The sequence below is a fragment of the Nerophis lumbriciformis genome, linkage group LG19 (genome assembly GCF_033978685.3).
Source record: "Nerophis lumbriciformis linkage group LG19, RoL_Nlum_v2.1, whole genome shotgun sequence".
Taxonomy (NCBI): Eukaryota; Metazoa; Chordata; class Actinopteri; order Syngnathiformes; family Syngnathidae; genus Nerophis; species Nerophis lumbriciformis.
The window spans coordinates 43,148,351-43,220,439 of NC_084566.2; the positions used below are offsets into that span (position 1 = coordinate 43,148,351).

General features: G+C 39.0%; 1 protein-coding gene across 1 annotated transcript; it reads right to left on the reverse strand.

The window, feature by feature from the left end:
• Positions 1 to 595: 595 nt before the first annotated feature.
• On the reverse strand, positions 596 to 24,799 carry LOC133618976 (C2 calcium-dependent domain-containing protein 4C-like). Its single transcript, XM_061979835.2, has 3 exons — positions 24,704 to 24,799; positions 14,681 to 15,429; positions 596 to 1,334 (listed from the first exon to the last, which is right to left on the reverse strand). The coding sequence occupies exons 2-3, from the start codon at positions 15,407 to 15,409 to the stop codon at positions 783 to 785; spliced, it is 1,281 nt and encodes a 426-aa protein (XP_061835819.1). The 5' UTR covers positions 15,410 to 15,429; positions 24,704 to 24,799; the 3' UTR covers positions 596 to 782.
• Between the last annotated feature and the right edge of the window lie 47,290 nt (positions 24,800 to 72,089).

Consider the following 72,089-nt stretch of genomic DNA (forward strand, 5'->3'; position numbering starts at 1 on the left):
CGCCAACTCCCCTGACCTTAGCCCCATAGAAAATCTGTGGGGTATTGTGAAAAGGAAGATGCAGAATGCCAGACCCAAAAACGCAGAAGAGTTGAAGGCCACTATCAGAGCAACCTGGGCTCTCATAACACCTGAGCAGTGCCAGAAACTCATCGACTCCATGCCACGCCGCATTAACGCAGTAATTGAGGCAAAAGGAGCTCCAACCAAGTATTGAGTATTGTACATGCTCATATTTTTCATTTTCATACTTTTCAGTTGGCCAACATTTCTAAAAATCCCTTTTTTGTATTAGCCTTAAGTAATATTCTAATTTTGTGACACACGGAATTTTGGATTTTCATTTGTTGCCACTTCAAATCATCAAAATTAAATGAAATAAACATTTGAATGCATCAGTCTGTGTGCAATGAATAAATATAATGTACAAGTTACACCTTTTGAATGCAATTACTGAAATAAATCAAGTTTTTCAAAATATTCTAATTTACTGGCTTTTACCTGTATCTTGTCTTTGCAGTCTATTCAATTGAATATAAGTTGAAAAGGATTTGTTTTATTCTCTTTTTATTGACCATTTACACAACGTGACAACTTCACTGCTTTTGGAGTTTTGCACTACAGAATCCGACTATACTGAAGCCTTACAAACGTTAACTTGAGAAGTGTGTTGCTGCTGCGTTGCAAGGTGCAAGTCTCCCACCAGAAAGCTCCTCATCACAAACGTGGAGTGGAAGGAAGAAAAGACTGTAAAGATGTTTTTGACGGGCGGAGTCTTCCCCCTAAAGGCCTGCCAGCAGCTCACTGAGCAGCACTTGCCTCTCTCCCAGCAGCACGTTCCTCTTCAGACTGGTGCCCTTGTTCACCACCTTGATCTTCATGGCCAGACTCTTCACCTGCGCCTGAGGCAGCGCGTCGAAGAAGAAGTCCTCGTTGAAGACGGGATTCCTGCTGTTCTTGATGATGGTGCTCCGCTGCTTCTGCCTCTTGCCGGGCGTCAGATAGAGCGCCACGCAGCAGTTGATGCTCTTGAGGTCCGTCTTCCCGTCGTAGATGGCCTCCGCCGCCAGCACCCGCACCCTCAGCCGGGCCGCCTCCGGGTCGTAGTGCGTGCTGAGCCTGAGCGTGCCGCCCTTGTGCAGGTTGACGGTGTGCTCGCGCTGCGGGGGGCCGGGCGCCGCGCCGCGGAGGCCGCTGCTTCGGCACCTGCGGAGGGCGGGGGAGGCGGGGCAACGCGGGCGGCGGCGCTGCATGTTGGGGCTGTTGTCGGCCGAGCTGCACTCGTCCGTGGAGAGGGAGCTGTGGCGGCCCAGGGAGCGTTTGGCCCGGGAGACCTAGGAACAGACGAGGGACATCTGAACTTAAATGGAACAAGGAACACGGTTTTTGTGAAGCTGAACTTCCAGCTGCAAGGGTTAGGTCACCTCTGGTGCCAAAACCCTGGTGCCTAGAACCTTTTTGTTCACGCCCAAACTCTGTTTACACTCGCGATGATTTTATTGTCTTTTTTAGGGTTGTACGGTATACTAATTAATCATATTCAGTACTATACCGCCTCTAAAAAGTACTAGTCCCACACCCCCCCTTTTTTTTTAGCCGGCATGACATCGCGTCATCTAATTGTGACATTGCTGGTTTTATGACTAGAGGAGCATATTTGTGTGTATGAGATTAAATGTAGCTAAGCTACAAGTTACTCTCCATTAAATGTAACTAAGCTACAAGTTACTCTCCATAAAGTGTAGCTAAGCTACAAGTTACTCTCCATTAAATGTAGCTAAGCTACAAGTTACTCTCCTTTAAATGTAGCTAAGTTACAAGTTACTCTCCATTAAATGTAGCTAAGCTACAAGTTACTCTCCATTAAATGTAGCTAAGCTACAAGTTACTCTCCATGAAATGTAGCTAAGCTACAAGTTTCTCTCCATTAAATGTAACTAAGCTACAAGTTACTCTACATTAAATGTAGCTAAGTTACAAGTTACTCTCCATTAAATGTAGCTAAGCTACAAGTTACTCTCGTTTAAATGTAACTAAGCTACAAGTTACTCTCCATTAAATGTAGCTAAGCTACAAGTTACGCTCCATTAAATGTAGCTAAGCTACAAATTACTCTCCTTTAAATGTAACTAATCTACAAGTTACTCTCCTTTATATGTAACTAAGTTACAGGTTACTCTCCATTAAATGTAGCTAAGCTACAAGTTACTCTCTATTAGATGTAGCTAAGCTACAAGTTACTCTCCATTAAATGTAGCTAAGCTACAAGTTACTCTCCATTAAATGTAACTAAGCTACAAGTTACTCTCCATTAAATGTAGCTAAGCTACAAGTTACTCTCCATTATATGTAGCTAAGCTACAAGTTACTCTCCATCAAATGTAACTAAGTTACAAGTTACTCTCCATTAAATGTAGCCAAGCTACAAGTTACTCTCCATTATAAGTAGCTAAGCTACAAGTTTCTCTCCATCAAATGTAACTAAGCTACAAGTTACTCTCCATTAAATGTAACTAAGCTACAAGTTACTCTCCATTAAATGTAGCTAAGCTACAAGTTACTCTCCATTAAATGTAGCAAAGCTACAAGTTACTCTTCATTAAATATATCGAAGCTACAAATTACTCCATTAAATGTAGCTAAGCTACAAGATACTCTCCATTAAATGTAGCTAAGCTACAAGTTACTCTCCATTAAATGTAACTAAGCTACAAGTTACTCTCCATTAAATGTAACTAAGCTACAAGTTACTCTCCATTAAATGTAGCTAAGCTACAAGTTACTCTCCATTAAATGTAACTAAGCTACAAGTTACTCTCCTTTAAATGTAACTAATCTACAAGTTACTCTCCTTTATATGTAACTAAGTTACAGGTTACTCTCCATTAAATGTAGCTAAGCTACAAGTTACTCTCTATTAGATGTAGCTAAGCCACAAGTTACTCTCCATTAAATGTAGCTAAGCTACAAGTTACTCTCCATTAAATGTAACTAAGCTACAAGTTACTCTCCATTAAATGTAGCTAAGCTACAAGTTACTCTCCATCAAATGTAGCTAAGCTACAAGTTACTCTCCATCAAATGTAACTAAGTTACAAGTTACTCTCCATTAAATGTAGCCAAGCTACAAGTTACTCTCCATTATAAGTAGCTAAGCTACAAGTTTCTCTCCATCAAATGTAACTAAGCTACAAGTTACTCTCCATTAAATGTAGCTAAGTTACAAGTTACTCTCCATTAAATGTAACTAAGTTACAAGTTACTCTCCATTAAATGTAGCTAAGCTACAAGTTACTCTCCATTAAATGTAGCTAAGCTACAAATTACTCTCCATTAAATGTAACTAAGTTACAAGTTACTCTCCATTAAATGTAGCTAAGTTACAAGTTACTCTCCATTAAATGTAGCTAAGCTAAAAGTTACTCTCCATGAAATGTAGCTAAGCTACAAGTTACTCTCCATTAAATGTAACTACCGGTAAGCTACAAGTTACACTCCATTAAATGTATCTAAATTACAAGTTTCTCTCCCCTTAATGTAACTAAGTTACAAGTTACTCTCCATTAAATGTAGCTAAGCTACAAGTTACTCTCCATTAAATGTAACTAAGTTACAAGTTACTCTCCATTAAATGTAGCTAAGCTACAAGTTACTCTCCATTAAATGTAGCTAAGCTACATGTTACTCTCCATTAAATGTAGGTAAGTTACAAGTTACTCTCCATTAAATGTAGCTAAGCTACAAGTTACTATCCATTAAATGTAACTAAACTACAAGTTACTCTCCATTAAATGTAGCTAAGCTACAAATTACTCTCCATTAAATGTAACTAAGTTACAAGTTACTCTCCATTAAATGTAGCAAAGTTACAAGTTACTCTCCATTAAATGTAGCTAAGCTACAAGTTACTCTCCATGAAATGTAGCTAAGCTACAAGTTACTCTCCATTAAATGTAACTAAGCTACAAGTTACACTCCATTAAATGTATCTAAATTACAAGTTACTCTCCCCTAAATGTAACTAAGTTACAAGTTACTCCATTAAATGTAACTAAGTTACAAGTTACTCTCCATTAAATGTAGCTAAGCTACAAGTTACTCTCCATTAAATGTAGCTAAGCTACAAGTTACTCTCCATTAAATGTAGCTAAGCTACAAGTTACTCTCCATTAAATGTAACTAAGCTACAAGTTACTGTCCATTAAATGTAGCTAAGCTACAAGTTACTCTCCATTAAATGTAACTAAGCTACACGTTATTCTCCATTAAATGTAGCTAAGCTACAAGTTACTCTCCATAGATGTAGCTAAGCTACAAGTTACTCTCCATTAAATGTAGCTAAGCTACAAGTTACTCTCCATTAAATGTAGCTAAGCTACATGTTACTCTCCATTAAATGTAGGTAAGTTACAAGTTACTCTCCATTAAATGTAACTAAGCTACAAGTTACTCTCCATTAAATGTAGCTAAGCTACAAGTTACTCTCCATTAAATGTAACTAAGCTACAAGTTACTCTCCATTAAAAGTAACTAAGCTACAAGTTACTCTCCATTAATTGTAGCTAAGCTACAAGTTACTCTCCATTAAATGTAACTAAGCTACAAGTTACTGTCCATTAAATGTAACTAAGCTACAAGTTACTCTCCATTAAAAGTAACTAAGCTACAAGTTACTCTCCATTAATTGTAGCTAAGCTACAAGTTACTCTCCATTAAATGTAACTAAGCTACAAGTTACTCTCCATTAAATGTAACTAAGCTACAAGTTACTGTCCATTAAATGTAATCCAACAAAGGTTTCCTTTCGACTCTTGTTATGCATTCTGAAACGTTATTAAAGGGACCTATGACAAAATTAGTCTTTTCCGACTAATAAACGTGGTTACAATGTCGGATACTCGAAGCCAAAGGTTCACGTATTTTGCATCATGCAGTTTTGGATGTCTGGGTTTTGCAGTCTGACTACATCGTGATGCTAGAGCGAAGCCAGGAAGGACAAAAAATAAAAAGGGTAGGATAAAGTATATTTTTCATCAAATCTTGGCATGAGAATAATAACACAAACGTGCGACATAAATGCTACTAAAAACAGCTTTTTACGCAGTCTCTGAATGGATCGGCGAACATGCAGGTGGACCTGATGTTGTGACCGGGTGAATCTATATAATGTTTATCCATCCATCCATCTTCTTCCGCTTATCCAAGGTCGGGTCGCGGGGGCAGCAGCCTAAGCAGGGAAGCCCAGACTTCCCTCTCCCCAGCCACTTCGTCCAGCTCCTCCCGGGGGATCCCGAGGCATTCCCAGGCCAGCCGGGAGACATAGTCTTCCCAACGTGTCCTGGGTCTTCCCCGTGGCCTCCTACCGGTCGGACGTGCCCTAAACACCTCCCGAGGGAGGCGATCGGGTGGCATCCTGACCAGATGCTCGAACCACCTCATCTGGCTCCTCTCCATGTGGAGGAGCAGCGGCTTTACTTTGAGCTCCCCCCGGATGACAGAGCTTCTCACCCTATCTCTAAGGGAGAGCCCCGCCACCCGGCGGAGGAAACTCATTTCGGCCGCTTGTACCCGTGATCTTGTCCTTTCGGTCATAACCCAAAGCTCATGACCATAGGTGAGGATGGGAACATAGATCGACCGGTAAATTGAGAGCTTTGCCTTCCGGCTCAGCTCCTTCTTCACCACAACGGATCGATACTGCGTCCGCATTACTGAAGATGCCGCACCGATCCGCCTGTCGATCTCACGATCCACTCTTCCCTCACTCGTGAACAAGACTCCGAGGTACTTGAACTCCTCCACTTGGGGCAGGGTCTCCTCCCCAACCCGAAGATGGCATTCCACCCTTTTCCGGGCGAGAACCATGGACTCGGACTTGGAGGTGCTGATTCTCATCCCAGTCGCTTCACACTCGGCTGCGAACCGATCCAGCGAGAGCTGAAGATCCTGGCCAGATGAAGCCATCAGGACCACATCATCTGCAAAAAGCAGAGACCTAATCCTGCAGCCACCAAACCGGATCCCCTCAACGCCTTGACTGCGCCTAGAAATTCTGTCCATAAAAGTTATGAACAGAATCGGTGACAAAGGGCAGCCTTGGCGGAGTCCAAACCTCACTGGAAACGTGTCCGACTTACTGCCGGCAATGCGGACCAAGCTCTGGCACTGATCATACAGGGAGCGGACCGCCACAATCAGACAGTCCGATACCCCATACTCTCTGAGCACTCCCCACAGGACTTCCCGAGGGACACGGTCGAATGCCTTCTCCAAGTCCACAAAACACATGTAGACTGGTTGGGCAAACTCCCATGCACCCTCAAGGACCCTGCCCAGAGTATAGAGCTGGTCCACAGTTCCACGACCAGGACGAAAACCACACTGTTCCTCCTGAATCCGAGGTTCGACTATCCGGCGTAGCCTCCTCTCCAGTACACCTGAATAGACCTTACCGGGAAGGCTGAGGAGTGTGATCCCACGATAGTTAGAACACACCCTACGGTTCCCCTTCTTAAAGAGAGGAACCACCACCCCGGTCTGCCAATCCAGAGGTGCCGCCCCCGATGTCCACGCGATGCTGCAGAGTCTTGTCAACCAAGACAGCCCCACATGACGGTTTTTTTTTCAACAAAAGAATAGATTTCAAAATGTGTAATTAAAAGTTGTGCATTTTCAAAAGCTAAATTATAATACTTTTGGAGAGGGTGGGTCGTGGTTTCATTTGCATTTTATGTCGACAACAAGACGGCGTCATAAGTAGCAGCGAGTTCAATGCAGGAAATATATTTTTACTGGTGAAAGCGACAAGCAGTATCGCACTAAAATGAAGTTGATATCAGACAGGAAGAGGCGCCGCCACACTGTGACACATCAGACAACAACATACGCACACGTACACTATGGGAATATTGAACAACAAATCAATGATTAGAGTGACAAAACTTGCCATCCAAACAATACCCCGTTTGTTGACAAGAAGATATGACAGTCATGGAAGCACAATCAAGCAGAGGTAACACAATCCGGTGGAAAGATTCAAAAGAGCTGCTAACTGCTAAAGCTAACAAACACAGCTACGTTGAAAACCTCGATGATGTCACACGTCACTAGGCAACAGGCCCCGCCTTTAAAGGCACAGACACCGCACACTGTGCTTTTATAGTAAACATCTCTCAAATGCATTGGCTAGATATTTAATTTTTTTTTAAGTAATATATAAATTACTTTCCCGAGTAATTAATTTGATTTATTAAAGAGTAATTCCTTTAGTAAATCAAAAACGTTTTTGGTAAAGTAACAAGTAGCCTCTCCATATATGGTAGAGGTTTACCCGAAGAGCTGTGTGCGAGTTCGCCATTTTTTTTAGAGTCCAATTCAAAGTGCTTTACATACAATTACAAGAAGGCAACAATTATAAAATAATCACAGATATCATCATACTTAAAGTTAGGAAATAAAACCATCGTAAAAACAACCGTAATTCAAATGAAAATCAACCATAGTGTAGATAAAATACTTTCAGTTGTCATACGCAAAATTCAATAAACGTGTTTTCAGCCTGGATTTGAACATTGCCATCTTCTGGAATACTATTCTAGATTTTCGAAGCATTTAACTCAAACGCAGTCTCACCATGTTTGGTCCTGACTCTAGGCACCAGCAGGAGACCACTCCCTGGGACTCTCAGAGCTCCACAAAGGTTCGTATGGTTCTAACATGTCATCCATCCATCCATCCATCCATCTTCTTCCGCTTATCCGAGGTCGGGTCGCGGGGGCAGGGAAGCCCAGACTTCCCTCTCCCCAGCCTCTTCGTCCAGCTCCTCCCGGGGGATCCCGAGGCGTTCCCAGGCCAGCCGGGAGAGATAGTCTTCCCAGCGTGTCCTGGGTCTTCCCCGTGGCCTCCTACCGGTCGGACGTGCCCGAAACACCTTCCTAGGGAGGCGTTCGGGTGGCATCCTGACCAGATGCCCGAACCACCTCATCTGGCTCCTCTCGATGTGGAGGAGCAGCGGCTTTACTTTGAGCTCCCCCCGAATGACAGAGCTTCTCACCCTATCTCTAAGGGAGAGCCCCGCCACTCGGCGGCAGAAACTCATTTCGGCCGCTTGCACCCGTGATCTTGTCCTTTCGGTCATGACCCAAAGCTCATGACCATAGGTGAGGATGGGAACGTAGATCGACCGGTAAATCGAGAGCTTTGCCTTCCGGCTCAGCTCCTTCTTCACCACAACGGATCGATACAGCGTCCGCATTACTGAAGACGCCGCACCGATCCGCCTGTCGATCTCACGATCCACTCTTCCCCCACTCGTGAACAAGACTCCGAGGTACTTGAACTCCTCCACTTGGGGCAAGATCTCCTCCCCAACCCGGAGATGGCACTCCACCCTTTTCCGGGAGAGAACCATGGACTCGGACTTGGAGGTGCTGATTCCCATCCCAGTCGCTTCACACTCGGATGCGAACCGATCCAGTGAGAGGTGAAGATCTTGGCCGGAGGAAGCCATCAGGACCACATCATCTGCAAATAGCAGTGACCTAATCCTGCAGCCACCAAACCAGATCCCCTCAACGCCCTGACTGCGCCTAGAAATTCTGTCCATAAAGGTTATGAACAGAATCGGTGACAAACCAACATGTCAGAGGATGTATTTTGGAACAAGACCACGATAAGACCCGTGCTCAAGCAGAGCTGTTTTAAAGTCTATTCTCTGAGCAACAGGAAGTCAGTGCAGTGACCTCAGCACCTCATATATACTGATTCTAGTCAAGATTCGAGCAGCAGCATTCTTTGCAGCTGGTTTCGAGAGCCCAGTGAGAAGGCCATTAGAGTATTCTAACCTGCTGCAGACAAATGCATGGATGAGTCTTTCTAAGTCTGATTTAGACATCATTTTTCAGATTTTGGCAATGTTTTTTAGGTGGTAAGTCAAATTCTGACTTATATCTGTCTGTAGACTCAATATGGAAGTGACCTTGAGAAGGGGCTTCGGCCACAAAATGGCAAATCCTGAAGACACGGTCAGAAAGCGGCATGTAGAGGGTCTATAAAAACAACAATTTATGCAAATAACTAAACAAAGCGCCACAAAGTGTATATTTTGACGCGGTTGATTGAGTTCTCAGCCCCCGGTAAGGTCTATTCAGGTGTACTGGAGAGGAGGCTACGCCGGATAGTCGAACCTCGGATCCAGGAGGAACGGTGTGGTTTTCGTCCTGGCCGTGGAACGGTTAACTAGCTCTATACTCTCGGCAGAGTCCTTGAGGGTGCATGGGAGTTTGCCCAACCAGTCTACATGTACTTTGTGGACTTGGAGAAGGCATTCGACCATGTCCCTCGGGAAGTCCTGTGGGGAGTGCTCGGAGAGTACGGGGTATCGGACTGTCTGATTGTGGCGGTCCGCTCCCTGTATGATCAGTGTCAGACCTTGGTCCGCATTGCCGGCAGTAAGTCGGACACGTTTCCAGTGAGGGTTGGACTCCGCCAAGGCTGCCCTTTGTCACCCATTCTGTTCATATCTTTTATGGACAGAACTTGTAGGCGCAGTCAGGGCGTTGAGGGGATCTGGTTTGGTGGCTGCAGAATTAGGTCTCTGCTTTTTGCAGATGATATAGTCCTGATGGCTTCATCTGGCCAGGATCTCCAGCTCTCACTGGATTGGTTCGCAGCCGAGTGTGAAACGACTGGGATGGGAATCAGCACCTCCAAGTCCGAGTCCATAGTTCTCGCCCGGGAAAGGGTCGAGTGCCATCTCCAGGTTGGGGAGGAGACCTTGACCCAAGTGCAGGAGTTCAAGTACCTAGGAGTCTTTTTCATGAGTGAGGGAAGAGTGGACCATGAGATCGACAGGCGGATCGGTGCGGCGTCTTCAGTAATGCGGACGCTGTATCGATCCGTTGTGGTGAAGAAGGAGCTGAGCCGAAAGACAAAGCTCTCAATTTACCGGTTGATCTACGTTCCCATCCTCACCGATGGTCATGAGCTTTGGGTTATGACCGAAAGGACAAGATCACGGGTACAGGCGGCCCAAATGAGTTTCCCCCGCCGGGTGGCGGGTCTCTCCCTTAGAGATAGGGTGAGAAGTTATGTTATCTGGGAGGATCTCAGAGTAAAGCCCCTGGTCCTCCACATTAAGAGGAGCCAGATGAAGTGGTTCGGGCATCTGGTCAGGATGCCACCCAAACGCCTCCCTAGGGAGGTGTTTAGGGCACGTCCGACCGGTAGGAGGCCACTGGGAAGACCCAGGACAAGTTGGGAAGACTCTGTCTCCCGGCTGGCTTGGGAACGCCTCGGGATCCCCCAGGAACAGCTGGACGAAGTGGCTGGGGAGAGGGAAGTCTGGGCTTCTCTACTTAGGCTGCTGCCCCCCCTACCATACCTCGGATAAGCGGAGGAAAATGGATGGATGGATGGATGATTGAGTTCCTCAGAGAGTGTGAGAGACACTCCTGCTTGCTTTTAGAAAGCTGCTCTTGGTGTCACTGTAAATGTTGTGTCTGCACCGGTTTTGTAAAAGGGAGCCAGGCCACAATTTCACTAAAGTATGAAGTTAAAGGAGCCATATGTAATAATTTCATGTCAAGTCATCATTAAATGTCCCTGATATGTCAAAAGGTATTAATAAATCATCTTCTTTTCCAATACCTCTATATCTGATAACAGGAGTTCAGCCGGGATATGATCATTTCTAAATTAGATTTACAGCCCCGAATTATTGTTATTGTTTTCATTTCGATGTCCCGTTTGACCAATTAGAAAGTCTGTGAGTGTGTCACATCCAGGTTGCCATTTCGGTCTGGCTACTGCCACTGGTAGAGTTACTAAACATGTCAGACCTTAGTCCATCTAAAAGTTACCATTCTCAACTTATTCACGACAAAGCCAGGAACTAAACCAGGATTTGTATCGGGGATGCCTTTGAAAGATGGAGACCATTGACGATTTTTTTCATCTGACGCCAAACTTGCTCATTTCCTCCTTGATAGGTAAGTCACATTTTCTTATGACTTGTAATAAGTGGAAATGGGCATTTGGTATGTCAACTATAATGTCCAGTAAAGTCTATGATCTTGTCTAACAAAGATAGTATGTTCCTGCAACCAATGTTAGCATGCTAGCCCAGTCAATGACACATGGACATACATGCTAACGGGGGAAATTAATGCTAGTTAGCATGTATGTCGACGTGTCATCCAACTGACAGGACAACATATATTTAGTACAAATAAAAGCTATGTGGATATGGGTAATGTCAGTGCCTATTTCCTTCTCAATATGCTCAACATTGTTGCTGAGATAGGCTCCAGCACCCCCCGCGACCCCAAAGGGAATAAGCGGTAGAAAATGGATGGATGGATGGTGTTTGCATATTCTGGACTACATGTACCAAGTTATATGGCAATCTGAAAGGTTTGAATCAGTCATCGGCGGTCACTCGAAGCGAGTAAGACGATCCACCTGGTAGGGGGGTATCCCTTTATGGAGGATGCCTCTGCGTGACTTTGTTTAACGTGGGGAGACTGGTGCACAGACAGTCACCACACGATCCTTGACAGATCCGGGTCAGGGTCCAGTGGCATGGAGTCCAAGACGACTGGGGACCCTTTTCTGCTTCAGCCTCCATTCGCCGTCCCAGCCGTTGTGACGCTCCGTAGGGTCAGCAATCGTCCTCCGCCTGTTCCACCGTTGAGGTCTTGGGTTGTTATTTCCCTATAACCGGGCCCACATGGATGTGGGGGTGCCTTCTTCCGCTATCGCAGCCGTTGTGGTAGTTCTTACATCTACCGTCTTCTGCCTGCTCCGCCGTTGAGGTTTTCACCGTATCCCTGGCTAGGGGGAAGTCAGGTACTAGGCCTTTGCCAAGGGCTACCTGGGGTAACAGTAGTAAAGGGGTTAACCTCCTATTGCCCCAAGACCCCATAGAGGAGCCTCCACTGCCGGATGCACTTTAACGTCATGCCCAGGACAATTTGAAACGGTGGTCTATAGGCATACCTTGGTAAAATGTCTCCTCTTTAGTTTTGAGCGTACATTAGGCTGCTAAGCATATTTTCACCAGTATAACCATTGTTAGCGTTGGTTGTAGTTGGTTTTAGTCTTTGTTTTCTGATAGGACTGACAATAACCGTATGATTGTTGTGATATTGTACGCAAGCATGACCTACTTCTTCCTGAAAATAGCCTCATTGTTGGTTAGAGAGAGGTAGTGGAAGTTTGAAGTTCCTTGGAGCTGGACTCGGCTGCGTATCTGGCAACCTCAGTCAGGGAGAAGGGGATAGAACTACAGAATTTTGACTGTGATCGCAGAACCATTTGTGGCCAGTTTCGTAAGTTAAGTGGAAGACCACAAAATACGTGTTTGAAACCCCTCATTTACGGTATACAGCTCGGAAGCTTACTGTACCTGTGCTCTTTGGGCGAAAATGGAGTGTTGTATATGCAACATGCAAACATACCCAAAGTACCGACCGACCTGACAGGTGCAGGTGAACCGACAGGCAAGGTCCTTACCTTGGCTTGCGTCTCCTGGGTGATGGAGCGCAGGAGAGAGGCGGAGCGGGACAGCAGAGGGGAGTTAAAGGGCGAGGATTCCGCCGAGGAACAGGTGTCACTCTCACCACCGCTGAAGTAGCGGTAGAGGTTGGTGTCCGCCGGCGTCAGATGAGTCCCCGTCTGCGAGCGCCTCTGGGAGTTTGGGGAGGTAAGAGGACTACCCGGGTGGCTGTGGAAGAGACTCTCCTTGCGACGGGTATGGGGAGACTCCATCAGGGTGGAAAAGCCATAGGAGGTCTGAGCCTTGGGCACGTAAGGCAGAGACATGGCGGTCTGCGACTGGGGGTCCGCGTTGGTGTTGACGCCGTCCGAAGCGCCCGTGGCCGGCTCGTCCGCGCTTTCTATCTGGATGATGTGACGGTTTGCGGACTTCTGTAGGTTGCGCGTGTCCCCTCCCGTGCGGGAAAAGAGGCGAGGGCTGCAGGGGTTTTTGCTGCTGCGCGGTCTGGGGCTCTGGATGCAGATGGTGTGGTCGGAGGCGGACGGTCATGCCCAGGACAATTTGAAACCGTAGTCTATAGGCATACCTTGGTAAAATGTCTCCTCTTTAGTTTTGAGCGTACATTAGGCTGCTAAGCATATTTTCACCAGTATAACCATTGTTAGCGTTGGTTGTAGTTGGTTTTAGTCTTTGTTTTCTGATAGGACTGACAATAACCGTATGATTGTTGTGATATTGTACGCAAGCATGACCTACTTCTTCCTGAAAATAGCCTCATTGTTGGTTAGAGAGAGGTAGTGGAAGTTTGAAGTTCCTTGGAGCTGGGCTCGGCTGCGTATCTGGCAACCTCAGTCAGGGAGAAGGGGATGGAACTACAGAATTTTGACTGTGATCGCAGAACCATTTCTGGCCAGTTTCTTAAGTTAAGTGGAAGACCACAAAATACGGGCCGCGTGTTTGAGACCCCTCATTTACAGTATACAGCTCGGAAGCTTACTGTACCTGTGCTCTTTGGGTGAAAATGGAGTGTTGTATATGCAACATGCAAACATACCCAAAGTACCGACCGACCTGACAGGTGCAGGTGAACCGACAGGTAAGGTCCTTACCTTGGCTTGCGTCTCCTGGGTGATGGAGCGCAGGAGAGAGGCGGAGCGGGACAGCAGAGGGGAGTTAAAGGGCGAGGATTCCGCCGAGGAACAGGTATCACTCTCTCCACCGCTGAAGTAGCGGTAGAGGTTGGTGTCCGCCGGCGTCAGATGAGTCCCCGTCTGCGAGCGCCTCTGGGAGTTTGGGGAGGTAAGAGGACTACCCGGGTGGGTGTGGAAGAGACTCTCCTTGCGACGGGTATGGGGAGACTCCATCAGGGTGGAAAAGCCATAGGAGGTCTGAGCCTTGGGCACGTAAGGCAGAGACATGGCGGTCTGCGACTGGAGGTCCGCGTTGGTGTTGACGCCGTCCGAAGCGCCCGTGGCCGGCTTGTCTGCGCTTTCTATCTGGATGATGTGACGGTTTGCGGACTTCTGGAGGTTGCGCGTGTCCCCTCCCGTGCGGGAAAAGAGGCGAGGGCTGCAGGGGTTTTTGCTGCTGCGGGGTCTGGGGCTCTGGATGCAGATGGTGTGGTCGGAGGCGGACGGTCATGCCCAGGACAATTTGAAACGGTAGTCTATAGGCATTCCTTGGTAAAATGTCTCCTCTTTAGTTTTGAGCGTACATTAGGCTGCTAAGCATATTTTCACCAGTATAACCATTGTTAGCGTTGGTTTTAGTCTTTGTTTTCTGATAGGACTGACAATAACCGTATGATTGTTGTGATATTGTACGCAAGCATGACCTACTTCTTCCTGAAAATAGCCTCATTGTTGGTTGGAGAGAGGTAGTGGAAGTTTGAAGTTCCTTGGAGCTGGACTCGGCTGCGTATCTGGCAACCTCAGTCAGGGAGAAGGGGATAGAACTACAGAATTTTGACTGTGATCGCAGAACCATTTGTGGCCAGTTTCGTAAGTTAAGTGGAAGACCACAAAATACGTGTTTGAAACCCCTCATTTACGGTATACAGCTCGGAAGCTTACTGTACCTGTGCTCTTTGGGCGAAAATGGAGTGTTGTATATGCAACATGCAAACATACCCAAAGTACCGACCGACCTGACAGGTGCAGGTGAACCGACATGCAAGGTCCTTACCTTGGCTTGCGTCTCCTGGGTGATGGAGCGCAGGAGAGAGGCGGAGCGGGACAGCAGAGGGGAGTTAAAGGGCGAGGATTCCGCCGAGGAACAGGTGTCACTCTCTCCACCGCTGAAGTAGCGGTAGAGGTTGGTGTCCGCCGGCGTCAGATGAGTCCCCGTCTGCGAGCGCCTCTGGGAGTTTGGGGAGGTAAGAGGACTACCCGGATGGCTGTGGAAGAGACTCTCCTTGCGACGGGTATGGGGAGACTCCATCAGGGTGGAAAAGCCATAGGAGGTCTGAGCCTTGGGCACGTAAGGCAGAGACATGGCGGTCTGCGACTGGGGGTCCGCGTTGGTGTTGACCCCGTCCGAAGCGCCCGTGGCCGGCTCGTCCGCACTTTCTATCTGGATGATGTGACGGTTTGCGGACTTCTGGAGGTTGCGCGTGTCCCCTCCCGTGCGGGAAAAGAGGCGAGGGCTGCAGGGGTTTTTGCTGCTGCGCGGTCTGGGGCTCTGGATGCAGATGGTGTGGTCGGAGGCGGACGGTCGCAAGCGGCCCTGAAGCTCGGGGCTTTCCGACTCTGGCGGGCAGCAGATGAGTTTGGGGGGGATGAAGAAATCGGGAATCTTTTGCGGCGTGAGCACGTTAGCGTACACAGAAACAGGAATGGCCTCGGTGGTCTGCGGGGGCTGAGGGTGTGGTCCCTTACTCTCCATGGAGCTGCGCAGCTTCTCTAACAGCCACATGGTGCCTCGAGCCTCGAGTGCTGCATTAACACAAACATCAGTAAATAATATTAACATTCACAGCTAACAGAACTATAGAATCGTTCTTATATTTGTGGATCTACTCTATCAATCGATTTTATTTGTCAATCTAGCCACTGCATGAAAGTCAATCACTCCAAAAAAATGTATACATTTAAATGATCTACTTAAGTCTTTTGCTTAATAGATAGTAACTAATATGTTAATAAATAAACACATCAATACATATGATAAATACATAAGAAATATAATAAACAAAAATATAAAACATAGTACAAAAAAATAACTATTGCAAAACAAGCCAACTAGCCTTTTTAATGAACGAGCGTACATGAGAGCGGTGGCGCGTTTCCATTTTTGTTTTGTTTTTAGGCACACGAGTTAAAAGTTTAATATTGTGGATGAAGTGCGTTTATTCGGGGAAAGAATGAAGGTTATGGCAAGCAGAAAAATTGTTTAATTATTTACACATTGAGGCTATAAAGTGTGTTTTAACCAATTACTCGATTAATCAAATAAACAAATAGATTACGACATTAATCGATAGCTCCAGCCCTAATTATACAATACCCAAAAGCAGTGACGTTGTCACGTTGTGTAAATGGTAAATAAAAAGAGAATACAACAAATCCTTTTCAACTTATATTCAATTGAATAGACTGCAAAGACAAGATATTTCATGTTCCAACAGGTAAACTTTGTTATTTTTTGCAAATAATCATGAACTTAGAATTTAATGGCAGCAACACATTGCAAAAAAGGCATTTGTACCACTGTGTTACATGGCCTTTCCTTTTAACAACACTCAGTAAAGGTTTGGGAACTGAGGAGACACATTTTTGAAGTGGAATTATTTCCTATTCTTGCTTGATGTACAGCTTAAGTTGTTCAACAGTCTCCCTTCTCATATTTTAGCCTTCATATTTTCAATGGCTGGACTACAGGCAGGCCAGTCTAGTACCCGCACTCTTTTACTACGAAGCCACGCTGTTGAAACACGTGGCTTGGCATTGTCTTGCTGAAATAAGCAGGGGCGTCCATGGTAACGTTGCTTGGATGGCAACATTTGTTGCTCCAAAACCTGTATGTACCTTTCAGCATTAATGGTGCCTTCACAGATGTGTAAGTTACCCATGTCTTGGGCACTAATACACCCCCATACCAGCACACATGCTGCCTTTTACACTTTGCACCTAGAACAATCCGGATGCTTCTATTCCTCTTTGTTCCGGAGGACAAGACGTCCACAGTTTCCAAAAACAATTTGAAATGTGAACTCGTCAGACCACAGAATACTTTTCCGCTTTGCATCAGTCCATCTTAGGTGAGCTCGGCGGCATTTCTGGGTGTTGTTGATAAATGGCTTTAGCTTTGCATTGTAGAGTTTTAACTTGCACTTAAAGATGTAGCGACCAACTGTAGTTACTGACAGTGGTTTTCTGAGCCTATGTGGTGATATCCTTTACACACTGATGTCGCTTTTTGATGCAGTACCGCCTGAAGGACCCAAAGTCACGGGCATTCAATGTTGGTTTTCGGCCTTGCCGCTTACGTGCAGTGATTTCTCCAGATTCTCTGAACCTTTTGATGATATTACAGAGCGTAGATGGTGAAATCCCTAAATTCCTTGCAACGGCTGCTTGAGAAATGTCGTTCTTAAACAATTTGCTCAGGCATTTGTTGACAAAGTGGTGACCCTCGCCCCGTCCTTGTTTGTGAAAGACTGAGCATTTCATGGAAGCTGCTTTTATACCCAATCATGGCACCCACCTGTTCCCAATTAGCCCGTTCACCTGTGGGATGTTCCAAATAAGTCTTTGACGAGCATTCCTCAACGTTATCACTCTTTTTTGCCACTTCTGCCAGCTTTTTTGAAACATGTTGCAGGCATCAAATTCCAAATATTTGCAAAAAATAACAAAGTTTTCCAGTTGGAACGTTAAATATCTTGTCTTTGCAGTCTATTCAATTGAATATAAGTTGAAAAGGATTTGTTGTATTCTCTTTTTATTTACCATTTACACAACGTGACAACTTCACTGCTTTTTGGGGTTTGTATAATTAGGGCTCCAGCTATCGATTAATTTAGTAATCTATCCGTTTGTTTGATTAACTGAGTAATCGATTAAAACGCACTTTATAGCTTCAATGTGTAAATAATTAAACCATTTTCTGTTTTTTTTTTTCTAATAAACGCACATCATCAACAATGATATATTACACTTTCAACTTGCTTGCGTTAAAAAAAATTCTAAACCCACCACCGCTCTCATGTACTCTCATGCAGAAACTATGTCCAGGTGTGTCAAGTCTCGGCACTTCTTGGTCTGCGGATTTGAACAAGTTGTATTAGTCATTAAACGAGTAATGGAAGCAACGGAGTATAAATCTAAGCTTTTTCCCGATCGAATGAATCAGTAATCGTTGCAGCCTTATTTATAACTTCCTGTATTCATCCATCCATCCATCTTCTTCCGCTTATCCGAGGTCGGGTCGCGGGGGCAGCAGCCTAAGCAGGGAAGCCCAGACTTCCCTCTCCCCAGCCACTTCGTCCAGCTCCTCCCGGGGGATCCCGAGGCGTTCCCAGGCCAGCCGGGAGACATAGTCTTCCCAACGTGTCCTGGGTCTTCCCCGTGGCCTCCTACCGGTTGGCCGTGCCCTAAACACCTCCCTAGGGAGGCGTTCGGGTGGCATCCTGACCAGATGCCCGAACCACCTCATCTGGCTCCTCTCGATGTGGAGGAGCAGCGGCTTTACTTTGAGCTCCCCCCGGATGACAGAGCTTCTCACCCTATCTCTAAGGGAGAGACCCGCCACCCGGCGGAGGAAACTCATTTCGGCCGCTTGTACCCGTGATCTTGTCCTTTCGGTCATAACCCAAAGCTCATGACCATAGGTGAGGATGGGAACGTAGATCGACCGGTAAATTGAGAGCTTTGCCTTCCGGCTCAGCTCCTTCTTCACCACAACGGATCGATACAGCGTCCGCATTACTGAAGATGCCGCACCGATCCGCCTGTCGATCTCACGATCCACTCTTCCCCCACTCGTGAACAAGACTCCTAGGTACTTGAACTCCTCCACTTGGGGCAGGGTCCCCTCCCCAACCCGGAGATGGCACTCCACCCTTTTCCGGGCGAGAACCATGGACTCGGACTTGGAGGTGCTGATTCTCATCCCAGTCGCTTCACACTCGGCTGCGAACCGATCCAGCGAGAGCTGAAGATCCTGGCCAGATGAAGCCATCAGGACCACATCATCCGCAAAAAGCAGAGACCTAATCCTGCAGCCACCAAACCGGATCCCCTCAACGCCTTGACTACGCCTAGAAATTCTGTCCATAAAAGTTATGAACAGAATCGGTGACAAAGGGCAGCCTTGGCGGAGTCCAACCCTCACTGGAAACGTGTCCGACCTACTGCCGGCAATGCGGACCAAGCTCTGACACTGATCATACAGGGAGCGGACAGCCACAATCAGACAGTCCGAAACCCCATACTCTCTGAGCACTCCCCACAAGACCTCCCGAGGGACACGGTCGAATGCCTTCTCCAAGTCCACAAAGCACATGTAGACTGGTTGGGCAAACTCCCATGCACCCTGCCGAGAGTATAGAGCTGGTCCACAGTTCCACGACCAGGACGAAAACCACACTGTTCCTCTTGAATCCGAGGTTCGACTATCCGGCGTAGCCTCCTCTCCAGTACACCTGAATAGACCTTACCGGGAAGGCTGAGGAGTGTGATCCCACGATAGTTGGAACACACCCTCCGGTTCCCCTTCTTAAAGAGAGGAACCACCACCCCGGTCTGCCAATCCAGAGGTACCGCCCCCGATGTCCACGCGATACTGCAGAGTCTTGTCAACCAAGACAGCCCCACAGCATCCAGAGCCTTAAGGAACTCCGGGCGGTTCTCATCCACCCCCGGGGCCTTGCCACCGAGGAGTTTTTTAACTACCTCAGCAACCTCAGCCCCAGAAATAGAAGAGCCCACCACAGATTTCCCAGGCACTGCTTCCACATAGGAAGACGTGTTGGTGGGATTGAGGAGGTCTTCGAAGTATTCCCTCCACCGATCCACAACATCCGCAGTCGAGGTCAGCAGAACTCCATCCGCACCATACACGGTGTTGACAATGCACTGCTTTCCCTTCCTGTATTCGTTCATTTTTAAATTTATAATCGTTTTCTTTATTTTAATACATTTTTAAATCTTGTGTTTACTATTTAACGATGAAACACAGGAAGTGGCGACAATATCAATAACTGATAAAACGCGATAGAAGGGGATTTAAAGTTGATACAGTAAGCTCTGCTTTTTCCTGCTCTTTTTCAGAGACGTTAAATTGTGTTTAAACTAGTGTCGTTAAACAGTTAAAATTTGTTTATAGTTAACTCAAAATGAATCGCGATAATCGCAGATCAATATAATTTTTCGTCGTTAATAAGTATACCCTTTACGGATAATTTTCATGTTTTACTACCTTCACTTGACAATTTAGTTTGCTTTAATTAAATGTTGTTGTTTTTTTTTTAAACAGCTTAACCTTTAATGACTGTCAGGTTCAAACACTGATGACATCTATTAAACGAAGACTAGAGGCAAAGAATTAAACAGAGACAAAATTCAATATGGACTCAATATTGAGGAGAGTCGTCTGTACACTGTACCCTTGCACAGTATCTCAGCACGCTGTGCCAAAAGATTGCACGCCTCCTTTTTTTTTTATTTTGGACCCTCCCCGACCACATGGCCACCGCTGTTTCCAAAGGACAAAGGTCGCAAAACGTTCACAGAAAAGGTCGTAAACAATTCACGGAAAAGGTCGGTTCAAAAAGAGTTTGTGAAATAGATCAAAAAGAGGTCCATAAAATAGTTCAAAAAGACGTTCGTAAACCAGTTCAAAAAGGAGGTTCAAAAAGAGGTCGTCTGGAAATTGGGCAGATCCTGTCTTCTCTCTGCTTTGAAGTCCTTGGGTTAGAATAATATCTTTCTGTTGATTACAATACATGAAAGAACACAGGAACACCTTCATCTTGCTTCCCACCCCTTACACAGTAGAGTTTTACGAGCCTTACTCTTGGTAGGTTTCAAAGACAGCGTTTGTCTTCTCACCAGACCCTCAATGTAACACAACGTTTTTGTGATAATTTAGAAACAATTACAATAAACAAAACTTGACCTGCACTGTAGATGTTGTAAGATTCCAGAATTCGTATTCTTGTCGGAGCTACACCATGTTTAGATACCAGCTTCGCGCATGAATAACACCAAATGTGGATTGGTACGACCGTGCTTTCATTGTCAGAGTAGTCTGGTAATGTAATCTGTGATATTTCTACCTGAATAAACGCTTTTGATATCCTGTACATTACTTGTTAAACAAGTTAATAATAATAATAATAATAACAATAGATTTTATTTGTAAAAAGCACTTTACATTGAGTAAACAACCTCAAAGTGCTACAGTGTATTAAAAAAAAAAAAAGATAATAAAAAATAAATACAAATACAAACTAGAACAGCCAAACAGCTAAAACTAGTATGCATATACCTAAAAAAAAGAAGGTTTTTTTAAAAAGAAGGGTTTTTAAGACTTTTTTAAAAGCATCCACAGTCTGTGGTGCCCTCAGGTGGTCAGGGAGAGCGTTCCACAGACTGGGAGCGGCGGAGCTAGTCATATCTCTGCATGACCACAAAGACATTTTAACGCACACAAGTTGAAAGTGTAATATCATTGTTGATTTTGTGGCTTTTAATGCCTCACAATTAAACACTTTTATGTTAAAATACTGAACAGATGTTTTACCTTATCCCTATAAGCATATGTTCAGTATTTTAGCTCTCATGTACTCTCATGCAGAAACTGTGTCCAGGTGTGTCAAGCCTCTGCACTTCTTGGGCTGCGGATTTTCATTTCATTTCCTTTTCAGATGTTTACCTTATCCCAATGTTAAAATACTGAACAGATGTTTTACCTTATCCCAATAAACATCTGTTCAGTATTTTAACATAAAAGGGTATGATTGTGAGGCATTACAAGCCACAAAATCAACAATGACATTACACTTTCAACTCGCGTGCGTTAAAACTGTTTTAAAACCACACCACCGCTCTCATGTACTCTCATGCAGAAACCGTGTCCAGGTGTGTCAAGTCTCGGCACTTCTTGCGCTCCGGATTTTAATTTAATTTAATTTTCAGATGTTTACCTTATCCCAATAAACATCTGTTCAGTATTTTAACATAAAAGTGTTTGATTGTGAGGCATTAAAAGCCACAAAATCAACAATGATTTCTCTCAAGTACCCTCATCCAGGTGTGTCAAGTCTTGGCACTTCTTGGGCTCCGGATTTTCATTTCATTTCATTTTCAGGTGTTTACCTTATCCCAATAAACATTGGTTCAGTGTTTTAACATAAAAGCGTTTGATTGTGAGGCATTAAAAGCCACAAAATCAACAATGATATCACACTTTCAACTCGCGTGTGTTAAAACTGTTTTAAAACCACACCACCGCTCTCATGTACTCTCATGCAGAAACTGTGTCCAGGTGTGTCAAGTCTCTGCACTTCTTGCGCTCCGGATTTTAATTTAATTTAATTTTCAGATGTTTACCTTATCCCAATAAACATATGTTCAGTATTTTAACATAAAAGTGTTCGATTGTGAGGCGTTAAAAGCCACAAAATCAACAATGATTTCTCTCAAGTACCCTCATCCAGGTGTGTCACGTCTCGGCACTTCTTGGGCTCCGGATTTTCATTTCATTTCATTTTCAGGTGTTTACCTTATCCCAATAAACATCTGTTCAGTATTTTAACATAAAAGTGTTTGATTGTGAGGCATTAAAAGCCACAAAATCAACAATGATATTACACTTTCAACTCGCGTGCGTTAAAATGGTTTCAAAACCACACCACCGCTCTCATGTACTCTCATGCAGAAACTGTGTCCAGGTGTGTCAAGTCTCTGCACTTCTTGGGCTCCGGATTTTCATTTAATTAAATTTTCAGATGTTTACCTTATCCCAATAAACATCTGTTTGTCATGACCTGGTCCTGGGGTTTAGTTTTTCTAGAAGGCAACGGAAAGTTGGCTCGGGCGAGACGGGATTGTAAGCACATGATTTATTTAATATATTAAAAAAAAATACAAACGAAAAGCGCGCACAGTGGCGGAGAACAAACTATGAAACCAAAAGACTATAGCATTAATAAACAAAAACTTACTTGGCTTGGACAAAAATAGCAGCATGAAGGATGGACATGAAAACAAGTGTCAGGAATGTACAGAGCATAAATGTGAGATGTCGCCAGAACGACAAACTGAAATCAATGAACTTAAATACTATAGACATGATTAGTGAAAGCAGGTGCGCGACTCAAAACGTGAAACAGGTGCGTGACGTGACAGGTGAAAACTAATAGTTGCTATGGTGACAAAACAAAACAAAAGTGCACAAAAAGTCCAAAAACAAAACCGAACATGACTAAAACAAAACATGATCACACAGACATGACACTGTTCAGTATTTCAACATAAAAGCGTATGATTGTGAGGCATTAAAAGCCACAAAATCAACAATGATATTACACTTTCAACTCGCGTGTGTTAAAATGGTTTCAAAACCACACCACCGCTCTCATGTACTCTCATGCAGAAACTGTGTCCAGGTGTGTCAAGCCTCTGCACTTCTTGGGCTCCGGATTTTCATTTAATTTAATTTTCAGATGTTTACCTTATCCCAATAAACATATGTTCAGTATTTTAACATAAAAGTGTGTGATTGTGAGGCATTAAAAGCCACAAAATCAACAATGATTTCTCTCAAGAACCCTCATCCAGGTGTGTCAAGTCTCGGCACTTCTTGGGCTCCGGATTTTCATTTCATTTCATTTTCAGGTGTTTACCTTATCCCAATAAACATCTGTTCAGTATTTTAACGTAAAAGCGTATGATTTTGAGGCATTAAAAGCCACAAAATCAACAATGATATTACACTTCCAACTCGCGTGTGTTAAAATGGTTTCAAAACCACACCACAGCTCTCATGTACTCTCATGCAGAAACTGTGTCCAGGTGTGTCAAGTCTCGACACTTCTTGGGCTCCGGATTTTCATTTAATTTCATTTTCAGGTGTTTACCTTATCCCAATAAACATCTGTTCAATATTTTGACATACAAGCGTATGATTGTGAGCCATTAAAAGCCACAAAATCAACAATGATATTACACTTTCAACTCGCGTGCGTTAAAATGGTTTCAAAACCACACCACCGCTCTCATGTACTCTCATGCAGAAACTGTGTCCAGGTGTGTCAAGTCTCTGCACTTCTTGGGCTACGGATTTTCATTTAATTTAATTTTCAGATGTTTACCTTATTCCAATGTTAAAATACTGAACAGATGTTTTACCTTATCCCAATAAACATCTGTTCAGTATTTTAACATAAAAGCGTATGTTTGTGAGGCATTAAAAGCCACAAAATCAACAATGATATTACACTTTCAACTCGCGTGCGTTAAAATGGTTTCAAAACCACACCACCGCTCTCATGTAGTCTCATGCAGAAACTGTTTCCAGGTGTGTCAAGTCTTGGCACTTCTTGGGCTCCGGATTTTCATTTCATTTCATTTTCAGGTGTTTACCTTATCCCAATAAACATCTGTTCAGTATTTTAACGTAAAAGCGTATGATTTTGTGGCATTAAAAGCCACAAAATCAACAATGATATTACACTTTCAACTCGCGTGCGTTAAAATGGTTTCAAAACCACACCACCGCTCTCATGTACTCTCATGCAAAAACTGTGTCCAGGAGTGTCAAGTCTCTGCACTTCTTGGGCTCCGGATTTTCATTTAATTTAATTTTCAGATGTTTACCTTATCCCAATAAACATCTGTTCAGTATTTTAACATAAAAGTGTTTGATTGTGAAGTTGAGTAACAACAATATGAACATTACACAAGGGTTAAACACGTGATGTTCTCCAATGTAACTTTAACACATCTATAATTCACATTGCCACTAGTATCTGTACAGTATACGTATAAAGTGGGCTATATGTACTATATATATAAAATATGATTCTGTACATATTTGCCAGGTTTGTATTATACATTTCACATGTGCACCCAATGAAAACACTGTAAACAAACAAATGGCATCTGAAAATGACACAAAAATAGATTCACACTTAAAATGAATATCAATATTGTCCACATTGCAACAAGTGACTACAAAGCACGTGTCATCAAATGCACCTACTTGTTGAACGCGCTCCTTCAGGAGTATCCACAGGTGGTCCAGTTTAGGGTCGTATCAGTCTCCGGGCTCCGTGGTAACCCGTCGACGAGCACAAAAGTCCTCCAGAGTCAGTCTCCAGCGAGGCGGCAGCGAGAGGAGCCTCGCTTTATAAGGACAAGCTCCTTGACTCCTGAGCCAATGAGGACGGACTGCAAGCGTCTCCCTGATTTTTGATATCAAACCCTCCCTTTTCAGGCGCCTCGAATGGAGTTATTGCAATCTAAAAGCACCGAGAAGTGACCTCACGGCTTATTAGCTCCACGATTTTTCACGGTTGGTGCACTTGAGATGAAAGCTGTACTCTCTTGATAGTAGTCGGTGTTGTGTGAGGCAGCGCGAGGCTGACTGACACACTCCTTATTTGGACTTCCTGCTGGTGAGGATGCACAGAGCTTCCATCCATCACATGTACGCATGAAGCAACCTCGACATCGCAATAATGGGACTTTTCTACACGCTTTTTCTATTATTACTTGCATGATAAGAAAAATGTCGAACAACAGCAACCGTAATGAAGGAATACCTCGTTATAAATGGTACGCATCCCACTGCGGTTGGCAATTGTTTAGGGTATTTTGTCAAATGAAGGCCCGGGGGCCACATGTGGCCCGTTAAGCTTTTCAATCTGGCCCGCCGGACATTCCCAAATATTTTTTTTTAGATCTTTAAGATGGAAAGTGTATCTGCCATTATGATGTGCAGTGATATTTTCTAATGTCTTGAACTATACAAAGCATTCAATATTTTAGTGACTTTTGTTGTCCTCGATACTTTTCGGCAGAGGTGTGGACTCGAGTCACATGACTTGGACTCGAGTCAGACTCCAGTCATGAATTTGATGACTTTAGACTCGACTTGACAAAATGTAAAAAGACTTGCAACTCGACTTAGACTTTAACATCAATGACTTGTGACTTCACTTGGACTTGAGCCTTTTGAATTGACATGACTTAACACGACTTGCTACTTTCCCCAAAACCCAAAGATGAAAAAGTTATTCGGGAGCGCTCCGTATTTTTCATCGTGTACTTGTCTATCAGCGTTGCGTGTGTCAGCTGGTGTGCTCTCAGTACAACAGCCAATCAAATTAGATCTACTTTGTTTTCATCACACAGCATTCATCCAATCAAATTGCAGGACAACCAACGAAGAAGACATGTCCAAACCACACGCCAGTGAACAAAAAATGATACCTAAAATAATTTTGTTTGGGTATAAAAATTACGAGGTGGTCAACACAAAACGGTTTGCAGTATGCAACACATGCGGTTCCAAAATGACTGATGGAGAGGCAACGACTTCCAACTTCGTCCGGCATTTGAAGTTGCACAAAGAAGGGTAAGTTTTGAATGTAAGATAACGTTTATTGGCTAAGTAACGTGACTTTTATTTGCTGTGTAGTTAAATCAGTGAGGCTGTAAACTCACTGCTAACGTTATAACGTTATTGCAAACAGGGGAATCTGTTGCAGTTCACTACCTTATTCATACTTTTTGTTCAGTGATTTTTTTTTAAGCAGGGTTACGTTAGTCAATATATCACACGTAACGTTAGACGGCGGTCAGCAGCACCGCGTATTTTAGACACCTAAAAAAAGACAAAAATAGTCAAATAAAGGTCAGTTAAAATGTATACTATATTATGAATATGTGTACCGTTTTAGCTAGCTTTCTGACATACTGTTGGTTGTTTACCTCAGTGGTCCCCAACCACCGGGCCGCGGCCCGGTACTGGTCCATGGATCGATTGGTATCGGGCCGCACAAGAAATATATATATTTTTTTTTTCTTTTTTTAATTAAATCAACATAAAAAACACAAGATACACTTACAAGTAGTGCACCAACCCAAAACAACTCTCTCCCCCCTTTTGTTCTGGGCATTGAACATGAAGACTCTTCCTTCACTGTTCCGAGTGGCCATGAGAGTCTTGGCAGTGCCTGCCTCCAGTGCTCCAGTGGAGCGAGTTTTCAGCCATGGTGGCATCATACTACGCCCCCATCGTGCACAAATGACTGACAGACTCTTGGCTAATTTGGTCTTTTGCAAATGCAATGCAGCATAGGGCCCTGACATATAAAAAGTACAACTTTTTTGTTATGTTCACGTATATGTCATGTTTTTTCAATGTTAACACTTTTTGTACAAATAAGTACATTTGCACTTTATTTTTCAATGTGTTTGTTCTGTAAAGGAATGAGTTAATGTTTCAAATGACTGGTTAATAGTGCTATTATAAAGTGCAATGTCAGCACAATTTTCTTTCCTGCAATTTCAAATGCACTTGTTTTAATAAATAAATACAGCGTTTGAAAAGCATACACAATCTGTGTTAATATATTAGTCTGTGGTTAAAAGGACTTGAAAGGACTCGAAACTCAAAATGCAGGACTTAGGACTTGACTTGAGACTTTCCAGTCTTGACTTTGGACTTGACTCGGGACTTGCCTGTCTTGACTCGGGACTTGACTCGGACTTGAGGGCAAAGACTTGAGACTTACTTGTGACTTGCAAAACAATGACTTGGTCCCACCTCTGCTTTTCGGTACTTTTCGATACTTTTCTAAATAAAGGGGACCAGAAAAAATGGCATTATTGGCTTTATTTTAACAAAACAATCTTAGGGTGTGGCAGACCGGTACTTTTCAGCGGAGGTATGGTACTGAATATGATTCATTAGTATCGCGGTACTATACTAATACCCGTATGCCGTACAACCCTATTAGTTACTATGGTGATGTACGTCACAGCAGGTCAGACCAGGCCATACTTGCCAACCCTCCCGGATTTTCCGGGAGACTCCCGAAATTCAGCGCCTCTCCCGAAAACCTGCCAGGACAAATTTTCTCCCGAAAATCTCCCGAAATTCAGGCAGAGCTGGAAGCCACGCCCCCTCCAGCTCCATGCGGACCTGAATGACGTCAGGTGCGCAACACCACGTAAATCGTTGGCCAACCAAAAGGTAACCCCAGTACGCTATAGCCAACATTCACCAGGAGATGGCGACAGACAAACATAGATCACTCTATTACATTCCTCCCCTTTTAGAAATGTATAGAAGTTACTCAAAATAAATAAACAACCCAACCAAAAAATGCAGCAGCTCAATTAAAAAACTGTACTTAAGCCACATTCTTTTTTTTTTTTTTAGTACTGAACTCTTAACCCTCATTTGTAAAAAAAAAATAACATGCTTATTATACAAACAGTATTTGTACACCTTTAACACAGATTTTTATACTGTCTTCAGAGATTCAGTTTTTTTGGTGGTACTCGAAACCTTTCTGGGTACCTGCGAAAGGGTGTTCAGCATGGTTGGAAAAATAGTGACAGAGAATAGGACAATTCAACCCTTAACTCAACAATGAGTAGATGAGTGTTATGTGTGTGTATATGTGTAAATAAATGAACACTGAAATTTAAGTATTTCTTTTATTTATATATATATATATATATATATATATATATAATAAAATATATATATATATAGCTAGAATTCACTGAAAGTCAAGTATTTTTTATATATATATACATATATATATATGAAATACTTGACTTGGTGAATTCTAGCTGTAAATATACTCCTCCCCTCTTAGCCCCGCCCCCAACCACGCCCCCATCCCCACCCCGACCGGACTGCGCTTAGAAATTCTGTCCATAAAAGTTATGAACAGAATCTGTGACAAAGGGCAGCCTTGGCGGGGTCCAACCCTCACTGGAAACGGGTCCGAATTACTGCCGGAAATGCAGGTCAACCTCTGACACTGATCATACAGGGAGCGGACCGCCACAATCAGACAGTCCGCTACCCCATACTCTCTGAGCACTCCCCACAGGACTTCCCGGGGGACACGGTCGAATGCCTTCTCCAAGTCCACAAAGCACATGTAGACGCCGCACCGATCCGCCTGTCCATCTCACGATCCATTCTTCCCTCACTCGTGAACAAGACTCCCAGGTACTTGAACTCCTCCACTTGGGGCAAGATCTCCTCCCCAACCTGGAGATGGCACTCCACCCTTTCCCGGGCGAGAACCATGGACTCGGACTTGGAGGTGCTAATTCTCATCCCAGTCGCTTCACACTCGTCTGCGAACCGATCCAGTGAGAGCTGAAGATCCTGGCCAGTTGAAGCCATCAGGACCACATCATCTGCAAAAAGCAGAGACCTAATCCTACAGCCACCAAACCGGATCCCCTCAACGCCCTGACTGCGCCTAGAAATTCTGTCCATAAAAGTTATGAACAGAATATGTGACAAAGAGCAGCTTTGGCGGAGTCCAACCCTCACTGGAAACGGGTCCGAATTACTGCCGGAAATGCAGATCAACCTCTGACACTGATCATACAGGGAGCGGACCGCCACAATCAGACAGTCCGATACTCCATATTCTCTGAGCACTCCCCACAGGACTTCCCGGAGCACACGGTCAAATGCCTTCTCTAAGTCCACAAAGCACATGTAGACGCCGCACCGATCCGCCTGTCCATCTCACGATCCATTCTTCCCACACTCGTGAACAAGACTCCCAGGTACTTAAACTCCTCCACTTGGGGAAAGATCTCCTCCCCAACCTGGAGATGGCACTCCACCCTTTCCCGGGCAAGAACCATGGACTCCTTTCTGAGCTGCCACCTTATCGTGGTAGAGGAGTTTGCGTGTCCCAATGAACTTAGGATTTCTATGCCCCCTGGTAGAGTCTCCCAAGACCCCAGAAGTAATCTAACATCCATCCATCCATTTTCTACCGCTTATTCCCTTTGGGGGCGCGGGGGGCGCTGGAGCCTATCTCAGCTACAATCGGGCGGAAGGCGGGGTACACCCTGGACAAGTCGCCACCTCATCGCAGGGCCAACACAGATAGACAGACAACATTCACACACTAGGGCCAATTTAGTGTTGCCAATCAACTTATCCCCAGGTGCATGTCTTTGAAGGTGGGAGGAAGCCGGAGTACCCGGAGGAAACCCACGCAGTCACGGGGAGAACATGCAAACTCCACACAGAAAGATCCCGAGCCCGGGATTGAACCCAAGACTACTCAGGACCTTCGTATTGTGAGGCAGATGTACTAACCCGTCTTCCACCGTGCTGCCGTAATCTAACATAATTGTTGTATTTAATAATACGAATGGAAATGAAAAGACTTCTGGTTTGTGTCATCAAGAAAATATTACAACACCCTTGAAATAAAAATGTCACTAGTGAATAATGAATTTCAAAATGGATTGTCTTTGTTTCTGATGAGTTTGTTTTGGTGCCGCAAGCCAAAGAAGGTGTCCAACACACTGGTGGAAAAGATGGAGGTGGATCTGTCATCTAGGAGCAGAAATCTGGTAGGCGTCGACTGGACCGCTCGGTCTTCTTCTGAGTTTTAAGGACAACAACATACCAGGGAGGACGTTCTGCCTTCAAAAGGTAAATACTCGATTTGTCTGTTTTTGACTTTTTCACAGCAACAATGGAACTTGTCTTCTATTGATGGACGAGCATTAAACAAATACTGATTTGATTCCAGTCTTTTTAAACACTTTCACAATAACCAAGGGCTTTCTTATTCTGCATTCCTTTTTATCATGTTCTGTTAGTTTTGGACTCCCTAAGTTCCTGTTTGTGCACCTCTGGGTTTGTTTTAGTTTCCATGGGGATTAATTGGGTTCACCTGCCTCTGGTTAGTGGTCGGCACGCTCAGCTGCTGTCAACCACTAATCAGAGAGCTATTTAGTCACCTTGCTCGCCACGCTCAGGCTGGCATCATTCTGTCACGACGTGGTTTGCGCAGCTTACTGCGGGGTTCGTTCTCCCAAAATGCAGACGGACCATTCCGGACAAAGCGTGCAGGTAAGAACATGATTTAATTCTCAAAAATCAAAGTAGTAAAACAAAACGGAACACAAGGCGAAGGCACAACGTGCTGATCGCACTTGGAGCTAAAGCAAATACTTAGCATAGACTATGGCAAGGAAAACTTACTCGCTGTGGCATGAACAAACAAAACTTACGTGACTGTTGCATTCAGCCAACATTGACCCAGCAACTAATGCTGGGTGGCAGGAAACTATTAAAGGGAGTGATTAACAAAAACACCTGGTGGGAACACTAATTGCAAAACTAAGACAGGTGAGGATAGTCGAACCTCGGATTCAGGAGGAACAGTGTGGTTTTCGTCCTGGTCATGGAACTGTGGACCAGCTCTATACTCTCGGCAGGGTCCTTGAGGGTGCATGGGAGTTTGCCCAACCAGTCTACATGTGTTTTGTGGACTTGGAGAAGGCATTCGACCGTGTCCCTCGGGAAGTCCTGTGGGGAGTGCTCAGAGAGTGCGGGGTATCGGACTGTCTGATTGTGGCAGTCCGCTCCCTGTATGATCAGTGTCAGAGCTTGGTCCGCATTTCCGGTAGTAAGTCGGACCCGTTTCCAGTGAGGGTTGGACTCCGCCAAGGCTGCCCTTTGTCACCGATTCTGTTCATAACATTTATCAATCAATCAATCAATCAATGTTTATTTATATAGCCCTAAATCACAAGTGTCTCAAAGGGCTGCACAAGCCACAACGACATCCTCGGTATAGCCCACATAAGGGCAAGGAAAAACTCACCCCAGTGGGACGTCGATGTGAATGACTATGAGAAACCTTGGAGAGGACCGCATATGTGGGTAACCCCCCCCCCCCCCCCCCCCCTCTAGGGAGACCGAATGCAATGGATGTCGAGTGGGTCTAACATAATATTGTGAGAGTCCAGTCCATAGTGGATCCAGCATAACAGTAAGAGTCCAGTCCACAGTGGGGTCAGCAGGAAACCATCCCGAGCGGAGACGGGTCAGCAGCGCAGAGATGTTCCCAACCGATATACAGGCGAGCGGTCCACCCCGGGTCCCGACCCCGGACAGCCAGCACCCCATCCATGGCCACCGGATCTCTGTGTCTCCCCTTCCACAAGGGATAGGGAGGAGCAGAGGAGAAAAGAAAAGAAACGGCAGATCAACTGGTCTAAAAAAAGGGGGGCTATTCAAAGGCTAGAGTATACAAATGAGTTTTGAGATGGGACTTAAATGTTTCTTTATGGACAGAATTTCTAGGCGCAGTCAAGGCGTTGAGGGGATCTGGTTTGGTGGCTGCAGGATTAGGTCTCTGCTTTTTGCAGATGATGTGGTCCTGATGGCTTCATCTGGCCAGGATCTTCAGCTCTCACTGGATCGGTTCGCAGCTGAGTGTGAAGCGACTGGGATGAGAATCAGCACCTCCAAGTCCGAGTCCATGGTTCTCGCCCGGAAAAGGGTGGAGTGCCATCTCCGGGTTGGGGAGGAGATATTGCCCCAAGTGGAGGAGTTCAAGTACCTCGGAGTCTTGTTCACGAGTGAGGGAAGAGTGGATCGTGAGATCGACAGGCGGATCGGTGCGGCGTCTTCAGTAATGCGGACGCTGTATCGATCCGTTGTGGTGAAGAAGGAGCTGAGCCGGAAGGCAAGGCTCTCAATTTACCGGTCGATCTACGTTCCCATCCTCACCTATTGTCATGAGCTTTGGGTTTTGACTGAAAGGACAAGATCACGGGTACAAGCGGCCGAAATGAGTTTCCTCCGCCGGGTGGCGGGGCTCTCCCTTAGAGATAGGGTGAGAAGCTCTGTCATCCGGGGGGAGCTCAAAGTAAAGCCGCTGCTCCTCCACATCGAGAGGAGCCAGATGAGGTGGTTCGGGCATCTGGTCAGGATGCCACCCGAACGCCTCCCTAGGGAGGTGTTTAGGGCACGTCCGACGGGTAGGAGGCCGCGGGGAAGACCCAGGACACGTTGGGAAGACTATGTCTCCCGGCTGGCCTGGTAACGCCTGGGGGTCCCACGGGAAGAGCTGGACGAAGTGGCTGGGGAGAGGGAAGTCTGGGCTTCCCTGCTTAGACTGCTGCCCCCGCGACCTGACCTCGGATAAGCGGAAGAAGATGGATGGATGGATGGATGGAAGACAGGTGAGGAGAATCAGTGCCCATGGAAACCAACAGAAAACAGGGTAAGAGGGTGCACCCAGGAAACAGACTAAAACAGAAAAACTACCAAACCCAAATCATGCCATGACCCGGGTGACGGATCATGACATAACCCCCCCTTAATCCCCATGGAAACTAAAACAAACCCAGAGGTTCACCAACAGGAACTAAGGGAGTCCAAAACTAACAGAACATAACAAAAACATGATCCGGACCCCGGATCATGACAGTATTTTTCCTTTTTTACCACCGAGCCTACATCATAGCATGTCTGCAATCTAAATGTAGTCGTTGGAGTCTGTCATGTCTTGGTGTTTGTGCAGAGGTGGCCAGTCAAAGTGGATTTATGCTAATTGCAAAGCTCATTCGAGCCATTTTTGGTCTGGAAATAGAACAATGTCCATTAGAGATCAGTGAAGCCTCATTAGATACTGCAGGCTCACTGAGCTGGTCGATCACTTCCACTTGACAATACTTACTTTCCAAACACATGACTTATAACTTTCTCATCCATAGAACTTTAGTGAGTGAAATGTTTGTTTTCACCAATTTTGAGGACAATCAAAGCCAAGATGCTGTTTTGTTGAAGTGGAAACTGACTTGATAGACCTGATAAAACTAACTTGTTTTTAACCTATTCAAACCATTCCACCTTCAACATATTCCAGTCATCCTGGATATTCAAACGATAATTTTTTTTTAAGTTAAAAAATTCCCACATTTCCCAGAATTCCAGGTTTTCCAGGACATTTTTCCCGTTCAAAAGGAATTGGCCATTTTTCAAACTTCCAGCATTTCCACATTTGTCAACCTATTCAAGCTATTCCACCTTCAACATATTCCACTCATCCTGGATATTCAAACGATATTTTTTTTTTAAGTTAAAAAAATTCCCAGATTTCCCAGAATTCCAGGTTTTCCAGGACATTTTTCCCGTTCAAAATGAATTGGCTATTTTTCAAACTTCCACCATTTCCACATTTTTCAACCTATTCAAACTATTCCACCTTCAACATATTCTATTCATCCTGGATATTCAAACGATCATTTTTTTTTAAGTTAAAAAAATTCCCAGATTTCCCAGAATTCCAGGTTTTCCAGGACATTTTTCCCGTTCAAAATGAATTGGCCATTTTTCAAACTTCCACCATTTCCACATTTTTCAACCTATTCAAACTATTCCACCTTCAACATATTCCACTCACCCTGGATATTCAAACAATAATTTTTTTTAAGTAAAAAAAATTCCCAGATTTCCCAGAATTCCAGGTTTTCCGGGACATTTTTCCCGTTCAAAATGAATTGGCCATTTTTCAAACTTCCACCATTTCCACATTTTTAACCTATTCAAACCATTCCCCCTTCAACATATTCCACTCATCCTGGATATTCAAACGATAATTCTTTTTTAAGTTAAAAAAATTCCCAGATTTCCCAGAATTCCAGGTTTTCCAGGACATTTTTCCCGTTTAAAATGAATTGGCCATTTTTCAAACTTCCACCATTTCCACATTTTTAACCTATTCAAACCATTCCACCTTCAACATATTCCACTCACCCTGGACATTCAAACGATAATTTTTTTTTAAGTTAAAAAAATTCCCAGATTTCCCAGAATTCCAGGTTTTCCAGGACATTTTTCCCGTTCAAAATGAATTGGCCATTTTTCAAACTTCCACCATTTCCACATTTTTAACCTATTCAAACCATTCCACCTTCAACATATTCCACTCACCCTGGACATTCAAACGATAATTTTTTTTAAGTTAAAAAAATTCCCAGATTTCCCAGAATTCCAGGTTTTCCAGGACATTTTTCCCGTTCAAAATGAATTGGCCATTTTTCAAACTTCCACCATTTCCACATTTATCAACCTATTCAAACTATTCCACCTTCAACATATTCCACTCATCCTGGATATTCAAACGGTAATTTTTTTTTAAGTTAAAAAAATTCCCAGATTTCCCAGAATTCCAGGTTTTCCAGGACATTTTTCCCGTTCAAAATGAATTGGCCATTTTTTAAACTTCCACCATTTCCACATTTTTCAACCTATTCAAACTATTCCACCTTCAACATATTCCACTCATCCTGGACATTCAAACGATCATTGTTTATAAGTTAAAAAAAATTCCCAGATTTTCCAGAATTCCAGGTTTTCCAGGACATTTTTCCCGTTCAAAATGAATTGGCCATTTTTCAAACTTCCACCATTTCCACATTTTTCAAACTATTCCACCTTCAACATATTCCACTCACCCAGGATATTCAAACGATAATTTTTTTTTAAGTTAAAAAAATTCTCAGATTTCCCAGAATTCCAGGTTTTCCGGGACATTTTTCCCGTTTAAAATGAATTGGCCATTTTTCAAACTTCCACCATTTCCACATTTTTAACCTATTCAAACCATTCCACCTTCAACATATTCCACTCATCCTGGATATTCAAACAATAAATTTTTTTTAAGTTAAAAAAATTCCCAGATTTCCCAGAATTCCAGGTTTTCCAGGACATTTTTCCCGTTCAAAATGAATTGGCCATTTTTCAAACTTCCACCATTTCCACATTTTTCAACCTATTCAAACTATTCCACCTTCAATATATTCCACTCAGCCTGGATATTCAAACGATAATTTTTTTTTAAGTTAAAAAAATTCTCAGATTTCCCAGAATTCCAGGTTTTCCAGGACATTTTTTCCGTTCAAAATGAATTGGCCATTTTTCAAACTTCCACCATTTCCACATTTTTAACCTATTCAAACCATTCCACCTTCAACATATCCCACTCAGCCTGGATATTCAAACGATATTTTTTTTTTAAGTTAAAAAAATTCCCAGATTTCCCAGAATTCCAGGTTTTCCAGGACATTTTTTCCGTTCAAAATGAATTGGCCATTTTTCAAACTTCCACCATTTCCACATTTTTCAACCTATTCAAACTATTCCACCTTCAACATATTCCACTCACCCTAAACATTCAAACGATCATTTTTTTTTAAGTTAAAAAAATTCCCAGATTTCCCAGAATTCCAGGTTTTCCAGGACATTTTTCCCGTTCAAAATGAATTGGCCATTTTTCAAACTTCCACCATTTCCACATTTTTCAACCTATTCAAACTATTCCACCATCAACATATTCCACTCATCCTGGATATTCAAACAATAATTTTTTTTTAAGTTAAAAAAATCCCCAGATTTCCCAGAATTCCAGGTTTTCCAGGACATTTTTTCCGTTCAAAATGAATTGGCCATTTTTCAAACTTCCAGCATTTCCACATTTTTCAACCTATTCAAACTATTCCACCATCAACATATTCCACTCATCCTGGATATTCAAACGATAATTTTTTTTTAAGTTAAAAAAATTCCCAGATTTCCCAGAATTCCAGGTTTTCCAGGACATTTTTCCCGTTCAAAATGAATTGGCCATTTTTCAAACTTCCACCATTTCCACATTTTTCAACCTATTCAAACTATTCCACCTTCAACATATTCCACTCACCCTGGATATTCAACTTAGATTGATCAGATCTAGTCTGAGACTTAGATTGGTCACATCTAGTCTTAGACTTAGATTGGTCACATCTAGTCTTAGATTTAGATTTGTCACATCTCGTTTTAGACTTAAATTAGTCAGATTTAGTTTTAAACATAGATTGGTCACATCTAGTCTTAGACTTAGATCGGTCACATCTAGTCTTAGACTTAGATTGTTACATCTAGTCTTAGACTTAGATTGGTCACATCCAGTCTTAGACTTAGGTTAGTCACGTCTAGTCTTAGACTTAGATTGTTACGTCTAGTTTTAGACTTAGATCGGTCACATCTAGTCTTAGACTTAGATTCTTACATCTAGTCTTAGACTTAGATTATTACATCTGGTCTTAGAGTTAGATTGGTCACATCTAGTCTTAAACTTAGATTGGTCACATCTTGTCTTAAACTTAGGTTGGTCACATCTAGTCTTGGACTTAGATTGGTCACATCTATTCTTAGACTTAGATTGGTCACATCTAGTCTTAAACTTAGATTGGTCACGTCTAGTCTTAAACTTAGTCTAGTCCCGGGGTTCAAAATTCAAACTCGTCAACATTGCAACTCTTCTTGCATTCACAGTCTTACATTCTGTCAGCATTTCAGTTCAACTTCAGCATTGCAGCGTTCATTCCTTCAGGATTTTCCTCTTCTAGTTGTTTGTTTTTGGCATTTTCCTCGCATCTCTTTGAGGGCGTTTGTGTGTTTTTGGATGAGATCTGTGTTGGACATCGCTGTGCTTCCGCCCATGCTGGCCACCATAGTTACCAGTACTTGGGTCTAAAGACTGCCTGCTGGTTTTTCCACTGAATGAAATGAATTAATGTGTATTTATCAAACAGGATTAGGAAAGACATACTGTGGTTGACACTGTGTATGTGGAATAAGAACATGTGGAATTGCCCAGGAGAGTATAGGCACGGGTGTTGCAGTCCACCTCCACATTTGTGCAGCAGTCTTCATTAGTGGAAGATCCTCCACGGCTAATAAAGGCTTGGTGAGAAGAAAGTAAACAAAAACATTCCCCCTTCAAAGCTCCAGTTTACAATTGATGTTATTATCCTTTTTCACCGTGTCTTCTAGAAACATCTTTGTAGGACATCAAGTTGTCATGTTTGTACTGATTATTTATGATCTTTGGGACTATTTCTACTGCACTAATGTCATCTCATCAATGTAAACATCTTGTTGTTGACTTGTGATCTTCACTTCTGACTTGATGTTTTAGTCACGGCTCTGTTGTCCCTTTTAATAGCAATGTGTCCATCAGTTCTCGATCATAGACTTAGATTGGTCACATCTAGTCTTAGACTTTGATTGGTCACATGTAGTCTTAGACTTTGATTGGTCACATCTAGTCTTAGACTTTGATTGGTCACATCTAGTCTTAGACTTTGATTGGTCACATCTAGTCTTAGACTTTGATTGGTCACATCTAGTCTTAGATTGGACACATCTAGTCTTAGACTTTGATTGGTTGCATCTAGTCTTAGATTGGTCACATCTAGTCTTAGACTTTGATTGGTCACATCTAGTCTTAGACTTTGATTGGTCACATCTAGTCTTAGATTGGTCACATCTAGTCTTAGACTTTGACTGGTCACATCTAGTCTTAGATTGGTCACATCTAGTCTTAGACTTTGATTGGTCACATCTAGTCTTAGCTTGGTCAGATCTAGTCTTAGACTTTTATTGGTCACATATAGTCTTAGATTGGTCACATCTAGTCTTAGACTTAGATTGGTCCCACCAAGTCTTAGATTGGTCACATCTAGTCTTAGATTGCTCACATCTAGTCTTAGACTTAGATTGCTCACATCTAGTCTTAGACTTAGATTGTTACAGCTAGTCTTAGACTTAGATTGTTAAATCTAGTCTTAGACTTAGATTGGTTACATTTAGTCCTAGATTCGTCAGATCTAGTCTTAGACTTAGATTGGTCACATCTAGTCTTAGTTTTAAATTGGTTACATCTAGTTTTAGACGTAGATTGGTCAGATCTAGTCTTAAACTTAGATTGGTCACATCTACCCTTAGTCTTAGATTGGTCACATCTAGTCTTAGTCTTAGATCGGTCACATCTAGTCTTAGATTTAGATTGGTCACATCTAGTCTTAGTCTTAGATTGGTCACATCTAGTCTTAGATTTAGATTGGTCACATCTAGTCTTAGTCTTAGATTGGTCACATCTAGTCTTAGTCTCGGATTGGTCACATCTAGTCTTAGATTTAGATTAGTCAGATCTAGTCATAGACTTAGATTGGCCACATCTAATCTTAGATTGGTCACATCTAGTCTTAGTCTCAGATTGGTCACATCTAGTCTTAAATTTAAATTAGTCAGATCTAGTCTTAGACTTGGATTGGCCACATCTAGTCTTAAATTGGTCAGATCTAGTCTTAGTCTTAGATTGGAACATCTAGTGTTAGACTTAGATTGGTCACATATAGTCTTTGTTTTAGATTGTTACATCTAGTCTTAGACTTAGTTTGGTCACATATAGTCTTAGACTTAGATTGCTCACATCTTCGTCTTAGACTTAGATTGGTCACATCTAGTCTTAGACTTAGATTGGTCACATCTAGTCTTAGACTTAGATTGGTCACATCTAGTCTTAGACTTAGATTGGTCACATCTAGTCTTAGATTTAGATTGGTCACATCTCGTTTTAGACTTAGATTAGTCAGATTTAGTCTTAAACATAGATTGGTCACATCTAGTCTTAGACTTAGATTGGTCACATCTAGTCTTAGACTTAGATTGGTCACATCTAGTCTTAAACTTAGATTGGTCACATCTAGTCTTCGACTTAGATTTGTCACATCCAGTCATAGACTTAGATTGGTCACATCTCGTTTTAGACTTAGATTAGTCAGATTTAGTCTTAAACATAGATTGGTCACATCTAGTCTTAGACTTAGATCGGTCACATCTAGTATTAAAAAATAAAAATAAAAACAATAAAAAGATAATACAAATTTTAAAAAAAATCAAACAAAACAGCTTGATAGCTAGAACTAGTATGCATACATCTAAAAAAAGGCTTTTAAAAAAAAGAAGGGTTTTCAAGCCATTTTTAAAAGCATCCACAGTCTGTGGTACCCTCAGGTGGTCAGGGAGAGCGTTCCACAGACGTCCATGTAATATTTAGAATGCATTAAAAAAAAATCCGTCCGTCAATGCTCTCATAATGATTGTTAACGGTAGGCGAAATTCCCCCCAAAAAGTGCAGTTCCCCTTCAAAGCATAACAATGAGCTCTTATCCCAAATCTCTCTTGAGTTGAGGTACCGCCGTGATAGTACAGTGATTTTGTCGCGAGCATATTCAGTAAAAAAGCATGAATAAATGCTGAATTATTATGTAGTTGCAGTTGTGAACTTTTATTTCTCATAAAAATGAGAGAATGCCACTCAATACTTGTAATCAGTTGTTGGTCACAGCAGACCGCAGACTTTGGGAAAATACTTTTTTTTCTTTTTTTTTTTTTTGCAGACGTCACACTCAACAAATTTGTCTGCAGAAGGTTTGAGTCATAACGACTGTAAAAGAAGTCTGAGAGGAGAAGATAGTTGAGTCATGCACAAAGCAGCAGGAGGATCATGCTGACTTTGAAATAGCGGCTGGAGTCCAATTTCAAGAAATCTTTGGAACGACGAATGCGCGAGTGGATGTTGACTTTTAATATTTTCTTCATTGAGGGACACAATTTATATTCCCTATGTGACTCAAGCACTCCGGACTAGATGGTCCTCACTCGGAAGATGCCGTCTAAAAGGAAACTGAACTGAACACATAGGAGGTTCTTCTGTTTTACGACAATGATATGTAAAGTCTGTAATTGAAATAACGGACGTGAATCATAGCCTGTACAATTTCAACTTAAACAAGAGTGCACACTTGGAAAGGAATACTTAGTTTACACGATTTTTGCTTCATCCATCCATCCATTTTCTACCGCTTGTCCCTTTAGGGGTTGCGGGGGGTGCTGGAGCCTCATTAGGATTTTAAAGATGATAAAAAAAAACACTTGAACGAAGCGGCTAATTGGGGTCACCGTTGTAGCCTTCAAAGTCCTCTAAAACATCTTCAAAACCTTCTATGAACGTTTTTTATAAACACTGCATGTATATATATAATATTGTAACAGACACCTTCATAACAATATGTAATATGTACAATATACACACTGCAAGTATATATATAATGTAGTAACAGACACCTTCATAACAATATGTAATATGTGCAATATACACACTGTAAGTATATATATAATGTAGTAACAGACACCTTCATAACAATATGTAATATGTGCAATATATGCACTGCAAGTATATATATATATATATATATATATATATATATATATATATATATATATATATATATATATATAATGTAGTACCATACACCTTCATAAGAATATGTAGTACGTACAAAATACACACTGCAAGTATATATATATATGTATATATATATATATATGTATGTATGTATGTATATATATATGTATATACATATATATATATATACATATATATATATACATACATACATACATACATATATATATATATATATATATATATATATATATATATATATATATATATATATATATATATATATATATATATATATATATAATGTAGTAACAGACACTTTCATAACAATATGTAATATGTACAATATATACACTGCAAGTGTATATATATAATGTAGTAACAGACAGCTTCATAACAATATGTAATATGTACAATATACACACTGTAAGTATCTATATAATGTAGTAACAAACACCTTCATAACAATATGTAATATGTACAATATACACAATGCAAGTGTATATATAATGTAGTAACAGACACCTTCAAAACAATATGTAATATGTACAATATACACACTGCAAGTATATATATAATGAAGTAACAGACACCTTCATAACAATATGTAATGTGTACAAAATGCGAGTAGATATATAATGTAGTAACATACACCTTCATAACAATATGTAATATATACAATATACACATTGCAAGTATATATATAATGTAGTAACAGACACTTTCATAACAATATGTAATATGTACAATATATACACTGCAAGTATATATATAATGTAGTAACAGACACCTTCATAACAATATGTAATATGTACAATATACACACTGTAAGTATATATATAATGTAGTAACAGACACTTTCATAACAATGTGTAATATGTACAATATATACACTGCAAGTATATATGTAATGTAGTAACAGACAGCTTCATAACAATATGTAATATGTACAATATACACACTGTAAGTATATATATAATGTAGTAACAGACACCTTCATAACAATATGCAATATGTACAATATACACACTGCAAGCATATATATATATATATATATATATATATATATAAATAAAATGTAGTATCAAACACCTTCAGAAGAATATATAGTACGTACAAAATACACACTGCAAGTAAGTATATATATATAGTAGTAACAGACACTTTCATAACAATATGTAATATGTACAATATAAGCACTGCAAGTATATATATAATGTAGTAACAGACACCTTCATAACAATATGTAATATATACAATATACACACTGTAAATATCTATATAATGTAGTAACAGACACCTTCATAACAATATGTAATATGTACAATATACACACTGCAAGTTTATATATAATGTAGTAACAGACAGCTTCATAACAATATGTAATATGTACAATATACACACTGCAAGTTTATATATAATGTAGTAACAGACAGCTTCATAACAATATGTAATATGTACAATATACACACTGCAAGTATATATATATAATGTAGTAACAGACACCTTCATAACAATATGTAATATGTACAATATATACACTGCAAGTATATATATAATGTAGTAACAGACAGCTTCATAACAATATGTAATATGAACAATATAGACACTGCAAGTATATATATATATATATATATATATATATATATATATATATATATATATATATATATATATATATATATATATATATATATATATATATATATATATATATATATATAAAATGTAGTACCAAACACGTTCATAACAATATGTAATATGTACAATATACACACTGCAAGTATATATATAATGTAGTAACAGACACCTTCATAACAATATCTAATATGTACAATATACACACTGCAAGTATATATATATATATATATATATATATATATATATATATATATATATATATATATATATATATATAATGTAGTACCAAACACCTTCATAAGAATATGTAGTACGTACAAAATACACACTGCAAGTATGTATATATATATATATATATATATATATATATATATATATATATATATATATATATATATGATGTAGTAGCAGACACTTTCATAACAATATGTAATATGTACAATATATACACTGCAAGTATATATATAATGTAATAACAGACACCTTCATAGCAATATGTAATATGTACAATATACAAACTGCAAGCATATATATAATGTAGTAACAGACACCTTCATAACAATATGTAATATGTACAATATACACACTGCAAGTATATATATAATGTAGTAACAGACACCTTCATAACTATATGTAATATGAACAATATACACACTGCAAGTATATATATAATGTAGTAACAGACACCTTCATAACAATATGTAATATGTACAATATACACACTGCAAGTATATATATAATGTAGTAAGTGACACCTTCATAGCAATATGTAATATGTACAATATACACACTGCGAGTATATATATATAATGTAGTAACAGACACCTTCATAACAATATGTAATATGTACAATATACACACTGCAAGTATATATATAATGTAGTAACAGACACCTTCATAACAATATGTAATATGTACAATATACACACTGCAAGTATATATATAATGTAGTAAGTGACACCTTCATAGCAAAATGTAATATGTACAATATACACACTGCGAGTATATATATATAATGTAGTAACAGACACCTTCATAACAATATGTAATATGTACAATATACACACTGCAAGTATATATATAATGTAGTAACATACACCTTCATAACAAAATGTAATATGTACAATATACACACTAGGTATACATAATGTATATAACAGACACCTTCATAACAATATGTAATATGTACAATACACACACTGCAAGTATATATATATATATATATATATATATATATATACATATATATATATATATATATATATATATATATATATATATATACATATATATATATATATATATATATATATATATATATATATATATATATATATATATAATGTAGTACCAAACACCTTCATAAGAATATGTAGTACGTACAAAATACACACTGCAAGTATGTATATATATATATATATATATATATATATATATATATATATATATATATATATATATATATATATATATATATATATATATATTTATATGATGTAGTAGCAGACACTTTCATAACAATATGTAATATGTACAATATATACACTGCAAGTATATATATAATGTAGTAACAGACACCTTCATAACAATATGTAATATGTACAATATACACACTGTAAGTATCTATATAATGTAGTAACAGACACCTTCATAATAATATGTAATATGTACAATATACACACTGCAAGGATATATATAATGTAGTAACAGACACCTTCATAACAATATGTAATATGTACAATATACACACTGCAAGTATATATATAATGTAGTAACATACACCTTCATAACAAAATGTAATATGTACAATATACACACTAGGTATACATAATGTATATAACAGACACCTTCATAACAATATGTAATATGTACAATACACACACTGCAAATATATATATATATATATATATATATATATATATATATATATACATATATATATATATATATATATATATAATGTAGTACCAAACACCTTCATAAGAATATGTAGTACGTACAAAATACACACTGCAAGTATGTATATATATATATATATATATATATATATATATATATATATATATATATATATATATATATTTATATGATGTAGTAGCAGACACTTTCATAACAATATGTAATATGTACAATATATACACTGCAAGTATATATATAATGTAGTAACAGACACCTTCATAACAATATGTAATATGTACAATATACACACTGTAAGTATCTATATAATGTAGTAACAGACACCTTCATAATAATATGTAATATGTACAATATACACACTGCAAGGATATATATAATGTAGTAACAGACACCTTCATAACAATATGTAATATGTACAATATACACACTGCAAGTATATAAATTATGTAGTAACAGACCCTTCATAACAATATGTAATATGTACAATATACACAATGCAAGTATATATATAATGTAGTAACAGACACCTTCATAACAATATGTAATATATACAATATACACACTGTAAGTATCTATATAATGTAGTAACAGACACCTTCATAACAATATGTAATATGTACAATATACACAATGCAAGTATATATATAATGTAGTAACAGACACCTTCATAACAATATGTAATAAGTACAATTTGTACAGTATTTTGATCATTTTAATAATTTCTGGGCCTGAACCATTCCGCACATTGATTTCTGTTTCCATAGCAACGCACGTCTGACTTCTGGCAACATGTGTGTTCCTACTTCCAGAATCAAACACGCGAGTGTGTTTTCTAATCAGACAACAAAGACGACTATTTTTGGACAAATGAGGATTCACAACCTTATATTTTTGAAGCTGAGTATACGGAGGATGAAACGCTGCTTATAGAAAGGAGCAGGAAGAAAGGGTGAGACATTGGAGCAGACGAAAGCCGTATAGGGAAGATGAAAGCGATTTTAAATATGGAACTTGGAGACAAGTTATTTCGACATAAATGGATTGCTTACCCAAAATCAACAGGAAACGTCCCTGACAAGCTGGACCAGGACTAACACTTGTCCATCTAGTGAGTCACTATTACAACTACAGTGCATACATACACTGTCGACATTCATACAACACAATTACACAATTACAATGTGATGCATCACATATTTCCAGTTGTTTGATTACAGCTCGTCCGAAAAGGAGTAGGAAGAAGCAGAGCTTATTTATTTCTACCCATTTTCATATCATAGCAATGTTATCCTATCTCTTTGTTCTCTGTTTGTAACAGAAAAGTGAATAAATAAACAATACATAAATATACCATAGAAAGTAAACAGATATTGAATAAATAAATAATCGTTATCTCCCTTTTTCTTTTAAAGGTTCATGACATTTATGCTAATCATTTTAATTTGTTATTATTAGTATTATCTTCTGTGTGTTGTCTCCTGAACAAAACACAGTTGTATCGTCCGCAAATAATACAAACTTTAAGTCCTTTGGAATTTTACAAATATTGTTTGTATAAAGATTGAACAATTTTTGGTCCCAGTGTTGACCCCTGAGGTACGCCACAAGATATTTCCAGCTCTGTAGAAGTGTGTTCACCTATCTTCACGTACAATATTGCTTCCTGCTGCTTAAAGGCCTACTGGAATGCGATTTTCTTATTTAAACGGGGATAGCAGGTCCATTCTATGTGTCATACTTGATTTTTTCGCGATATTGCCATATTTTTGCTGAAAGGATTTAGTAGAGAACATCGACGATAAAGTTCGCAACTTTTGGTCGCTGATAAAAAAGCCTTGCCTGTACCGAAAGTAGCTGACGAGTAGCGTGACGTCACAGGTTGTGGAGCTCCTCACATCTGCACATTGTTTACAATCATGGCCACCAGCGGCGAGAGCGATTCGGACCGACAAAGCGACGATTTCCCCATTAATTTGAGCGAGGATGAAAGATTTGTGGATGAGGAAAGTGAGAGTGAAGGACTAGAGGGCAGTGGAAGATGCTGTGAGACCTGATATTCAGCTGGGAATGACTAAAACAGTAAATAAACACAAGTATTCTATTAGCCACAACACAACCAGGCTTATATTTAATATGCCACAAATTAATCCCGCATAACAAACAACTCCCCCCTCCCGCCAATACAACTCAAACACCTGCACAACACACTCAATCCCACAGCCCAAAGTACCGTTCACCTCCCCAAAGTTCATACAGCACATATATTTCCCCAAAGTTACGTACGGGACATGCACATAGCGGCACGCACGTACGGGCAAGCGATCATATGTTTGGAAGTGTACTCACGGTACCGCGTCTGCGCATCCAACTCAAAGTCCTCCTGGTAAGAGTCTTTGTTGTCCCAGTTCTCCACAGGCCAATGGTAAAGCTTGACCGTCATCTTCCGGGAATGTAAACAATGAAACACCGGCCGTGTTTGTGTTGCTGCGGTCGGCCGCAATACACCGCTTCCCACCCACAGCTTTCTTCTTTGCTGTCTTCATTGAACAAATTGCAAAAACCAACACAGATGTCCAGAATACTGTGGAATTTTGCGATGAAAACAGACGACTTAATAGCTGGCCACCATGCTGTCCCAAAATGTCCTCTACAATCCGTGACGTCACGCGCTGACGTCATCATACCGAGACGTTTTCAGCAGGATATTTCGCGCAAAATTTAAAATTGCACTTTAGTTAGCTAACCCGGCCGTATTGGCATGTGTTGCAATGTTAAGATTTCATCATTGATGTATAAACTATCAGACTGCGTGGTCGGTAGTAGTGGCTTTCAGTAGGCCTTGAAGTAGCTTCTCACCCAGTTCAAGACCAACCCTCTGATTAGTGCTTAGTACATTTCCACCTATAATTACTTTGTCATGGTGTATTTGTTATGATCCGTTGCCCGGATCATGTTTTGTTCTGTTAGTTTTGACTACCTCAGTTCTGTTTTCTGCACACCTGGGTTTGTGTTTCAGTTGCCATGACTGCAGATTAGTTTCACCTGCCTCTGATTAGTGTTCGGGACGCTCACCTTCATAATGCGCCACACATTTTCGATGGGAGACAGGTCTGGACTGCAGGCGGGCCAGGAAAGTACCCGCACTCTTTTTTTTTACGAAGCCACGCTGTTGTAACACGTGCTAAATGTGGCTTGGCATTGTCTTGCTGAAATAAGCAGGGGCGTCCATGAAAAAGACGGCGCTTAGATGGCAACATATGTTGTTCCAAAACCTGGTAAAAAATTATTTTCAAGGTACAAAAATTTTTTCAAGGTAACATTTTTTTTTCAAGGTAAAAAATGATTTTCAAGGTACAAAAAAATGTTCAAGGTAAAATTTTCTTTTCAAGGTAAAATTGTTTTTTCAAGGTAAAAAATGATTTTCAAGGTACAAAAAAATTTTCAAGGTAAAATTTTTTTTTCAAGGTAAAATTTTTTTTTCAAGGTAAAATTTTATTTCAAGGTAAAAAATGAATTTCAAGGTACAAAAAAATTTTCAAGGTAAAATTTTTTTTTCAAGGTAAAATTTTATTTCAAGGTAAAAAATGATTTTCTAGGTACAAAAAAATTTTCAAGGTAAAATTTTTTTTTCAAGGTAAAAAATGATTTTCACATTTTTTTAATTTAAAAAAAAAAATTTAAATTTTTTTTATTTATTTATTTTTTTTTAATTTGTAAAATGTTTTAAACTTTTTTTTAATTTGTAAATTTTTTTTAAAACAATTTAAAACAATTTTAAATGTTTTAAATTTTTTTAAACAATTTTAACAATTAACATTTATTTTAGGGTTAGGGTTAGGGTTAGAGTTAGGGTTAGGGTTAGGGTTAAGATTAGGGTTAGGGTTGGGGTTAGGGTTAGGGTTAAGATTAGGGTTAGGGTCAGGGTTAAGATTAGGGTTAGGGTTAGGGTTAAGATTATGGTTAGGGTTAGGGTAAAAAAAATTTTAAAAAGTTTAAAAAAAGTTAAAAAAAAAGATAAAAAAAGTTAAAAAAAGTTAAAAAAAAGTTAAAAATATTTAAAAAATTTAAAAATTTTTAAAAATATTTAAAATCCGAGAGCTATTTATTGCGCAACAGGGACCACATTTTCTACAAACCCCGTTTCCATATGAGTTGGGAAATTGTGTTAGACGTAAATATAAACGGAATACAATGATTTGCAAATCATTTTCAACCCATATTCAGTTGAATATGCTACAAAGACAACATATTTGATGTTCAAACTCATAAACTTATTTTTTTTTTGCAAATAATAATTAACTTAGAATTTCATGGCTGCAACACGTGCCAACGTAGTTGGGAAAGGGCATGTTCACCACTGTGTTACATGGCCTTTCCTTTTAACAACACTCAATAAACGATTTCGGAACTGAGGAAACTGATTGTTGAAGCTTTGAAAGTGGAATTCTTTCCCATTCTTGTTTTATGTAGAGCTTCAGTCGTTCAACAGTCCGGGGGTCTCCGCTGTCGTATTTTACGCTTCATAATGCGCCACACATTTTCGATGGGAGACAGGTCTGGACTGCAGGCGGGCCAGGAAAGTACCCGCACTCTTTTTTTTTTTTACGAAGCCACGCTGTTGTAACACGTGATAAATGTGGCTTGGCATTGTCTTGCTGAAATAAGCAGGGGCGTCTATGAAAAAGACGGCGCTTCGATGGCAACATATGTTGTTCCAAAACCTGGTAAAAAATGATTTTCAAGGTACAAAAATTTTTTCAAGGTAACATTTTTTTTTCAAGGTAAAAAATGATTTTCAAGGTACAAAAAAATTTTCAAGGTAATATTTTCTTTTCAAGGTAAAATTGTTTTTTCAAGGTAAAAAATGATTTTCAAGGTACAAAAAACATTTTCAAGGTAAAATTTTTTTTTAAGGTAAAATTTTTTTTTCAAGGTAAAATTTTATTTCAAGGTAAAAAAATGATTTTCAAGGTACAAAAAAATGTTCAAGGTAAAATTTTTTTTTCAAGGTAAAATTTTATTTCAAGGTAAAAAATGATTTTCTAGGTACAAAAAAATTTTCAAGGTAAAATTTTTTTTTCAAGGTAAAATTTTTTTTTCAAGGTAAAAAATTATTTTCAAGGTACAAAAAAATTTTCAAGGTAACATTTTTTTTTCAAGGTAAAAAATGATTTTCACATTTTTTTAATTTTTAAAAAAAAATTTAAATTTTTTTTATTTATTTATTTTTTTTTAATTTGTAAAATGTTTTAAACTTTTTTTTAATTTGTAAATTTTTTTAAAACAATTTAAAACAATTTAAAACAATTTTAAATGTTTTAAATTTTTTTAAACAATTTTAACAATTAACATTTATTTTAGGGTTAGGGTTAGGGTTAAGATTAGGGTTAGGGTTGGGGTTAGGGTTAGGGTTAAGATTAGGGTTAGGGTTAGGGTTAAGATTAGGGTTAGGGTTAGGGTTAAGATTAGGGTTAGGGTTAGGGTTAGGGTAAAACATTTTTTTAAAAGTTTAAAAAAAGTTACAAAAAAGATTAAAAAAGTTAAAAAAAGTTAAAAAAAGTTAAAAATATTTAAAAAATTTAAAAATATTTAAAAATATTTAAAAATATTTAAAAATATTTAAAATCCGAGAGCTATTTATTGCGCAACAGGGACCACATTTTCTACAAACCCCGTTTCCATATGAGTTGGGAAATTGTGTTAGACGTAAATATAAACGGAATACAATGATTTGCAAATCATTTTCAACCCATATTCAGTTGAATATGCTACAAAGACAACATATTTGATGTTCAAACTCATAAACTTATTTTTTTTTTGCAAATAATAATTAACTTAGAATTTCATGGCTGCAACACGTGCCAACGTAGTTGGGAAAGGGCATGTTCACCACTGTGTTACATGGCCTTTCCTTTTAACAACACTCAATAAACTATTTCGGAACTGAGGAAACTGATTGTTGAAGCTTTGAAAGTGGAATTCTTTCCCATTCTTGTTTTATGTAGAGCTTCAGTCGTTCAACAGTCCGGGGTCTCCGCTGTCGTATTTTACGCTTCATAATGCGCCACACATTTTCGATGGGAGACAGGTCTGGACTGCAGGCGGTCCAGGAAAGTACCCGCACTCTTTTTTTTTTTACGAAGCCACGCTGTTGTAACACGTGATAAATGTGGCTTGGCATTGTCTTGCTGAAATAAGCAGGGGCGTCCATGAAAAAGACGGCGCTTCGATGGCAACATATGTTGTTCCAAAACCTGGTAAAAAATGATTTTCAAGGTACAAAAAAATTTTCAAGGTAAAATTTTTTTTTCAAGGTAAAAAATAATTTTCAAGTTACAAAAAAATTTTCAAGGTAAAATTTTCTTTTCAAGGTAAAAAATTTTTTTCAAGGTAAAAAATGATTTTCAAGGTACAAAAAAATTTTCAAGGTAAAATTTTTTTTTCAAGGTAAAATTTTTTTTTCAAGGTAAAATTTTATTTCAAGGTAAAAAATGATTTTCAAGGTACAAAAAAATTTTCAAGGTAACATTTTTTTTTCAAGGTAAAATTTTATTTCAAGGTAAAAAATGATTTTCTAGGTACAAAAGTATTTTCAAGGTAAAATTTTTTTTTCAAGGTAAAATTTTTTTTTCAAGGTAAAAAATGATTTTCAAGGTACAAAAAAATTTTCAAGGTAACATTTTTTTTTCAAGGTAAAAAATGATTTTCACATTTTTTTAATTTTAAAAAAAAAAATTTAATTTTTTTTTATTTATTTTTTTTTTTTTAATTTGTAAAATGTTTTAAACTTTTTTTAATTTGTAAAATTTTTTAAAACAATTTAAAACAATTTTAATTTTTTTTAATTTTTTTAAACAATTTTAACAATTAACATTTATTTTAGGGTTAGGGTTAGGGTTAGGGTTAGGGTTGGGGTTAGGGTTAGGGTTAAGATTAGGGTTAGGGTTAGGGTTAAGATTAGGGTTAGGGTTAGGGTTAGGGTTAAGATTAGGGTTAGGGTTAGGGTTAGGGTAAAAAAAATTTTAAAAAGTTAAAAAAAAGTTAAAAAAAGATTTAAAAAAGTTAAAAAAGTTAAAAAAGTTAAAAAAAAGTTAAAAAAAGTTAAAAAAATTTAAAAAATTTAAAAAATTTAAAAAATTTAAAAAATTTAAAAATATTTAAAAATATTTGAAAATATTTAAAAATTAATTTTTTTTAAAAAAAAAGTTAAAAAAAGGAATTTTTTTTTTTTTTTTTAATTTGTAAAATGTTTTAAACTTTTTTTAATTTGTAAAATTTTTTAAAACAATTTAAAACAATTTTAATTTTTTTTAATTTTTTTAAACAATTTTAACAATTAACATTTATTTTAGGGTTAGGGTTAGGGTTAGGGTTAGGGTTGGGGTTAGGGTTAGGGTTAAGATTAGGGTTAGGGTTAGGGTTAAGATTAGGGTTAGGGTTAGGGTTAGGGTTAAGATTAGGGTTAGGGTTAGGGTAAAATTTTTTTTAAAAAGTTAAAAAAAAGTTAAAAAAAGATTTAAAAAAGTTAAAAAAGTTAAAAAAAAGTTAAAAAAAAGTTAAAAATATTTAAAAAATTTAAAAATATTTAAAAATATTTGAAAATATTTAAAAATTAATTTTTTTTTAAAAAAAAGTTAAAAAAAGGAATTTTTTTTACAAAAATTAAAAAAAAAAATTTAAAAAAATTAAAAAAAATTTAAAAATTAAAAAAAAAGTTTTAAGTTAAAACATGATTTTCAAGGTAAAAAAATTTTTCAAGGTTAAAAAAAATTTTCAAGGTAAAATTTTTTTTTCAAGGTAAAAAATGATTTTCAAGGTACAAAAAAATTTTCAAGGTAACATTTTTTTTTCAAGGTAAAATTTATATATGTTGTTCCAAAACCTGTATGTAACTTTCAGCATTAATGGTGCCTTCACAGATGTGTAAGTTACCCATGCCTTGGGCACTAATACACCCCCATACCATCACACATGCTGCCTTGTACACTTTGTGTCGATAACAGTCTGGATGGTTCGCTTCCCCTTTGGTCCGGATGACACGATGTCGAATATTTCCGAAAACAATTTGAAATGTGGACTCGTCAGACCACAGAACACTTTTCCACTTCGCATGAGTCCATCTTAGATGATCTCGGGCCCAGAGAAGCCGGCGGCGTTTCTGGGTGTTGTTGATAAATGGCTTTCGCTTTGCATAGTAGAGCTTTAACTTGCACTTACAGATGTAGTGACCAACTGAATTTAGTGACAGTGGTTTTCTGAAGTGTTCCTGAGCCCATGTGGTGATATCCTTTACACACTGATGTCGCTTTTTGATACAGTGCCGTCTGAGGAATGGAAGGTCACGGTCATTCAATGTTGGTTTCCGGCCATGCCGCTTACGTGGAGTGATTTCTCCACATTCTCTGAACCTTTTGATGATATTATGGAGCGTAGATGTTGAAATCCCTCAATGTCTTGCAATTGCACTTTGAGAAACGTTGTTCTTAAACTGTTTGACTATTTGCTCACGCAGTTGTGGACAAAGGGGTGTACCTCGCCCCATCCTTTCTTGTGAAAGACTGAGCATTTTTTGGGAAGCTGTTTTTATACCCAGTCATGGCACCCACCTGTTCCCAATTAGCCTGCACACCTGTGGGATGTTCCAAATAAGTGTTTGATGAGCATTCCTCAACTTTATCAGTATTTATTGCCACCTTTCCCAACTTCTTTGTCACGTGTTGCTGCCATCAAATTCTAAAGTTAATGATTATTTGCAAAATAAAAAAAACGTTTATGAGTTTGAACATCAAATATGTTGTCTTTGTAGCATATTCAACTGAATATGGCTTGAAAAGGATTTGCAAATCATTGTATTCCGTTTATATTTACATCTAACACAATTTCCCAACTCATATGGAAACGCGGTTTAAACTTGCTTTCATGCAACCCATACGTTAAGTATTGTTCCATGTAGCATTATCACTGGAGGACGAGGAATAGCTAAACATGCTTCACTACACATAGTAATTGGGTTAGGGTTAGGGTTAGGGTTAGGGTTAGGGTTAAGATTAGGGTTAGGGTTAGGGTTAGGGTTAGGGCTAGGGTTAAGATTAGGGTTAGGGTTAGGGTTAGGGTTAGGGTTAGGGTTAAGATTAGGGTTAGGGTTAGGGTAAAAAAAAATTTAAAAAGTTAAAAAAAGTTAAAAAAGTTAAAAAAAAGTAAAGAAAATTTTTAAAAAATTAAAAAAATTAAAAAAATTAAAAATTTTTTAAAAAATTTAAAAAAAAAAATTTTTTTTTTTAAATTTTAAATTTTTTTAAAAAAGTTAAAATTTTTACAAAAAAAAATAAATAAATAAATAAATAAAATAAAATAAAAAAATAATAAAAAAATGTTTTAAGTTAAAACATGATTTTCAAAGTAAAAAAAAATTTTCAAGGTAAAAAAAAATTTTCAAGGTAAAATTTTTTTTTCAAGGTAAAAAATTATTTTCAAGGTACAAAAAAATGTTCAAGTTAACATTTTTTTTTCAAGGTAAAAAATGATTTTCAAGGTACAAAAAAATTTTCAAGGTAAAATTTTTTTTTCAAGGTAACATTTTTTTTTCAAGGTAAAAAATGATTTTCAAGGTACAAAAAAATTTTCAAGGTAACATTTTTTTTTCAAGGTAAACATTTTTTTTCAAGGTAAAAAATGATTTTCAAAGTACAAAAAAAATTTCAAGGTAAAATTTTTTTTTCAAGGTAAAATTTTTTTTTCAAGGTAAAAAATGATTTTCAAGGTACAAAAAATTTTTCAAGGTAACATTTTTTTTTCAAGGTAAAATTTTTTTTTCAAGGTAAAATTTTTTTTTCAATGTAAAAAATGATTTTCAAGGTACAAAAAAATTTTCAAGGTTAAATTTTTTTTTCAAGGTAAAAAATGATTTTCAAGGTACAAAAAAATTTTCAAGGTAAAATTTTTTTTTCAAGGTAAAAAATGATTTCAAATTTTTTTAATTTAAAAAAAATGTTTTTAATTTTTTTTTTTTTTTTTTAATTTGTAAAATGTTTTAAACTTTGTTTTAATTTGTAAACTTTTTTAAAACAATTTAAAACAATTTTAAATGTTTTTAATTTTTTTAAACAATTTTAACAATTAACATTTTTTTTAGGGTTAGGGTTAGGGTTAGGGTTAGGGTTAGGGTTAAGATTAGGGTTAGGGTTAGGGTTAGGGTTAGGGTTAAGATTAGGGTTAGGGTTAGGGTTAAGATTAGGGTTAGGGTTAGGGTTAGGGTTAGGGTTAGGGTAAAAATAAAAATAAAAAGTTAAAAAAAGTTAAAAAAATTTAAAAAATTTAAAAATATTTAAAAATATTTAAACATTTAAAAAAAATTATTATTATTTTTTTTAAATTTAAAAAAGAGTTACAATTTTTACAAAAATTAAAAAAAAATTAAAAAAACTTGATGATTTCAAGGTACAAAAAAATTTTCAAGGTAAAATTTTTTTTTCAAGGTAAAAAAATTTTTCAAGGTAAAAAATGATTTTCAAGGTAAATTTTTTTTTTCAAGGTAAAAAATGATTTTCAAGGTACAAAAAAATTTTCAAGGTAAAATATTTTTTTCAAGGGAAAAAATTATTTTCAAATTTTTTTAATTTTTAAAAAATGTTTTTATATGTTTTTTTTTTTTTTGTTGTTTTTTTAATTTGCAAAATGTTTTAAACTTTTTTTTAATTTGTAAATTTTTTTAAAACAATTTAAAACAATTTTAAATGTTTTTAATTTTTTTAAACAATTTTAACAATTAACATTTTTTTTAGGGTTAGGGTTAGGGTTAGGGTTAGGGTTAGGGTTAAGATTAGGGTTAGGGTTAGGGTTAGGGTTAGGGTTAAGATTAGGGTTAGGGTTAGGGTTAAGATTAGGGTTAGGGTTAGGGTTAGGGTAAAAATTTTAAAAAAAAGTTAAAAAAAGTTAAAAAAATTTAAAAAATTTAAAAATATTTAAAAATATTTAAACATTTAAAAAAAAGTATTATTATTTTTTTTAAATCTAAAAAAGAGTTACAATTTTTACAAAAATTAAAAAAACTTGATGATTTCAAGGTACAAAAAAATTTTCAAGGTAAAATTTTTTTTTCAAGGTAAAATTTTTTTTCAAGGTAAAAAATGATTTTCAAGGTAAAATTTTTTTTTCAAGGTAAAAAATGATTTTCAAGGTACCAAAAAATTTTCAAGGTAAAATTTTTTTTTCAAGGTAAAAAATGATTTTCAAATTTTTTTAATTTTTAAAAAATGTTTTTAAATGTTTTTTTTTTTGTTTTTTTTTTTTAATTTGCAAAATGTTTTAAACTTTTTTTTAATTTGTAATTTTTTTTAAAACAATTTAAAACAATTTTAAATGTTTTTAATTTTTTTAAACAATTTTAACAATTAACATTTTTTTTAGGGTTAGGGTTAGGGTTAGGGTTAGGGTTAAGATTAGGGTTAGGGTTAGGGTTAGGGTTAAGGTTAGGGTTAAGATTAGGGTTAGGGTTAGGGTTAGGTTTAAGATTAGGGTTAGGGTTAGGGTTAGGGTTAGGGTTAAGATTAGGGTTAGGGTTAGAGTAAAATAAAAAATAAAAAGTTAAAAAAAGTTAAAAAAAAGTTTAAAAAAAGTTAAAAAAAAGTTAAAAAAAAGTTAAAAAAAGTTAAAAAAAAAGTTAAAAAAAAGTTAAAAAAAGTTAAAAAAAGTTAAAAAAAATTAAAAAATTAAAAAAAAAGTTAAACAAATTTAAATTTTTTGAAAAATATTTAAAAAATGTAAAAATACTTAAAAATATTTAAAAAAAATTACAAAATTTAAAAAAAATGTTTTAAATTAAAACATGATTTTCAAGGTAAAAAAAAATTTTCAAGGTAAAAAATTTTTTTCAAGGTACAAAAAAATGTTCAAGGTAAAAATTTTTTTAAGGTAAAATTTTTTTTTCAAGGTAAAAAATGATTTTCAAGGTACAAAAAAATTTTCAAGGTAAAATTTTTTTTTCAAGGTAACATTTTTTTTCAAGGTAAAAAATGATTTTCAAGGTACAAAAAAATTTTCAAGGTAACATTTTTTTTTCAAGGTAAAATGTTTTTTCTAGGTAAAAAATGATTTTCAAGGTACAAAAAAATTTTCTAGGTAAAATTTTTTTTGAAGGTAAAAATTTTTTTCAAGGTAAAAAATGATTTTCAAGGTACAAAAAAATTTTCAAAGTAAAATTTTTTTTTCAAGGTAAAAAATGATTTTCAAATTTTTTTAATTTAAAAAATTTTTTTTTTAATTTTTTTATTTTTTTATTTATTTTTATTTGTAAAATGTTTTAAATTTTTTTTTAATTTGTAATTTTTTTTAAAACAATTTAAAACGATTTTAAATGTTTTTAATTTTTTTAAACAATTTTAACAATTAACATTTTTTTTAGGGTTAGGGTTAGGGTTAGGGTTAGGGTTAGGGTTAGGGGGATACAATAGCTCACCACCTTCACAATGTAAACAAATGCCATGGGTGGATCTACACCTGACATCCACTGTAATGATATATAAAAAGGTTTATTTGAAATAGGGACGGATACAGAAACATAGATATCTGAAACAGTTATCCAATGTATGCATCATAGTGTTTGTAGTCAAAGCTAATTTACAACACTTGTCCCCAACAACAACAACAATTATTATGTCGAGTCAACGGCTGATGAGTACAATAATCATTCAACATTTTACAACGCAGCCCTTCCAGTGTCTTATGGTCATCGTCATGATGACATCATGCACAACAAGTCACGCCAAATTGAAAACTTAGAGTAGTTCCGTCACACTGCTGGACCTCCAAGGTCTTCTAAATTCCAATCTTACCAAATATCAATAATGGTATGGTTCTTAGTCAATTAGTTCACACAGTATTGTCCCCATACCAATATGTTGGTACCGGTACCAAAATGTATTTCGATACTTTTCTAAATAAAGGGGACCACAGTCCATAGTGGATCTAACATAATAGTATGAGAGTCAAGTCCATAGTGGATCTAACATAATAGTGTGAGAGTCAAGTCCATAGTGGATCTAACATAATAGTGAGAGTCCAGTCCATAGTGGATCTAACATAATAGTGAGAGTCCAGTCCATAGTGGATCTAACATAATAGTATGAGAGTCCAGTCCATAGTGGATCTAACATAATAGTGTGAAAGTCCAGTCCATAGTGGATCTAACATAATAGTGTGAAAGTCCAGTCCATAGTGGATCTAACATAATAGTGTGAGAGTCCAGTCCATAGTGGATCTAACATAATAGTGTGAGAGTCCAGTCCATAGTGGATCTAACATAATAGTGTGAGAGTCCAGTCCATAGTGGATCTAACATAATAGTGAGAGCCCAGTCCATAGTGGATCTAACATAATAGTGAGAGTCCAGTCCATAGTGGATCTAACATAATAGTATGAGAGTCCAGTCCATAGTGGATCTAACATAATAGTGAGAGTCCAGTCCATAGTGGATCCAACATAATAGTGAGAGTCCAGTCCATAGTGGATCTAACATAATAGTGAGAGAGTCCAATCCATAGTGGATCTAACATAATAGTGAGAGTCCAGTCCATAGTGGATCTAACATAATAGTGAGAGTCCAGTCCATAGTGAAGCCAGCAGGAGACCATCCCGAGCCGAGACGGGTCAGCAGCGCTACTAAAAGACAAGTTGTCTAGTATGTTCACTATTTTATTTAAGGACTAAATGACAATGATGTACTAACATTTTTTTGTTCAAATAAAGACAACAATGACATTTTTGTGGTCCCCTTTATTTAGAAAAGTATCGAAATACATTTTGGTACCGGAACCAGAATAGTTGGTATCGGGACAACCCTAGTCCACACATAAATGACCTCTGCAGTGGACTTTTGTTTTTGGTCTTTTTCTTCTGTTCAAGTTACACATCCTGGGGGAATAAAATATCCTTGTTGTGCCAAACTGATGTCCACAAGAGTGGATGCCGACTTTAAGGAGAACGTACCTTTTTGACAGCAACAGACTGGACTCGGAGCAAAGAATTCCAAATATACTCGATTGAGAATGTATTTTCCTATTGAGTACTTGCAGTACAAGTCCATGAGGCAGTGGAGATAAACAAACAAAAAAAAAAGATACCGTACAAAACAATGACTTGAGCAAACAAGTATCCAACAAGCTTGTTTAAGACCTTCTGAGAACTGCCAGTGTTACCAAGCACACGCAAGCTGGTGCCAGACTCACTCGCCATCTGCACTCAAATCCTCTCGGAGGCTCCGAGTCCATCGCCCCATCTGGTTGGGGGGGCCGCCGGGCACCGAGGTAAACAAACCAGACTGCTGAAGGGAGACTGGTTTTCTGTGTCCGCCTTCAAACTTGTGCTGAGACACTCATTTGAGGATTAGCACATATGCAGAGCAAAAGAGCAGATGATCAGCGTACATTGAACAAGCGAACGGAGCAGAGGACAGATGGAGAAGGGCTGAAGACGGTACTGGATGGGACTATGTACTGATGAACCTGCGCCATCTGGGAGACACGGTGCTGGATGGGACTCTGTACCAATGAACCTGCGCTATCTGGGAGACACGGTACTAGATGGGACTCTGTACCAATGAACCTGCGCCATCTGGGAGACACGGTACTAGATGGACTATGTACCAATGAACCTGCGCCATCTGGGAGATACGGTACGAGGTGGGACTATGTCAAGGTAAAAAAAATTTTTCAAGGTAACATTTTTTTTTCAAGGTAAAAAATGATTTTCAAGGTACAAAAAAATTTTCAAGGTAACATTTTTTTTTCAAGGTAAAAAATGATTTTCACATTTTTTTAATTTAAATTAAAAAAATGTGAAATGTGAAATTTAATTTAATTTTTTTTTATTTATTTATTTTTTTTTAATTTGTAAAATGTTTTAAACTTTTTTTTAATTTGTAAATTTTTTTAAAACAATTTAAAACAATTTTAAATGTTTTTAATTTTTTTAAACAATTTTAACAATTAACATTTATTTTAGGGTTAGGGTTAGGGTTAGGGTTAGGGTTAGGGTTAGGGTTAAGATTAGGGTTAGGGTTGGGGTTAGGGTTAGGGTTAAGATTAGGGTTAGGGTTAGGGTTAAGATTAGGGTTAGGGTTAGGGTTAGGGTTAGGGTTAGGGTTAGGGTTAAGATTAGGGTTAGGGTAATTTTTTTTTTTAAAAGTTAAAAAAAAGTTAAAAAAAAAGATAAAAAAAGTAAAAAAGTTAAAAAAAAAGTTAAAAAAAGTTGAAAATATTTAAAACATTTAAAAATATTTAAAAATATTTAAAAAATTTTAAAAATATTTGAAAATATTTGAAAATCATTATTTTTTTAAAAAAAGTTAAAAAAAGTTAAAATTTTTACAAAAATTTAAAAAAAAATAAAAAAAAAATAAAAAAAATTTAAAAATTAAAAAAAAAAATGTTTTAAGTTAAAACATGATTTTCAAGGTAAAAAAAAATTTTCAAGGTTAAAAAAAATTTTCAAGGTACAATTTTTTTTTCAAGGTAAAAAATGATTTTCAAGGTACAAAAAAATTTTCAAGGTAAAAATTTTTTTTCAAGGTAAAATTTATATATGTTGTTCCAAAACCTGTATGGGAGATACGGTACGATGTGACACTATGTACTAATGAACCTGCGCCATCTGGGAGACACGGTACTAGATGGGACTATGTACCAATGAACCTGCGCCATCTGGGAGACACGGTGCTAGATGACACTATGTACCAATGAACCTGCGCCATTTGGGAGACAGGGTACTAGATGGGACTATGTACCAATGAATATGGGAGACACGGTACTAGATGGGACTATGTACCAATGAACCTGCGCCACCTGGGAGACACGGTACTAGATGGGACTATGTACCAATGAACCTGCGCCATCTGGGAGACACGGTACTAGATGACACTATGTACCAATGAACCTGCGCCATCTGGGAGACACGGTACGAGGTGGGACTATGTACCAATGAACCTGCGCCATCTAGGAGACACGGTACAGGATGGGACTCTGTACCAATGAACCTGCGCCATCTGGGAGACACGCTACTAGATGGGACTATGTACCAATGAACCTGCGCCATCTGGGAGACACGGTACTAGATGGGACTATGTACCAATGAACCTGTGTCATCTGGGAGACACGGTACGAGGTGGGACTATGTACCAATGAACCTGCGCCATCTGGGAGACACGGTGCTAGATGACACTATGTACCAATGAACCTGTGCCATTTGGGAGACAGGGTACTAGATGGGGCTATGTACCAATGAATATGGGAGACACAGTACTAGATGGGACTATGTACCAATGAACCTGCGCCATCTGGGAGACACGGTACTAGATGACACTATGTACCAATGAACCTGTGCCATCTGGGAGACACGGTACTAGATGACACTATGTACCAATGAACCTGCGCCATCTGGGAGACACGGTACTGGATGGGACTCTGTACCAATGAACCTGTGCCATCTGGGAGACACGGTACTAGATGACACTATGTACCAATGAACCTGCGCCATCTGGGAGACACGGTACTAGATGGGACTCTGTACCAATGAACCTGCGCCATCTGGGAGACACGGTACTAGATGGGACTATGTACCAATGAACCTGCGCCATCTGGGAGACACGGTACGAGGTGGGACTATGTACCAATGAACCTGCGCCATTTGGGAGACAGGGTACTAGATGGGGCTATGTACCAATGAACATGGGAGACACAGTACTAGATGGTACTATTTACCGATGAACATGCGCCATCTGGGAGACACGGTACTAGATGACACTATGTACCAATGAACCTGCGCCATCTGGGAGACACGGTACTAGATGGGACTATGTACCAATGAACCTGCGCCATCTGAGAGACACGGTACTAGATGGGGCTATGTACCGATGAACCTGCGTCATCTGGGAGACACGGTACTAGGTGGGACTATGTACCAATGAACCTGCGCCATCTGGGAGACACGGTACTAGATGTCCTGACCCGAGATCTACAAAGCGGAGAGGAAGCAGGACCTGACACCGCTCCAGGCACCTTTTCTTTGAACTGTTTATGACCGAGTGCAACAACTGTTTATGACCACCTCCCCTTAAGAGCAGCTGCGTAATGTAATGTAATATAATCAGAAAATGCCCAAATAAAGGAGGAGTGCCCTCATCTTTGCGTCCTGATGAGCACACTGGGGGTCGCGTTATCCTCTTCGCCTCCGCCGACGCCTTCCCGACGGCCAAAAAGGTGGCCGTTCCTTGGTCGCCCGCCTCACCGGCCTCAGCGGCGCTCTACTTGCCGCCGCCACCAGACTCGTCCCCGGTGGATTCGGGGACACTTGGGCCGGCGACCCACCACCAGTTCGCCCCTCCGCCCTCCCTTGACTTTTTTTCATGTTTTTTGGGGGGTTTAGACTCCTAGGACATCTGGAATCTGTCCATAAGGGGGGATACTGTCATTTTTCCTCATCTTTGCGGGGAGAGAGAGCCTGTGGGCGTGGCCCGCGGTGCGCTCGTCAGGACGCAAAGACAATGCGCCCTGGCTGTGACATCCTTCAGAGCGTGGTGGGAGGCTGTACGAAGTTGCAGCCCAGACGTTTGTCCTCGTGAGCTAAATTGAATCCTGTCTCTCTTTGCTTCTTGTCTTGTCTAATAGATGTCATCGGTGTTTGAACCTGACACAAACTACGGTGAGTTCAAGGACCGCGGAAATCAGTAAGAAAAAACGGACAAATGCTCTCATCAGTGAAGCATGTTTAATATAAATAGTGAGGTTTCTAACAATGAGGAAGGTTTGTCCTCCTACACAAACCATATCAAAACAAAAATATTTTTTTTTCCCTAATTGTTTTCCATTTCCCAAGGAAGGGTCGTAACTAGAATGGCATGGAATGGAACTTCAAAAGGAGACGTCTGACTCCCGCAGAAGGTTATCGACTGGCTGGACTCTTTCACAGGTACTGCAACACCCGTACTGATGATGCTTGTTCATAACGTTCCTCACCAGAAGACACAACACAACTGTTGAGTGCAGCCATTACAGACACAAAGCAGACGGTCTCTGCCCGCGAAAAGATCGATGAAAGTCATCGCAGCTTTTCTAAAGCCTTAAAATGATGCATCAATTCATGCGTCCACGACGAGGAGTGAACATCTAATCCTGTGATTTATGTCTCGACTTCACAGGCAACGTGTTTCTCACTCAGGGCTTGTTAAGTTTTATGACGCGTTTTATTATGTCGAGTCAACGGCTGATGAGTGCAAGAATCATTCAACATTTTACAACGCAGGCCTTCCAGTGTCTTATGGTCATCGTCATGATGACATCATGCACAACAAGTCACGCCAAATTGAAAACTTAGAGTAGTTCCGTCACACTGCTGGACCTCTAAGGTGTTCTAAATTAGAATCTTACCAAATATCAATAATGGTATGGTTATTAGTCAATTAGTGCACACAGTATTGTCCCCATACCAATATGTTGGTACCGGTACCAACATGTATTTTGATACTTTTCTAAATAAAGGGGACCACAGTCCATAGTGGATCTAACATAATAGTATGAGAGTCCAGTCCATAGTGGATCTAACATAATAGTGTGAAAGTCCAGTCCATAGTGGATCTAACATAATAGTGTGAGAGTCCAGTCCATAGTGGATCTAACATAATAGTGTGAGTCCAGTCCATAGTGGATCTAACATAATAGTGTGAGAGTCCAGTCCATAGTGAATCTAACATAATAGTGTGAGTCCAGTCCATAGTGGATCTAACATAATAGTGAGAGTCCAGTCCATAGTGGATCTAACAAATAGTGAGAGTCCAGTCCATAGTGGATCTAACATAATAGTGTGAAAGTCCAGTCCATAGTGGATCTAACATAATAGTGTGAGAGTCCAGTCCATAGTGGATCTAACATAATAGTGAGAGTCCAGTCCATAGTGGATCTAACATAATAGTGTGAGAGTCCAGTCCATAGTGGATCTAACATAATAGTGTGAGAGTCCAGTCCATAGTGGATCTAACATAATAGTGTGTGAGTCCAGTCCATAGTGGATCTAACATAATAGTGTGAGAGTCCAGTCCATAGTGGATCTAACATAATAGTGTGAGAGTCCAGTCCATAGTGGATCTAACATAATAGTGTGAGAGTCCAGTCCATAGTGGACCTAACATAATAGTGTGAAAGTCCAGTCCATAGTGGATCTAACATAATAGTGAGAGTCCAGTCCATAGTGGATCTAACATAATAGTGTGAGAGTCCAGTCCATAGTGGATCTAACATAATAGTGTGAGAGTCCAGTCCATAGTGGATCTAACATAATAGTGTGAGAGTCCAGTCCATAGTGGATCTAACATAATAGTGTGAAAGTCCAGTCCATAGTGGATCTAACATAATAGTGAGAGTCCAGTCCATAGTGGATCTAACATAATAGTGTGAGAGTCCAGTCCATAGTGGATCTAACATAATAGTGTGAGAGTCCAGTCCATAGTGGATCTAACATAATAGTGAGAGTGCAGTCCATAGTGGATCTAACATAATAGTGTGAGAGTCCAGTCCATAGTGGATCTAACATAATAGTGAGAGTTCAGTCCATAGTGGATCTAACATAATAGTGAGAGTCCAGTCCATAGTGGTTCTAACATAATAGTGTGAGAGTCCAGTCCATAGTGGATCTAACATAATAGTGTGAGTCCAGTCCATAGTGGATCTAACATAATAGTGAGAGTCCAGTCCATAGTGGATCTAACATAATAGTGAGAGTCCAGTCCATAGTGGATCTAACATAATAGTGAGAGTCCAGTCCATAGTGGATCTAACATAATAGTGTGAGAGTCCAGTCCATAGTGGATCTAACATAATAGTGTGAGAGTCCAGTCCATAGTGGATCTAACATAATAGTGTGAGAGTCCAGTCCATAGTGAATCTAACATAATAGTGAGAGTCCAGTCCATAGTGGATCTAACATAATAGTGTGAGAGTCCAGTCCATAGTGGATCTAACATAATAGTGAAAGTCCAGTCCATTGTGGGGCCAGCAGGAGATCATCTTGAGTGGAGACAGGTCAGCAGCGCAGAGACGTCACCAACTGATGCACAGATGAGTGGTCCACCCTGGGTCCCAACTTTGGACAGCTAGCACATCATCTCCAGGAAGGAGAGGCGGCAAATCAACTGGTCTAAAAATGGGGTCTATTTAAAGGCTAGAGTATACGAATGAGTTTTAAGATGGGACTTAAATGTTTCTACTGAGGTAGCATCTCTAAGTGTTACCTGTAGAACATTCCATAGTACTGGAGCCCCAATAGAAAACGCTCTATAGCCCGCAGACTTTTTTTGGTCTCTGGGAATCACTGATAAGCCGGAGGTCTTTGAAGGCAGATTTCTTGCCCGGACATAGCACCTGTATACCGTACAACCCGACTATCAACACACTCCACATGTGAGTTTTTATCTCACGTAAGGATTGCGGATGATGGATTTAAACATTTTAAAAAGTGCATGTCCCCTCTGGAATGGAATTGTTTCAAGCTGTCCATCAAGACGCTCTAGTCCACAAGATAAAAAACTCCCTCTGTTGTCTCGGGATCGCCTCCCTTTTTGTTTATTTCTCACGCATTTTGTGTGGCAGCTTTTTGACAGTCAAATGTGTCGAGCAGGAGTCTTCACATCAGGCAAGAGCGTATGCTCGGCTGCAGATGTGTTGGCAGCAATCATCATCATCATCATCATCATCAATACAAATCAAGCACTGAGTAAAGTGTGACACATGATGACTCGGTCAGAGAGGAGAGACTTTAGTCGAGGTTAGTACTTTGAACATCTCCATATTTATCACCCCTTTGAGTGACGTTATTCGGTTACCTGGGAAGACGGGATCATTATAGCTGTTCTTCACAGGAATATTATTCATCTTGTTTATGATTTATATTTCTCACTCTTCATGCGGTCCTTCAGTCGGCTCCCGAGTGGCGACGCAGAGTCTGAGGGGAGGAGGAAGCCATGTTCTGCAAATGAGAAATAATAAACCAGAGACTGTTAAAGTAGCAGTGGAGTGGAACAACAAGTTGACTTAATATGATTATTTGTGTTGCATTGTATCCATTAAACATCCATCCATCCATCCATCTTCTTCCGCTTATCCGAGGTCGGGTATACATATTACAACATACATCTCCAGATATATAGCAACAGAGGGGAGGGAGTGCGGGGCCATGGTGGCTGGCCGCAGCTCTCAGGCACTGACCATCCTTCCATCACCCCTATGGGATTCGCGTCCATTACATGCGGCATTACATGTCGTGACCCAACGAATTAACCAAATATGAGTGATATTGTTATTATAAGTGCTATTTTAGCGGCGCATTGATAGCAGTGAGCCAATTTTAGCTTACGCTGCTATTATTGACAAACTGAGCCGACGGCTGCTTCTGCTTGGTCTCAAACTAGATTATAGTTCATGCATCTCTCACATGTGGCCACGGTCAGACAGGCTGGTCCACTTTCACATCCCCCCGAGATGGTGAAAAAGACCATAGTTGCAACTTTTTTTTTAACCCTTTGTGAGAATTGCGATTGAATCTTCATCTAAACGGAATTATGTGAGCGTCCCGTCGGTCGGCATCCCAGCGAGATTGGAAATATTACAGTCAATGTTTGTTGTGTGAATGGGTAAATGTGGAAGTAGTGTCAAAGCGCTTTGAGTACCTTGAAGGTAGAAAAGCGCTATACAAGTACAACCCATTTATCATTTATTTATCATTTATTAGGGACCGCAATGTCCCTTTGGGACAGAGGACCCTATTGTATTTGTAAGGTTTTATTCTTTCTTTCTTTATTATTATACCGCAGCTTTGAGCTGTAATTTGTCCCCCTTAACATGCTTCAAAACTCACCAAATTTGACACACACATCAGGACTGGCAAACATTGCGATTTAATCAATAAACCAAACCCCAAAACTCAAAATTGCGCTCTAGTGCTAGGAATGTCGTAGAGACATGAAACAAAAACCTCTATGTAGGTCTCACATAGACTTAGATTTCATACACTGACATCCTTCATCAAAAATCTACAGGAAGTTTGCAATTCCCCCTTCAAAACAAAAGTTTTGTAAAAACAGTCACTTTTGCCTCTTTGAGCTATAATTTGACCCCCGTAACATGCTTCAAAACTCACCAAACTGGACACACACATCAGGACTGGCAGAAATTGTGATCTAAAAAAAACCCCCCAAAAAAACCCCAAAACTCAAAATTGCGCTCTAGCGCCCCCTCGGAAGAAAACACAGACAAAACTGCTCCTTGTAAGAAAACACAGACAAAACTGCCTGTAACTTCCAGTAAGAATGTCATAGAGACATGAATGAAAAACCTCTATGTAGGTCTCACTTAGACTAACATTTCATATATTGACAACCCCCAGCAAAAATCAACAGGAAGTTTCAATTCCCCCCTTCAAAACAAAAGTTTTGTAAAAACAGTCACTTTTGCCTCTTTGCCTATTTGACCCCCTTAACATGCTTCAAAACTCACCAAACTGGACACACACATCAGGACTGGCAGAAATTGTGATCTAATAAAAAAAATAAAAAAAAACCCCAAAACTCAAAATTGCGCTCTAGCGCCCCCTCGGAAGAAAACACAGACAAAACTGCTCCTTGTAAGAAAACACAGACAAAACTGCCTGTAACTTCCAGTTAGAATGTCATAGAGACATGAATCAAAAACTTCTATGTAGGTCTCACTTAGACTTACATTTCATATATTGACAACCCCCAGCAAAAATCAACAGGAAGTTTCAATTCCCCCTTCAAAACAAACGTTTTGTAAAAACAGTCACTTTTGCCTCTTTGAGCTATAATTTGACCCCCTTAACATGCTTCAAAACTCACCAAACTGGACACACACATCAGGACTGGCAGAAATTGTGATCTAATAAAAAAAAAAACCCAACAACCCCAAAACTCAAAATTGCGCTCTAGCGCCCCCTCGGAAGAAAACACAGACAAAACTGCTCCTTGTAAGAAAACACAGACAAAACTGCCTGTGACTTCCAGTAAGAATGTCATAGAGACATGAATAAAAAACCTCTATGTAGGTCTCACTTAGACTTACATTTCATATATTGACAACCCCCAGCAAAAATCAACAGGAAGTTTCAATTCCCCCTTCAAAACAAACGTTTTGTAAAAACAGTCACTTTTGCCTCTTTGAGCTATAATTTGACCCCCTTAACATGCTTCAAAACTCACCAAACTGGACACACACATCAGGACTGGCAGAAATTGTGATCTAATAAAAAAAAAAACCAACAACCCCAAAACTCAAAATTGCGCTCTAGCGCCCCCTCGGAAGAAAACACAGACAAAACTGCTCCTTGTAAGAAAACACAGACAAAACTGCCTGTAACTTCCAGTAAGAATGTCATAGAGACATGAATAAAAAACCTCTATGTAGGTCTCACTTAGACTTACATTTCATATATTGACAACCCCCAGCAAAAATCAACAGGAAGTTTCAATTCCCCCTTCAAAACAAACGTTTTGTAAAAACAGTCACTTTTGCCTCTTTGAGCTATAATTTGACCCCCTTAACATGCTTCAAAACTCACCAAACTGGACACACACATCAGGACTGGCAGAAATTGTGATCTAATAAAAAAAAAACCCCAACAACCCCAAAACTCAAAATTGCGCTCTAGCGCCCCCTCGGAAGAAAACACAGACAAAACTGCTCCTTGTAAGAAAACACAGACAAAACTGCCTGTAACTTCCAGTAAGAATGTCATAGAGACATGAATCAAAAACCTCTATGTAGGTCTCACTTAGACTTACATTTCATATATTGACAACCCCCAGCAAAAATCAACAGGAAGTTTCAATTCCCCCTTCAAAACAAAAGTTTTGTAAAAACCGGTCACCTTTTTTCAAACATTATCCCCTCTGAGCGCGTTTGTTGTGTCGGCTTCAAACTAGCACAGGATAGGGATTAAACCCTTCTGATTAAAAGTTGACGAAAGAGTTTTAATTACTGCTCCGGTTTGGATTTTATGTGCCGTCAAAGACGGTCCTGTCCATCGCTGCTTGCAGCTTTAATTCTGATTTGTTATTGTTAGTTTTTATGTTTAGCACCTAGCAATGCTGCTAATGCTACAGTGTCACAAGGAAACGACCTCCATCACTCGGCTTCTAGAATATATTGCTCGTCCTCTTTGTGTTCGGGCTCAAAAATATAACGTCCTGGATCATAATTTTTCGTAAAGTAATCGTTGTTGGCTCTCACAAAGTCTGCCTGATTAGCATTGTCGTTGATGGGGAAGGGATTGGCTTCCCCATCTCTCAAAATGGCTCCGGAATCTCCGTGAAATTGATACTTTTTTGATCATATCTACTTATTTGCAAATTTTGGACGTTTTTTGGTGTTCTAAATCAGATATATTTGATAATATCTTCAATATAAGGCCAACTTTTTCCCATACTGCTACTTTAAGGCTCTTCCGAGATTGTTGACTCTTTCCATAAATATACAGCTGAAACTAAAAAAAAATGGAATATCATGCAAAGGTTAATTCATGTCAGCGGTTGAACTTCAAATGTGAAACTGATACGTCATAAAAACTCATTACATGCAAAGTGAGACATGGCAAGTCTTTATTTGGTATTAAGTTGACAATCATGGCTGAAAACCTCACATTTTTTCAAAAGGTTTTCATAAGCTGTGAGCCATAATCATCAAAAATGATTGGCTTGAAATATCTCGATTTGCATGTTATGAGCCTATGTCACATATTCATTTCACCTTGTAAATCGAATTGCTGGAATTAACAAACATTTGAACAATATTAACCATTTTTGAGTAACCTGTACCTACTGTATGCTCGCCGACTCTTGCACATCGCTCTTATGATATTAAAATGGTGTTTATGATGACCGCCAACGGTGATTAAAAGCTGAGTGAAACCTCAAAGGTCAAATATGATCCGAAACTGTATTTCCCACAGGAAATAATGAAAATAAGGTCAAACTCACACCATCATAAAATATTTAATAACTGTACAGGCAATTTCTTAAAGGGGAATTGCACTTTTTTTAAAATTTTGCCTATCGTTCACAATCTTTACTAAAGACATGACGACGGATGTATTTTTTCTTTAATGCATTCTAAATATTAAATAAATCACATGGACAAAGATAAGACCTTCTGGAGGAAAGTTCTGTGGTCAGATGAAACAAAAATGGAGCTGTTTGGCCACAATACCCAGCAATTTGTTTGGAGGAGAAAAGGTAAGGCCTTTAATCCCAGGAACACCATTCCTACCGTCAAGCATGGTGATGGTATTATTATGCTCTGGGCCTGTTTTGCTGCCAATGGAACTGCTGCTTTACAGAGAGTAAATGGGACAATGAAAAAGGAGGATTACCTCCAAATTCTTCAGGACAAGCTAAAATCATCAGCCCGGAGGTTGGGTCTTGGGCGCAGTTGGGTGTTCCAAAAGGACAATGACCACAAACGATGTCTCCCCTTCTACAAATGGACAAAGTTTTTGGCTAAGTAGAATCACTGCTGACCTGGACATTAGAAAGTTATCTTGCCGTTCCTCTGACTCACACTCGTTGACAAACATATCCCACCAGGCTGATCTTGTTCCAAGCTTTATCCAAAACCGTGGCTCAACATTGCTATGTTTCCGTCTGAGAAGTGTTGTATCCCGAATAGCTGCAGTTTCCTTATCTTAAGATATTCATGTGTGATTTCCACAAGCATCTGAACATGTAGAAGAAGGAGAAACACAAGCATGTCTGGATGATTTGCCTCCATCATTCTCGTGGTTACCGCCGAGTTACAAAACCGCTTGTTATGAAGTTGGCTGTGGTGCGTTCTTTCTGACGTCACTTCCTCTCCGAACTCAGTTTTTAAACGATCGATAAGTCTATTGTTAGAATAATTATGTATATGTTATCACACAACTTTTATGCTTAAAGGCCGTTGCTATAGTTATTATCAATTGTGCTGAAGTTGTACTTTTCTATCTGTGCAAAGGCACAACTTGTAATCTTCCATTGCGAGTTGTCTCGTATCAGCAGTTTGTTTCCAGACCCGGCTTGCAGACAGCCAAGGACGGACATCGAGTACCTCAACGCAGGTAAAACAGAGACAGGGCGAAATCACGAGTGTCAGCACAATTCCATTCTGAATAATCATGTATTGTGTCTACTGGGGCTGCTTGCATTACCCCTCCCTTCAGAAGCAGCCTCAGTGATGTTAACTAGGGACCTGTCATGATCCGTGACCCGGATCATGTTTTTGTTATATTCTGTTCGTTTTGGACTCACTTAGTTCCTGTGCACCCTTGTTTGTTTTTAGTTACAATGGGTGCTTATTGTTTCCACCTGTCTCTGATTGGTGCTCGGGACGCTCACCTGTTTTCCGAGCACTAATCAGAGGGACTATTTAAGCCTGCCTTTGCCGGTCAGTTGGCCTGGCTTGATTGTTTGCTTCATGCAACAAGTTACGTGAGTATTCCTTGTCTTTTGCCTATGCTAAGTGGTAGCCTTAGCTTTGAGTGCGATCGGCACGTTGTTCCGTCGGCTTGTTTTCTGTTTTGGCACTTGTTCGAGTTTTTGAGAATAAATCATGTTCCTACCTGCACGTCCTGTCCGGAGTGGTCCGTTTGCATCCCGGGGGAACGAACCTCGCAGCTTGCTCCCATTGGAATGCATCCTCGCAGTTTGCATCCCGGGGGAACAAACCTCGCCACGGATCATGACAGTACCTCCCGAATAAATAGAGGATTACGTGGGACTGTACCTTAGAGCGTAGGGCAGGGGTCCCCAAACTTTTTGACTCGTGGGCCGCATTGGGTTAAAAGAATTTGGCCGGGGGCCGGGCTGTATATTGTTGCGTTTTGGACCAGTTGTTCCTCCCAGGGAATTCAAGCCACAAGTCGCTCCCAAGCTCTTTACGACACTTAAAGCTGTCATGTCTGTGTAATCATGTTTTGTTTTAAGTCATGTTTTGTTTAGTTATAGGACTCTTTAGTTTCTGTCTTTTCACTCCCTTGTCTTGTTTCCATGATTACCCCATTAGTTTCACCTGTTCCACGTTTGGACTCATTGTGCACTCTTGATTGTCACCATAGCAACCCATTAGTTTTCACCTGTCACGTCGCGCACCTGTTTCACGTTTTGAGTCACGCACTTGTTTTCGTTAATCATGTCTGTAGTATTTAAGTTCAGTGTTTTTCAGTTTGTCTTTCTGGTGACATCTCCACATTTATGCTTCTGTACACTCTTCATCCTCTAAGATCCTGCTTCATGTCCCATGCCAAAGTAAGTTTTTGTTCCATGTTTATAGTCTTTTTGTTTTTCATAGTTTGTTCTCCGCCATTGTGCGCACCTTTTGTTTACTTCCTTGTTTTGTAGTTATAGTGTTAAATAAAAATGTACTTACATTCCCGTCTCGCCCGAGCCAACTTTCCGTTGCATCCCGGAAAAGCTAACACCCAGGACCAAGTCATGACAAAAGCTGAGTAGAAAAACCACCAGAGACAGAATAGGTATTTTGTAATATATTTGCAAAGCTTTGCATATACATATACATTTAGACCAGTCCAGCATAGAACATTCTATCGCGCCGCCAATATGGTCTGTCTTCCCGACAAAAACCCTCTCCCCTCTTAAATCTCTCTAGTCAAAACACATGCACATTATCTCTCTTTCTTACATTCCAGAGCTTCAAGGTTAACACACACAGTTTACTTGCAGACAAACAGAAAGAGAACAAATGGAAAAACACGAGTGGTTTTCAAATATGACTATGAAATAAAAGAAGTAACACTTAAATTCGGATATATGTAAATATCTATATATATATATATATATATATATATATTGTCGACAATATATATATATATATATATATATATATATAT

Excerpts from the sequence above, each read along its gene's own strand:
- LOC133618976 (XM_061979835.2), bottom strand. The coding sequence starts at position 15,409 with ATGTGGCTGTTAGAGAAGCTGCGCAGCTCCATGGAGAGTAAGGGACCA. Across the intron at positions 1,335-14,680 it reads CCCAGGAGACGCAAGCCAAG|GTCTCCCGGGCCAAACGCTC; the intron begins GTAAGGACCTTG and ends GTCTGTTCCTAG.